Here is a 61,110-nt window from a genome sequence, read left to right on the forward strand (position 1 = left end):
AGGTAGTTCCCGTTCTCAAGGGGCTTTTCGGAGACCATGCTGATTGTTTGGAGGTCGTTGGCTGCGGGCTCTGGGAGTGGGAGAGCCGTGATGTTGGGCAGCTTGGTGACCTCGTGAAGGCCGAGGAGGGAAATGAGAACGTAGCCGTTCTCTGCAAAGACTGGAGACCACGAGTGACCTGATTGCGGTAATCAGATATTGAGCGAGCGGGCAGGGACATGCTGAGACTTACGGAAACCTGAGCATCGCACGCCCATGTTGTGGGCCTTTGCATACTTCACAATAAGCTGGACCTCCTGAGACGTCTTCGGCACACAGGTGAGTGCCGGGACGTTCTTAACAGTCAAACCCCAGTTCTGGAACTCCGTCTTGTAGTACACCTAATGACTGGTTAGTAAAGTCGTGTGTCGAAACGAATGATTCCAGCGAAGGCTTACTACGATACCAGCTCCCCGCAGCTCGTCTTTGTTACCCTCGATGAAGTTCTCCATCTTGCTCAACGTGTTATGGAGAAGCGCCCTTTCCTTAACAGCAAGCGCACGAAAAGGCTGTTTGAGCTTCTTGATACCCTGCGCACCAACCTGGATAACGCAGTCCGCCTCATGCAGTCTCGCCAACTCCTCCCGGCACCCCAGACTCGGTCCCATATGGAAGCCGTCGCTGATCTTCTTGGGATCATCTCCGACGAGGAACCTCTTGATGCGCTTTTGCTCATCGTCAGTGTGCTTGTGGAGAATATTGGAGAATGCCCCATCGGTTTTCGAGTCCTTGAAGACCTGGAGCAGCCTACGGAGGAATTGGACGTAGTCAACGTCTACGTCGTCGTTGATGTAGTCATCGAGGAGAGCTTGGAGACCTGGGACTTCCTTTTGGCTGAATTTGGGGTTGTTGTGAAGGCCTTTGGCGATGTGTCCGATTCTTTCGTCGACCGAGTGGTCCCACGCTTTCGATGTGGAAGTCATGATGAAGTTGGCAGGGTGGCGGAACGGCTATGAGGCGTGATTGTTATAGCAAGGAGTGAGCTTGATCTGTTCATACCTGTCGATAGAATAGTATTAAACGATGCACATCAAAGGTTCGAATATTCTACTGGGACTTTATACCTGCCCTTCATCTGTTAGACGTGCACTGGTCATGGGGGAATACGATACTCAAAAGACCGTCTTCATCTCTCAAAGCATTTAGTATCGCGCATTCCCCCTGATCTTCAGCCGCATCGAAAACATGCAAAAGTGGAAAGTCAACATCAGCCGTGTCTTGAATCTATATTGGGGGCGGGAGCGGAGCGGACGACGAAACCGGCGACGGTGTTGCCCGCGTGTGAAACAAGCGCCCACAAGGAGAGACCGGCAATGGGGGGTAAGGTCTAGATTATATGCAGGGTTCCATTGGGAAGCATCAAGCACAAAAATTGAGCTTCAGGTAAAAGCGGATGTCTTGTGTCTTGTCAATCCGGTCGTCATTCGCATCTCGTAATACCGTATCCTTTCTATCTAAAAGTCTTGAATTTCTCTTCAACCTGTCTGTTGAGGCTGACCAGGCTACTCAGGGAAGTCATCGCTTGGAAAGAGCGTACTAGAGCGATGGCGACTACTTAGTCACACTCGCATGACTGAGAATGCATCAACGGCATCGTAGAAAGTGGTGAAAATCTTGAGCAGCGGGATCCAGGCTCATCAGAAAGTTACAGCCCGACGCTTAGCTCGCTATCTTTTCGGCAGGTGGCATTTTGAGACAGTTTTGGGGGCAGATAGCCGGCCTCGTCTGATTAGCTGGATTTTGTGGCTTGTCCATTTCTGAGAGGTGGCCGACGGCACGTTTCCTATAGAACTCCCGAAATGGAGCTCAAAAACGGCATGATACCAGTCTAGAGGCTTTTCAGACTGCTGGCGCAGATCACTTGGAACATGAAGTATCTGCCATCTTGCCTGGCCAACCGGTCCTCCTCATCTTGAGGGAAGCTCGAATCCTCGCCGAAGCCCGGACTATTCGGATAGGACCGTGGCATAAGGATACAAAGAAGACTGTCAATAGTCGAAAAGCTATGAGGGTATTCTTTGCACGTATCCAATGCCAACTCCTAACTGTCCCCTCTCCGCTCATCGTCTTGATCTTCAATGTCTCCATCCGCTGTCGCAAAGATTCCCCGCGTCTGCTCAGGCAATCTGATCCTGTTCTCACGCCCACACATAACCCATAATAGAGCCCACAAGATCATCTGTCCAATAAGCAGAGGTAGTTGAGCTGCAAAAGTCGAGATATTGTCAGTATAGTCCATGATTATCTGACCGGCTGCCCAGCCTATCCATGACAAGGACACTGATCCCAGAGCTCCGGGCCACGTTGTCGATTTTCGAATCAAAAAGGCCCAAAGGACTTTCTGGAGTGTTAGCCGAGTATTCCTCAAAGATCAGTGAACCAGGGGCTGCTTACGAGGTAGTGCGAATTCGTTGATCCGTCCAAGCATCTGGAAAGGGATAGCTCCGAGAAAGCCGAAGCCAGAAACGGTAATGACACTGAAGAGTCCTGAAGTCGTCGCAACTGAAACCATGACAACAACTGGTTGATGAAGTCAGTAATCAGCTACGCAGACGTTGTCTTCTTCAAGCGATTATTGCCAAAGCCTGGACGTTCGATTGACGCTTGGCACTCAAAAGATCGCGGGATTGCAGGGAGAACGAAATATAGAGGACATGTCATTGGGAATTAAAGTTTGACTTACAGAGCATCGATGGTATTCTGTAGATCAAAAGGCCAGCGCAGATGGCGATGCAGACGGCACCCGCTCCGCTGATAGAGTCTTCGTGGATAACACTTTGAGAGGTAAAGGACATTGCCAGGGCGATGGAAAATACCAGAAACAACTGCAGAACGTTGGAGAGCGATTGCTGTCAAAGAAATCAGAATCTGAAAGCCATGGAAGAGGAAGACTTCTAACAAACCTGGTGGTTCCACCACACGGCCCCCGCTGCTTTGGTATGCAAAGAATCGGCTGCCGCATGTCGTGAGTAGTAGAGCTTTTGATGCGGAAGGAGCCAAGTGACATCCTTCGGTCCTCCAAGTATATTTGAGAAGCCGGCCTGTATGGTGGAATAAAGCAAAACGATGTTGGCGAAGAAGACGATACCGCCGATATCGAGAGTCAAGGAAATATTATGGAAGGTGATCTCTGGCAGTGACCCAAGCAAGCTTATCAGCCCCGCAAATGCGACGTTCCAGAAGAGGAAGCGCAGCGGCAACTCCTTGATGGGGTACCATGATATCATGTACTTGACGAGCGTCACCGCGAGGCAACCTTTGAGAACACCGTGAATAATAGAAAGCAGCACGGCGGTACCGTGAAACAGCCCCCCGCTTCGCGCAATGCTAGTCAGAACTGTTCAAGAATTAGCTTCTGACTTGGGGAGGAGAGAAATGAAGACTCCTGAGTAAGTACTGTTCGCTGCAAAAGTGCAGATGGTGACATGGCTAAGTGGCAAATACTGCAGCAGGATGAAGCCTGGCAGTTGGCCCAGGAGGAAAGACACATGAAAGATGGATGCCTTAGTGGAAGATGGGCCAAGTGTGCTCCATCCGGCCTGCGACTGATGAGAAACTGATCATTCACACATTGATCTGAGGCCAGAATCATTAACTTACAAGGCATAGTGCGAAGAATAGAAACTCCACCTTCCATGTGCGGGAACCATTGACAAGACTCGTAGTCTTAGCAGCGCTGTTCTGCACTCGTGTGGGTTCTAGATCGTCACTAGGGAAAGATGTTGACGGCATATCGTGTATGGTGCTAGGGGTCTGCTCGTTGTGTCGAGGGTGGGGTGCCAGTGATAGCCGAATCCGATCAATCCGGTGCAGCTGCTCGACCCCCCGACGATTCACTCTTAAGACAGCTTGCCTGTGGAAAGTGTTTGTCCGAGCGTCGTAAGAGCAGAGAAGAGTCCGCTGGAGACCGCCTTCGGAACCGCATTCGAAGATGGCGACCGGGGGCAGATGGCATTGAAAATGTGTGACCGTCATCAAGTATGTATCCACCAGGGTGAAAGCGAAACTGCCACTTCCAACAGAAGGTCCGGAGGACTGGCTTGACGCTGAACGAGCTCGGAGGTCAGCTTCATCAGTGTAGTGCTGCGGATTCGTAGCGGTGAGATTGCCATGATTAAACCCCCAAAGGTGCTTCTCAATGCTCGCAGAGTCGACAATGCCCTCTATGCCGATGAGCCGGGACTTGGCTGGCTGTTTGACTCTGCCTCGCGTTGAGATCAACACTATTGGGAACAATAAAGCAAAAACCACGGCAAGAGGCAGGAGCCACATATAGACCTGCCATATCGATAATCGCATAAAGTCCGAGAGCACGATATTGGCAATGCCTGTGAAGAGAGAGAACGCCATTGGGACGGAGAAACATGCGCCGTATGAGAAGCCAACGAAGACGAGATAACGCATCCCGAAGCCCCGATCGAAATAAGGCTCTGGCTCGAGGTTGTCCCAATGAATTGTCGCACCGTATACCTTGTCCAGCATGACTGTGTCAGCGCCGACCACGCCTGATATGCTGACGCTTGGGAAGATCTCGCTGAGCCGGGCACCCCAGGTATCCTCTACCTGGTGCCATGGAGCCCCATCTGGCGGAGAGAGAGATATCAACCTGCTGAGAAAGGCTCCGCTGTCATTAGCAATGGAGAGCTTGGCAAAGGCTTGGAACCCGGAGTCTTCTTTGTTCACTGGAGGTCGATGACGGTTGGGGAAGAGACCCATTGTTGCATACGCGATGTCTCCCTTGTTGAACTGATCCGTCTGACGCCTCGAGAAACAAGCGAGCGCAGCTTCGATGAGTCGGAGGTCGGTAAGAATCGCGGATCCTTCGAAATGATCCACAAGTTCCTTCACAGCCTCAGCATCGTCCCACGCCCGCTCAGCGAAGTTGCGTTTCGCCAGTTCTTTGGGTTCCGCAGGGTATCCGAGGACATAGAGTCGTATACGATATTCTGCTGGGCAAAGTAGAAGCTCCGGCAGCGTCCATAGGCGCGATCCCCACTGTCGCAGCCATGGCGTGACGTTCTCACGCCTGTACTCAGGGGGCTCAGAACCAGCAAGAATTGAGGCGACCTTATCGTTGGCGGGTGGTCCGATGGCAATGATCATGGAGTGTGCCGCGCGAACAATGTCGCAAATTCGGTAGACGTCCTGACTGCTGCTCGTTGATCGTGCGATGCCGTCGTCGTTCCTAACACACTCGAAGTCGAGCCAAAATGCCCTCTTCCCCACCCTTTTCGCAGCATCCATGCCCCACTTGGCCAATATCTCTCGATCCTGTCGTGCGACTTCTTTGTTAGCGTCCCTAATGGCCTCGTCTGGGTAGTCGTGCTTGTTGAGCTCCTCCTCAGTAGCTACCCTGAACTGGAGCCTGGTGTATGAGACGAAGACAAACTCTAAGTCTACGTCATCTCCATGCTGCTCGAGGTAGTCAGAAACCTTGACTGTCTCGTATATGCCTTGTTCAAAGTCCTTAACAAAGCATAGATATCGTGGACGAAGAGAGGTCGGCGAGTTATCGACATGCGGCCCTGATGGCGGCAAAGACCCGCTCAACCTGATATTGTCGGTGTATTGCTGCTCAAACGGCGGGGCCCTTGCTTCTTGCAGGGAACCAGAAAGGATGACATCCTGCTCTATCGCATGCCGATTTGAGAGCGGTCTCTTCTGACCACTTCCCTCCCTTGAGAGAACGCATACGTTATCGTAACGTGAGTCCTTTTTGTTGCGAGCATCGACAAGCTGCTGTGTCGTCGTACCAAGATTACCCGCCCAGCAGACCTTGTATTTGTGAGCTGTCAAACACTAGTGACAGAAGGTGCCAAGCAACATCTCTTACCAGCATGCACAGAACCGGCCAAGTCACGAGCAGCTTCAGCGCCGTTACTGCTAGTGTGAACAGGCTGACGTTGTACTCTCTTGTGCCAGGAACAAACAAAGATGAGCCGGCCCAGTACGAGACGCGTAACAATGGTGAGATTCGAGACGATGACTTCCCCAGACGCGACCATCTTGAAGTCTCGGGCAGAAGGTCCGGCTGTTGGCCGCACTGAAGCACCAGTGGAACCAAGCAGCCGTCCGATGGCTGAGCCCACCATTCGTGGCTTGGGTCCGTGAAGTCGGGCTCCATCCTTTCAGGTTCTTACGATATTGGATGAGGCGCGCATAAGGTATATCAAAGACGCAAAGATATCGAGCTTAAATGCGAAAGAGAATAGCAAAGGGACGCCTCACTTTTGTGCTCTTTCCGCGCTGAATGTCGTTGCCTGCTTACGCTGCACAGCCACGGCGGCTGAGATCTTGCATGAACCCCTGTCGTTATTTCTCTTGAGGCAGGCGCCGATAGCTCGGCCCATTGGCTAGGATCCGTCAAGGTGGGGCAGTTAAACACCCAGCAAAACGCTGGAAGGAAGGAAGCAACTATCTCAACTGCGATGGCCGTACCTTCCAGATGTTGCCGTGAGAAGCCCACATAGGTCGCCTCAGTTCTATTCCTGTCACCAACGGCAGCAGGCGCCACACAGGCTTGTGAGGTCAGGTCAAACTGCCGTTTGGCGGGATGGTTAAGGGCGAGCTTCTCGGCGGCAGGCTCGTCTTCGCCAGGTCACAGGTTCAATTCCCAGCATGAGCACCAAGAGATGTAGCCCCCAAGTCAGCACCGGGGGGGTGAACTCTTTTGTTAAATTGCTATATTCTTTCATCTTGTCTTGAGACGACTTTCGAGCTCGGTCTACTCGAGTCTCTCTCGAGTCTGAGCTCCTGCCCAATCTTAAGATTGGTCTCGCATTGAATTTGACTAGAAGAATACCAGATTGGGTCTATTTAGCTAATATGTCGGTACTTTAGATTGATCAATTGTCGTGATGACACCAGCCATTTGATACCTTGCGGCTCGTCACATGGTCCCACTTTTCCACTCATCATACTTATCCATGTTCACATCATTCAGCACGAGATATCATCTAAGTTATCTCACATAGAAATAACATCTAAAAAGGTGTGATTTTACGCTTTCAGTTGGCAGCTGCGTAGTGGTCCGTGTTTCTGCCGTCTGAACAAGATGAACATAGGCTGCAACTGCGAAGTTAGACGGGCTCGAGCCCCTCCATCTTTCGACTACATGTCAAGATCTCCACTGACACCTATAACTAGAGAGGGAGCATTAGTAGGAGTGTGTTTAATTGTATGCATATCAGTAGAGCAGCTCTCGGGCCGATGCAAAGCCCAATGATTGTGATTGGAAATTTGTGTATGGGATATGGAGAAAGGAGGAATTGCGCGTAGACTCCTCCAGATTGGCAGCAGGTAGGTACGGCCATACTAACTGCAACAATTGCCTTTCCTACTTCCTACCTGATATTCCAACAGTATCTGTGCCTCACGAATTCATACCGGAATGAGCAAGAGGGAATGTAGTTGCATCTCCGGAGATCGGAGCCGAAAGCGGACCTCAGACATCCGAAGCCCCGCTTTCGCCGAGAACCGCCGACCTCACGCCAAAACCGGATTGGGAACCCTGACCAAAAGCTCTGACCACCGGTACGGATACCGACCGACTTTGGCTTATCTTTCAGACTTTTTCATCGTCCAGGTTCATCCTTTTGCGTCTCACCTCAGATTTTATACTGACCAGCATTGATACACGTTTCCAGTCCGGTGACAATGCCGCATGGCCTGAGACGCATGTTGTGCAACAGGACCATCGCTGCGAAGGGGTGTTCACTCCAACGTTCAACCCCAGTTGCACAGCATACACCATCTACCACCAATGGTCACCTTGATGAGAAATCTCTCCTTGTATAGAGTGAACGGAATATGGAGTGTTCGTACACGCATTCGTGTGGTTCGTCGAAAGCCAAAACAAGGGATGATTGCTTTTACAGCTTCTGCGGTCAGCGCCCCGCCGAAGGCTCGGACGGTGTCTAGCGTCCAGGGATATCCGCCGGGAATAACTTTCGCGACACGGAGCAGTCGAGACAACGCCTGACAGGTCCCACTGCCATGGAAAGCCACGCGGAGCTGGCCAACCCGCAAACCTTCGCGGTGGTATTCTCGATTCCGCCAAACGTTCTGGAAAAGTCTCGACAAGGTCATGGGCAAAGCCGCGAAGATCATTGTCGGAGCTGCCAAGACGAGAAATGACTTCATCTACACTACTTGGTTGTAGGAAGGCTACAAGTCACCCTATCGGAGACGTGAGCGGCATTGTCTCGCACGCAATGGCGCTACCTATTAGACATGACTTATGTTCTCACCCGCCTCAGCAGTGCTTACCTTGGGTATTCTCATGGGACAATGGGAGTGGGGCAAACCGAAGCGGACCTCGGCTGGACTCCACACCTCCCAATCATCGACTCATCTCACCAGAAAACGATGGGGTTCCATTGATAAGAGGAAACGCGGGATTTGGCAATGTTTTCCGCTTCTACGACTGCAAGGCTCTCGAATGCGGAGGAGAAGCTGGGGATGGGCATGAAGCGGGGGAGAAGCAGTTCCAGACTCTAATCCAAGAGAAGCTGCGTGTCTCAGTCTCGATACCACAATACCTCCAAGTCTCGAGATGAGGCAACGCACACAAATCGTCGGCCTTCTTCGTCACTTCGATCCTACACGGCGGCCACTCTAGCCCGAGGCGATGCGACCCTAGCTCCGCCGTTATCCCCGTCGGCCTTTGAGGTCGATCACCCAGTTCTAGTCCTCATCAGGTTGTTCCCTTTCCCAATCCTGCTCCGATTGCGTGCCTTGAGAATACCCACACCGCGCACCCCACCAGCACCCTTTTCGCGCCGGTGGATCGGATGCGGGTTGCCGCCCACCACCCATTCCATGGACCCAGCACCAGGTCGGTCCCCTTTCCCACTCGTCGCCCCCTTGACGGCGGCGTTGCGCTGCCGGGGGCGTGGGCGTGGGCGTGGGACGTTTGAGAAATTGTTGGTTTGTAAAACTCTTCTGTCTCGCTCTTGGAATCCTATCTGCTTGTTCCGTCTCTTGTTGAAGGATTTCTTTGGGCCCGCCCCTCTTGCAAATCTCCCGTTGACTCATTTACATAGTATATCCGCTTTGTCGACTGGGGCTAGCCGTGACGGGAGTCTGTTACACCTTAGGTCAGAGATACAACTAGTACAGTTAAGAATCTCTTGTCCCGAGGCTCGGCGCGCCGTTTCCTGGTTTACTTTCCCTGTTCCATTCCCCCAGAGCCGCAAATCCCAGGAACATCTCGACCAGTCTTTGCGCGGAGGGAGGTCAAACATCGAGCCAGGCGCTGTCCACACTGGCCTTGAATCACAAATCCTCGGCAAACCATTGGGATCAATCGAACATGTCCGCCATACATGACTTCGGGACCGAGTCCCACGCGGGGACCGCCGCCACCGACACGGCGACCGCAACCTCAACCAGCTCCGGCCAAGACTCTCCGCCACTCCGCCCGCTCAAGGAAGTCGAGTCTCGGCACAGCCACCACAGCCGGAGCCGGGCCTCGTCCCACTCGTCCACCGACACCGACCCCCTCGAGCCCCTCGAGCACGCCCTGACGCCCGATCTTGAGACCGAGGCGGAGCACGTTGCCCGGGAGCCCATCACCTACACGCGCACCGGCACGAGTATCGGCAGCACCGCGTCAAGGCCTCCGGACTACGAGGTCGTCTTTGAGCCAGACGACCCGGAGAATCCAAAGAATTGGCCCCTCTGGTACCGCGGCTGGACCATCTTTGTCGTCTCATTCTCTACCTGGGTCGTCGTGCTGTACAGCACGAGTTACACGGCGTCTATCCCTGGCCTGGTTGAGGAGTATCATTCGAGCAAGGTTATTGCGACACTTGGTGTAACTACGTACCTTCTCGGCTTGGCTGCCGGCAGTCTGATCGTTGCCCCGATGAGCGAGTTGTATGGCCGGCAATATGTCTATCTCGGATGCTTCACCGTATCATCTCTGCTAATCATTCCCTGCGCACTTGCAAAATCCTTGACGACATTGATTGTCGTTCGCTTCTTTGGGTAAGCCTTCCTCTACTTTAGTCTTTATCTTCTCTCTCGAATATTGAAATTGTCTGACATCGTGGCCCAGCGCATTATTCGGGGCTGCCTTAATTGCCAACAGCCCAGGAACAGTGGTGGATATCTCAGACGAGGAGTACCGCGCCCTCGCCATGTCCTTTTACTCCATTGCCCCCTTGAACGGACCGGTCACTGGGCCGATTATCGGTGGCTTTGTATACCAGTATCTAGGCTGGCGATGGACCAACTGGATCGTCCTCATCATCGCCGGTGTAGGCATCGCACTCATGTTCACCCTTCGTGAGACTTACGCGCCCACTATTCTCCAGCGCAAGGCGGCTCGTATCCGCAAAGAGACGGATGACCCGCGCTGGTGGTGCCGCTACGACGAGAAGGTCTCCAAGATTCACCTCATCAAGCTAAACCTCAGCCGTCCCTTCGTTCTCAGTCTCACAGAGCCCATTCTGTGGTTCTTCAACCTCTGGTAAGACTTCTGACGCATCCACACACTGCCCAAGGCTAGAGAACTAATAGAACGTGCCAGGATCTCACTCATCTACGGTATCCTCTACCTCTGCTTCGTCGCCTACCCAATCGTCTTCTCCCAATACCGCGGCTGGGGCCCAGGCGTCTCAGGCCTCGCCTTCGTCGGCATCGGCATCGGCACCATCCTCGCCATCATCAGCGAGCCCATCTTCCGGCGCATCATCAACGCCCACCCAAAGGACCCCATCACAGGCCGCGTCCCGCCCGAAGCCACCGCCCGCGTAATGACCATCGGCGCCGTCCTCACGCCCATAGGCCAGCTCGTCTTCTCCTGGACCTGCCTCCCCGCCACGATTCACTGGGCCATCCCCATCGCCTTCGGCATCCCCTTTGGCGCGGGCAACACCATCTCCTTCATCTACGGTTCAAACTACCTCGCCGGCGCGTACGGCATCTACGCCGCCTCCGCACTGGCCGGTAACGCCGTCATGCGGAGCATGTTTGGCGGCACGCTGCCGCTCGCGGGCACGTCCATGTATAAAGCCATGTCGCCCCAGTGGGCCGGCACGCTCTGCGGCCTGCTGGAGCTCGCGCTCATCCCGATTCCCATCATCTTTTGGCGGTACGGCGAAAAGATTCGCGCAAAGAGCCCTGTTATTAGGCAGATGAGGGAGGACCAAGAGAAGAATGAGAGTAAGCGGGCTAAGCAGCTCGCGCGTCTGGAGAGGAAGAAGGAGAGAGAGGCTGCTACCGCTGCTGCTGTGGCTGCGGGTGGTTACGGTGAGAAGTCGACAGGCGTGTTGGCGAGTGAGGAGCAGACTGGGCCTCGAGATATCGAGAAGAGTGTCTGAGAGAGAGGTCCATCATCCTCTTGCCATGACATCGAAAAGGAGGAGCGTTTGATGTATGATGTGTTCGTCGCGACTGGAATTAGACGAGGACAGTATACCCCCCCTTAGTCCTCCGAAAAGGATCTCATGTAGCATATACGGCGTTTGGAAAGTCGCAGCAGGAGACGCATGGGGCCATTGAGCCCTTCCCTATAGAAGCTGTCGAGAAGCGGAGATCATTAAAGCTAGCTACATCCATAGCATCGTCTTAAAAGTAATACTTTATCTTTTAGAAATTGTCTCCCACGGTCGCAGATCTTTGGCGAGCTCCTTCAGCCTTTCCTCGTGCCCTTGGTGCCCTCCCCTCCCGGTCCCGTGGCGTATCGCAGGCAGCCTATATCTCGATATTCTCCTTTGCCACTACCTGGATCAGGTGCGGCCAGATGACCCGGTCTCAGGTTGCAATAGATGCGCGAGGGGGACAAGCAGGGTAAGTTGAGGATAACTTCGTCTATCAGATAGGAGCGTGCTAGTGCACGTTACTGGACAGGTGTATGTATAGAACAGTTAGGCAGTATACACTATACTCATGGCTTGCACTAGTCTGTTTCAGGCCTCCTTCCATCTATCCATACATCCACACATGTGTCTCTTCATCTTCCAATTACCGTCAGAGACCCGTTACGGTAAGCTATACAACAGTAGGTTCTGCTGACAGAAGTTGGGGACTGACAGAAGAGATCAGCAATAGAGATGCTAAAAGGGGTAACTAGGCATGCTGAACAGGCCATGTATTTAAGGACTATAGCGATCAGTCATAAATCTGATAAGGTATTTATTTATACTTCGGTGAAGGTAAGCTGAATATACATGCATATTTACAGAGTTGATTGCTAAAGAGCTATAGAAGTCTGACCTTGAGCGAAGCTCTAGTCATATTATGTACAAGTTCTAGAGACTCAATTTATCTATCAACGTTTCTAATCCTAATAGAGCCCGTCCCTTGTTCATATGAAATCTGTGTGTCAAAGACCAGGCCCATATATTCCTCGCGTAAGTACGGATCTAATCTCTTACCTTATCCTCATGTGATGTATACATAGTTCTTCCGTCCCTGTCGTCCCCGTGATCCTACAGTATAAATGTCCTATTCTTGGCCACCCAACGCCCGGCGGGTCGTTCAGCTGTCATGGTTCCGTACGGGTCATAACAACTGTATCTTGCCGCACTTCTGCGTGGTTCTATAGCCGATGATATCCCTAGCCATCTATCTCATCGGCTTATCCATGCGTGTAAGGTGGGCCTGTTGTCTCCGAGCTACGTGGGGTTGTGCTATGTTCCTACCATTCACCAGCTTTCAACCAACTCTGTGCGCATAGGTCAGGGAATTCGCACAGAACTTCCCGTCTAATCCGGCTGGGAATAAGCCGGAGTTGGCTGTTGGGGCACCTTTGGGGATGCACGTTGTCTTACAGCTGGGTCTCTGAAGGCCTGCCATCTGACCGGGCTGCGTCGCAACCAACAGGGAGACTAGCCCAAGTCACGACCCGACGTCGTATATAGGCGTTGATAACGTTGCCTTCCGGGAGCCTATTTTGGATAACATGTGGTCTGCTTGACGAAAGTAAGGCGTCCTGGGCGGAGGATTTCTCCCCGGGTTTCTCCTGGGGCTGGTGTCCCAGACACATGAATGTCGTTGACTGAGAATCGTGTACGCACGTTGGGCAAGCTGGGCTTCGTTGATACCTTGCAATAACTAAGCAAATAGAGAATGCTTTGATGACAAGGGATCGTTACTGCCGGGTTTGCCCAAAACCCACTCGACTTGTTCTTAGAATCCTACTTCCCGCATCTCCTGATATTCCGGCACAGCTGGCCGCAGATCCACTAAGATTAGCAGCAGGGCTGTGTCATGAAAGACAGCTGCATGACAGCAACCCCTCTTTGGACAAGACGGCTGGCCCCCAGTCGTTTCTTCTCGCCCTACCAAATCACTTGCGCATCTCCTCGCAGCCTGATCTCCCATTCTGATGAACTTCCTTCAAGCACATTCCTCCTCATTCTCGTGCCCTACTGGAACCTGTCCTCTTCGCTATCATTCTCCAACTGCGAATAGCAGGATGGCTGACCCTTTGAGCATCGCCTCATCAATCGTCGGCATCCTCGCCGCGGCCGGCAAGGTGATCGAGATCTTGGGGCCGTACATGTCCGCAGTGAAGGATACGCCTAAAATCGCCGTCTCGGTCCACACCGAAGTCATTAGTTCGCGCATCATTTTATCGTCGCTTCACGGCTTGCTGGAGAACTTGGGCGTTGCCTCCAGGAGTAGAACGTCGCTCGTCCCGATCGACGACCTTATCACCGTCTTCACAAATGGGGTTCTTATCTTCTCGGAGCTGGAGCGCTCTGTGTCGCCGATGAACCTGGCTGGGATAAACGGTATCAAGCTGCGAATGCAGTGGGTTCGCAAGGAAGGCGATTTTGTAGCTATGCTAGATAGGCTCAAAGGCTTCAAGAATACTACGTTGCTGTTGCTCAACATTCTACAGTGGTAAGTGTCGAAGCAGACTGGGGGACCCTCGATCCAGACTGACGCCTTCAGCGACTCCGACTGGCGGGCCGTCAAGACGCAGGATGAGCTTGCTGCCAAGATCATGAATCTCCAGCAAACAACCGACATCTCCCGACGGCTAGAAAATCTGGAAGATACATTTGATGCTTTGAGCCACATCGAGCCACGAAGGCCTAGCGAGGCTCGGAGCGCTATCTCAGCGTTGCTCGACGATCGGTCTGATGATCAGTCCTTCTACTCGGTAGGAACACAGAGGCCGCAGCCGGAATCTACGTTGCAGCCTTCAAATCTTGCCAGATCGCATCCGCCCATTCCTTCTTTCGAATTCCAGGCCGCTCTCGATGAGTCCCTCCCATATCGGAAGGCACGGGAAGGCGTCATCGACTTTTCGATCAAGGGCTCCGTGGCAGCATCAAACGCCTGGTCCGTCTTTTCCGGCGTCAGCCTATCAGATGTCTCAATACTCTCGAACATCGCTATCCCAGTATACCCCAGGGATATATCAAACCCCAGCCACTACAAGTTCATGAAGGCAACGGCCACGAAGGTATACACCGCTCGACGCCCGACTGAGGCCACCATGGGGATGTGGGCAACAACAATAAGCAGAGTCGCGCGGCCAAGAGAACTCCGATTTGAGATCCTATTCGAAGCCCCTGTCATATTCCTGTGCCCGCCTGGAAATAACCGCGGGCCCGTCAAAGGCTCGCCCATCTTTTTCATCAATGGCAGCCAGGCCAGTTTGAACCAGACCATGTCAAGTTTGTGGAACGAAACGGTACGTTACAAGGGAATCGCCGGCAAGGATCAGAAGCAATCGGCGCGTCACGCCGACAACGAGCAAGCCTCCTGGATCGCGCTTCTCTCTACCCTACAAAGGATGGAACACGACTCGAGGGCATGGCAGAGACTTCAGTACGAACAGAAGGCCAAGCCGGCGCAACCCCCGAAAGTCGCCGCCCCAACTGCGCCGCCGGAGGATATCGACTCGGTGCTGGACCAGGTTAACCAACGCTATACTCTTGCCGTGGCCGTGCAGAGGAAGCTCAGGAGCTGGGACGCGATACCCCCCAACTTCAAGAAGCCCTATGCCGTCACAACGTGGTGTCATATCGTCGAGTTACTGGCCGTGCTTAACGTCTATTGGGTCGAGTTTGACCGGACTAACGACATATACCGCGGAGAAGGCAATGGTCTAACTGTCACAAGCTTAAAGGTCAGCGATCTAGGCATCGTATTCACCTTCCAAGTCCATGGCCGCAATCGCTTTGAGAGCAACAGGGTCATCCCGATCGACGAGGTCAAGGAACTCTCCTTCGGCTTCGTCCCGACTATCTACCGGTCTGAGATAGACATGCGCCGACTTAAGTTCCCCAACGAGGAATCCAGGGACTTGTCGACGTTGAACTTTTCCAGCATGAACGAGATAGGAGAAGCGCTGGTTCTAATCGGCTGCAACACAAAGACTGTCAACTACTTCACAGCCAAGACGAGGACAGCGAGGGTCACACATGTGTTCCCCAGTAAGTCGCCTCACTCGCTTCATCTACAGAACCTTGCTAATAATCTTTTATTCGCCTTTGAGATTGTCGGAATGCTTGCGCGGACACTCCACATCGAAAAGAGCGCCTTTCGCCAGCTTCCCAACCCGACTCTCTTCCAGTGGGATAAGAAGAACTTTTCTCTCACTAAATTGCTCAACGCTTTTGCTCTTCAGATGCAACGACAGTTTGGCGAAAAAGCCAACAGCGGTGTGGTTAAGGTTATCTGGCGGCACACAGAAGTGCTGCAAGACGAGATCGACAAGCTGAGCCATACTGTCGAACAGGGTAACTGGTTAAGCCTCCTGCTCATGGATGCCTTGCACAGCGCCCTTGACGACATGGACGAGATTCTGACTGGAATGAAGAAGGAGCGCCTCCAAATCAAAAAGACTCACACAACGAACTCCACGCTCGCCCAAATAGCCCCAGAGAAGCCAGCGCCGCCAAAGACGGAGGTTGAGCAGGGAAAGCCCTCATGCGCTAACGGCGCGAGACAAGCGCATGTTAAAGACGTTCTCCGCAACCACATTCAAGCGGTGCTCTGTGGTTTTAATGAAAAGTCAGAACAGGGGGTTCAGAAGGTACCATCGCAGGAGGTGTCGCAGGACGCCGCCCAGGACAACCAAGCCACGGGAAGAAGCAGGATAGATCGCTTCGAAGCCATCGACGCGGCGAGCCCAGAGGAAAGGGAGATGAAGTTGATGGAGGTGTACTTTGACATCGTGCGGAGGAAGGTGAAGAACCAAGGGCAACAACTGGTATGGGGCGAAGAACAGGCGCCGCTGCTGGAAGAGAAGCTACTGAACATGGAAGATGACGGCGAAGTAGTCAACCTGCTGGACCCGAACCTAGACGTAGAGCACGAGGATATCTGGTGCACGTTGGTGTTCCGTATGATTTGTTGGCTCATGCTCCACGACTTCCACCACAAGGACGTACAGAATGTGTCCAAGAGCGAGTTGCTAGGCAGTCGGTTACCGGTGTACATTGCCTAGTCGGCAAGGGACACTTAGAGCGGCAAACGTCTGATATCTCTCGAGGGGTTTTTTACCTTTTCGCCGTGAAGCATTAGTCGCCTCTTGGAGAAGAGAGAACTAGGAGAACGTTGGCGCACGACAGCGTGTTCAGCGATGGAAAGTAGCATGGCGACGGCCGTCAAAACTGCACGATGGGTTTCCGTCCTATCCACGAATGTTGATTCAATACATACGACGTCGGCATAGCCATTCAATGGCTGCGTGGTGAATTTAAATATGTTTGTGCCCAGTCCGTTGGATTTATACTCTCCACTATCTGGCGATATTCGCAGCTTCTTCTCATCCAACGCATTGCAAATCTTCTTGATATCCATTAAGATATCCATACCGCTGACTTGCTCTTTGTCGAACGAGGCTTTATCGTCGCATTTCTGCTCGCCTATCTTGATCTCCATGTCCTTAACCCATTACGTGACCACAGGGTACAGTGCTTCGCTAGTGTTGTTGTCGGTGTCGTTGTGGTGGAAGTCGGTTTAGGCGTGGTCGCGGGCAGGGCCAGGCACTTGCAGACCTGGGCAGTTTCATCACAAGCCGGAGCCTCGTAACAACCGCATTGGGTGTTTGAGCCGTTACATTGGCTTTCCTCGGTGCAAGCTGCCCCGGGTTTCTGTGCAGCGGCTGTGGAGGAGGGCCACACTGTGGGTACGTCGGAAGGGTTGAATGACTTTTCGCTTTTGGTTGTCTGAGGCGGAGAAGACGTCTGAGAAACAGATGGGGTTGGTGTCAGAGAAGGGATAGCATATGAGCTAGGCGAGCTGGGAGGGGGCGGCGACTCTGCTAGAACCACATGCTTGTTGTTGTAGCTGGTTGTCCAAGCTGCCCACCTTTGGATGCCTGGCGATGGTCCAGCGTGTACTCTTAGTTGAGTACTGGCCAACAGTAGCGAGCCTAGAAAAAGAGTGAACCTAGACTTTGACGGCATGGTATGCTTCTCAGAATGGATCTATGAAGGGCGAGAATAGCAGACAATGTAGCGAGGCAGAAATGAGGATGGAAGCGCGCTTTTCAAATCGCCAGTGGACTTGATGCCACTGAAAGAAAAGACCATTGCCCGATTGAAAGTGTAACCCCCATATCTTTGGGCTTTATTCCAGGTGACACCATGCTATCCCTTCTAAATCTGGCACAAACAGATCAGGTACAGACTTGCCATAATTGTACCTCAAGTAAGGAGACACTTTGTTGACACAAGTCCCCCGCGCAGCCATCTTTAGTTTGAAGGGATGGATTAATGGCATTCACTAAAGACATGCCCGATGTAGAATGATAGCGTCATGGACGACCGAATCAACCAAATGAGAAGTACAGCAGGGAGACAAGAAGTAGTTGACATAAGAGGACAAAGAAGCCGGTGTCATCGTCGAAAGGAACTCGCAAGGAAAGACAGACTGCAGAACCTGCCTACGCCCCCCTAGTCACTTTATCGCATTGATTGACTGACTCCCTTGCTCTTCAACCGCACTCTGTCCCCTTTTTCCCTCCGACAATGACTTAATTAGATGCGAAATCTAAGAAACATCCCTATTCTCAAAGGCGAGTCAAAAGTACATCATGTATAAGGTCACCCAGTTTTACCCCGAAGTAGGCTGATTCCAAAACTTCGCGAAATGGCCACTCTGAGTAATTAAGCCAAACGTTCGTACTGATAACTCGCCACTGTCTAAGTTCTAACATGGGACACACTACAACGCAAGGTAATTCCCGACGCCGGGCACGGCTGGAATGGCATATTGCATACGTCAAACGTATCAACGAGGAACGTCGATCGAAGCAGCGTCAGGTTGACGAAGCTCCCCAATTGCTAGACGAAATTCAAGAATTCGAGGCACTGTTTGAGGAATTGCCCCCGCTTCCGCCTCGCCTTCCTCAACCAGAATACGCTATTGACGTCGACAAATTGAATCCTGATGACCCCGAAGAGCTCGAGTTCTACATTGCTTGTCGAGTCGGCCACCTGCAAGAGGTCGAAGCCTTCATTCAGAACATATCTCCGAGTCACGCTGTTCGCCAATTCGGTTTACAACAAGCTTCTTTTGGGAATCAGCCTGCTGTTGCAAAGGTTCTGCTTGCCAACGATACAGCCCTCCACGGATACGTCTTTGAAGGCACGGAAGCAGCATCTAAAACACGAGGAACCGCTATTGGTGCTTCTCTTTTCGAGACATTCCCGGAAGAAGACGACACTTTGGTTCCTCTGCTGCATACTTTCATGGACGCAGGGTGGCATCCGAATCAGGCATGGGAACCCAGAGAGGGGAACTACCCAAAGTGGGCGTTACAAGATCCCTCATGCGTCTGCAACAAACCGCTGACCGAGTTTCTCCTTTCTAACGGCGCCGACCCGAACATTGGGCCCGGCTGGTATCACATTCCGACACTAAAGGAGCAAAAACAAGATGTATGGTTTTCAGTCGAGGTTCCGTTTCATCGACATGGGATATGGACATTTGGCCTTACGATAGAGACCTGGAACCCGCGGTTTTTTGAGCTACTCAGGACCTACAGTGTTCCTACCCTTAGTGTCTCCGAACTCATGCCCTTGCTGCGCATTGCACGAGACATGATGGCATTTTCGACAGCCCACCAAGAGAGTGAGGATGCTGCGCTGTTGGCAATTCCATTCTCAATGAGACGTGATATGGCTGAGCACATGTTGAGTTTCGATGATGTTGGTGTCGATGATGTGAAGTGGGCAGGGGACAGAGGGGAGCAGACTGCTCTGACGTTGGCTTGTGCTACCGGGGACTGGGAATACGCAGAGTGGCTTCTCGAGAAGGGGGCTGATCCGAGTCTGCTTGACGGGATAGCCTTCGCCCATGATCCGCAGAGGCTAGTGGAGCTTATGAGCAAGGCAGCAGCAACCGATTCAGGGCACTTCGAGGGTGTAACTCAGCCATCTCAGACAAATTTGCAAAAGCAGCTGGCCCAATGTAAGATGAAGTATGGAATTACGCGCCGATAAGTCAGGATCAACAAGGCATCATGAATACATGTTTATGTGAGCAATCAGATAGTCACACTAGATATCACGACTTAGCTTGGAATGGTGGAGGTGTCGGTAATCTATGGCCCAAACACACGTTACACTCCCCTATCGCCCGGGAAATACAACAATTAAAGACACTCATCCTCACTTTTAGGTTACTATGTTTACATCCTCTTCCCTACTTAGCCTTGAGGTTCCTCGCAAAGCATGCCCCATTCTTGAAAGTGATCATACTTCACGATGTCTGGGCTTTATTCGGAGATGGGTGGATTGCTGGAACATTCATTGACAGGCCACGAAGAAGGTCTTGTTATCCATATCACAAGAGTCATATACTTATGTTTGATTATTGTGATCTCAAGATTGCCAACAGTTGGCCTAACGGCACCTCATCTTGCTCCCATCGAAACCTCCATTACCCGGCAAGCCGGTAGATCAGTCCAGTTCCGCTTGGTAGCCTTGCGCTTCCATGGACAGGTTAACTTCTCTTCCTTCCTCTTAGCTTCCTTGTCGACCGAAAAATTCTTTCTTTCCCTCCCAAATAATCGCGTTCGGGGGGTTTACTCGACCCTCCGTTTGTTTTCCTCGTGGAAAGTAAACGCGCCATCCCTATCTTCTGCCCTCAAACAGTCGAAGACACCACAGCCATCGCGATATCGACATCGTGGAATTTCAACTTTTCTCCGCCGGCTCCAGGTGCAAGAAAATTCAGAAATCGAACTCGACCATCGAAATAACGCAGGCGAAATACCATGAACATGTCTCTGTCGGAGACTCCGCATCTGACCGGTTCCCCCCGCGTCCCTTACGAGATTTTCCTCGACACCATTGAGTTTCTCATTTTGGAGCAAGTGGAAGTCGCCGAGCCGATGGACTACGTTCTCGAATACAACAAGCAGAGTGAGGCTAAAGTTGTTGTCAGCACGGAGGGCGAGCATCATGACCATTTCGAGCGACTCAACCGATTGCGCAACCTCTTGCATATCGACTCCAGAAGCCGCAAAATGATTAGCAAAGACTTCCTTCCCATACCAATGGTCACTAGCAAGCGTCGCCATGACCGATACCCGTTCGTGGCACGGGTGTGCCCAGCCGTCGACATCTTCACCCTGCAGGAAAGTTACGAGATCGACTTCCTCTTCGCCGCGATCATGCTTCCTACCATCACGGGTAGTGAAATCGTCCGAAACATCACGACCGTGCAAGGTGCAGACACCATGTTCTTCCAAAAGAACTCCGAAGGCTATGTCGACGCGCTCGCTTCCCTCCCCAACCTCCGGAAGATCATCATCCCCGCTGGCGCTTATCGAATGAAGGAAGAAGAGGACAGATGCAGATGTTCTCGCTCGGAATCCCACCCAGAGTTCATAAAGATTGATGAGGATCACTTTCCATGGCTAGCGGAGTGGGAAAAGAACCACGGCCACATTGCGCGGAAGCTTGGCCCTCAGTTCAAGAAACGGAAGATTTCCATTTTCGCCGGGTCCATGGCTCGTGATATGTTTGAGTTGGAGCTGGATATTACAGAGGAGGCCATTCGCGTCAAGTCCAGCTGCCGGAACTGCGACTGCTGCGACTGCTGGGTGAAGGAGGTCTGTCTAGGAATGCCTCGGGAGCAGCGCATTGCCGAGTTCCTGAGGATTTCCCGAAGAATTACCTGAGGAATTTGAACTGCAAGTTCATACAATTGCATTGCGAGCTACCGATCAAGCCTTGTGAAGAGGGGGGGAGTCCTCAGACTTTCGGACACAGGATGGGAGAATGGAGGAATATTCCATCTCGCAAAATTGGTCGAATGCCAGGACGGCATCCATTGTATGCGAGTCCCTACTTATAATAGATAACAAACAACATTGCGCAAGAAATCAAGAGAAAGATAGCACGAGCATTCGGCATCCCAATGAGGTGCTACATTGGCATACCGAGCAATTTCGACGTACCCTACCGCAACGAGAAAACATATAATACATGACATGATCTTCGTCACCATTTAATTAGCCGAAAGACACGAAGACACAACATTAATTGATAGCTTCGTGATAGAAAATTAGGCCAATAACTTGATATGATCGATTGTAAGTGATTCAGAGGACTTCTTGAAGTTCAAACATGAATGCAAAGCGTGCTCCTCAAACGCTCCTCCGTGATAGTCTGCCGTAGACTCCACAGTTCAAGCCTCATAGAATATTAATGTTGCTGCTGCATCGACTCCTAGAGTAACGCCACGAACTCTCAGATCATCGTGTAGCTCATGGTAGCAATTGCAGTGTGGGTTAAGGAATTGCATGCGAACAGCTCCGTCCTCCAAGAGCAGCCGTGCCGTTTCTGCACTGTCTATCATCAAGAAAACAGAGATGCCTCGGTTTTCTGCAACGCGTAACTGTTTCATCAAAGTTTCTTCAGGAAATACTGCTTGCAGATTCAGGGTCGGAAAAATGTGGGTGTCGATAGGCATGCTATAACCATGAGAGTAGTGGAACGAGACTCTTGGGTCAATTCCTTTAAAGTTCTGTCCGATTTTGAGCCACACTTCTTGCAAGTTGGGAAAGAATTGCATCAATTGAGGAGTAAAAGCTGGCGGCCACTTAGGGAAAGGGGGCAATGCGGGCAGATAGTCGCACACTGACCCTTGGACCCTTCTTACTAGGCTATATAGCTCTCTTTATTCGGGTTGGGGAAGATTTCGAAGGCTGAAAGATCCACGCATGATGCTCTCCGCGTCCGGCGCTATCTCGAAAATGTCAGTATCTGGAAGTACACCTCCTGGCAGCGTGCGAAACCATCCGACCTTGTGTTGAGAATCATACTTTTGTTGAGAGTACATGACGCGTATAATGTTGCTAGGAACGAAGACTTGTCTAACCATGCGTCTGCTAGTTTTGTCGACTTGTAGAAGGGTGCGAATTTCGTTCCATCGACGCTCCTGTATCTTGACGCCTTCAGGGTCCCATCTATCTTCCAGTACGATGGAAAATTGGCTTCGAAGAAATTGCCTTTGGTAATCGAGAGTGTAGGTTGCATTTTCGTATCTAAGCACTTCGCAACTCTCTGAAACCATCGCGTCAACGATATGGAGGAAGATCTCGTAGGACAAATTGACAGGACAATTCAGGGCCGGAAGACGTGCGTGTAACGATTGAGTGGACATGTTGCTTCTCTGTGGGAGTGGAATATTAGGCTTGATGGCTTGTTGGGTTTACTTATAGCAAGGTTTGAAAAGAGGCTTTTGGTGTTTTGGAACAATGTGTGTTTGTTGGGTCTGGCTCCTTGGAGTTGAGGAATGTTGTCGCTTGTGTTGGTTAGTTTCATGGAGAACTTCGGGCATGATAACATAGATTGCATCAGAGCATCTGTCAATTTTATGCATTTATGAACCCTCTTAATCTTTACCAACCTTTGGTAAGTTGTTTTGGGCTTTCTTGCATTGCCATTGCGCAGACAATTCCGTTGTGCACACACTCAGTAGCTAGTCAATTAGTGTTGTTTTGTCTTGCGTCGAGCACTACTCACTTTGAGCGACACCGTCTTTGTCCTTGAGACTACAGAAATATCTTTCTTTCATTCAGAAAGAATCTTTATGCTATTGAACTAGTTGATGACCTTTCCATTCCGTCTTTCAAAACCTCTAAGGTAAGCGTTGCTGATTTTTGTAACCCACCAGCATCTGAGGCATTCTACAAAGGCTATTCAAAGCTCTTTTGAGATAAAGCTGCGCTTTTCCCTATTGCCACTTCATTCCTTTCGAGCTTCCATCAAATCATGTCTTCATGCACATGGAAGTAAAGTAGATAGTATTCCGATGCTTCAAGACGGTCCATTATATAGTCTCAATAAGCTGGGATCCTGTGGGCTAGTTCTGTCCGGATATACTGGCAGAGATTCATGATCACGATGTCATCCGACGAAGTCGCAGGTACTGGTCTTCGAAGTAGGTCTGCTTCAATTTGACTGGGTACTTCACTTAAGAGATGGTGGGCGGCGGTATCTACTCAATACTTCAAGTCAACTTGGACGATAAGATGGCGTGACTAGAAACTTGCGTAGTTGAGTTCATGGTGCGGGGGTTTGGAACTTCCAGATTACGAGCTCATTGCAGCACTTGGATTAGAGTCTCGCTGGCACAGAGAAGACAGGGCGAGACAAAGAAGTAGTTGCTATTGTGGCTTCAATTATGTATGCTAGACATGCTTAAATATTCCAAGTTACACTAATGCTCCTAGAACCAAGCCTGGACACCGGCTTGAATGGCCTTGAGGAGGCTGAAGTCGTACGAGTCCTCACCCAAACTCCAAACAGCGACACCACCCAGGCCGCGAGCCTTAGCAATCTCGTTGAACTTGCGGGTGACGAGAGCAGGAGTGTCCCAGGTCCAGAAGAAAGGACCGGCGGGGTCCCAGTACCACTGGCCGCCGCTGACCTCATCGGTCTTGCCGTTGGCGATGGCAGTCTTGAAGGAAGAGAGGGTGGAGGTGCCGTTACAGATACCGTAGTCGGACTGGCAGCCGTTGCCGCAGTGAGCGGCGGTGGCACCGCAGAATCCGTACTGAGAGCAGCAGTTACCAGTGGGGCACTTGTAGAAAGTGCCGGCACCGCAGGAAGCATCCGGAGAAGTAGTCAGGTTGGTGGGAGCGGCCTGGAAATTGGCGGTCTCGAAGGTTACGGCTCCGGACATGCCCGTATCGGTGCCGTCGGCAGCCTCGAGGAGCTCGGTGGGGCAGCCGAGACCCTGGGTGCAGTTATAGCCCTTCGCGGTGGTGAACCACTTGGCGTAGAGAGCAAAACCAAGGTTGATTTTGGCGGGCGCGACGCCAAGAGCGATGTAGGTGTCGATAGCCTCGAGAGACCCCTTGATGTCAGTGTGATGCTTGGTGATATTGTCGCGGCGGTTCATGAGATCGTAGGTCATGACAGTGAAGTGGTCGACAGCAGCGTTGATCTTGGGGGTCTGGTGCTTGGTGAACGCAATCATATCGCGCTTCAGACCTGGGGCGGTGACGGACAGCTCCATCTTGTGGTGCTTCAGCTGCGTCTTGATAGCAGACAAGAGCAGAGGGAAAGTGTTGATCTCCGAAGTTTTTTGGCTGTTGGGCTTCTGGACGTAGTCCGCGCCATTACCACCTGGGTACTCCCAATCGACGTCTATAATCACGTTAAGCGGGTGATAATGAAAGATCCATCATCCGTCACTTACCGACACAGTCATATCCGAGCTTGACCGCGGTGTCTGCGACGTTTATAGCGTACTTGTGACGGCTCTCGTTGGTGGCAGCACCGAGACCAAATCCATCCGTGTCGCCCCAACCTCCAATGGCCATGCAGACCTTGGTTCCGTTGTTGAACAGAGCGCGGACCTCGCTTAGGGGCTTGAAGGGCTTGTATTCGCCAGCAGGATCGGAAGCAAAGAGGGAAGAGTTGGCGAATGCAGTGATTACATGGGTAACGCCCGAGGTTACGGACTTATCCGGAATTCCTGCCGTGTGGTATCTAGATTGGATCTATGAGAAAGTTGTCTGGGATCTCCTGTGGTTGGAATAACTTACTGGTCAAAGTACATGACATAACGAGGAGCTGCGCCTGTTCCTTCAGTGCAGGTAGTGTCGGCGGAAGCAGCCTGGGCGGCCACGGCGGCCACAGAGGCCAGGCCAAGAGATCGAAACAGCATTATTACTATGGTCTGGTATTATCAAAAGAATGTGGATCCTCAAAAAGGAATTGAGACGATCAGATTAAGCGAGTGACTGGAGAGGCGTAGAAGCGCTTGAGGAAAGGAAAAGAATCCTTACACGTATACGTGAGTGGAGGGAAACGCATCCTCAAATACCTCAACTCGACCCCCATCCGAGGGATACGCAACCAGTCTCGTTTTGATGAAAGTTACACACAGGTAGCGGGCCCTAGTGCGCATTACCGCTGGCCACAACCCGGTTGTTTAGGGAAGCAAACTTCGACGTTTGGTTTCCCTTGGTTGATTGCACTCATAACAAGTGCCAAGCTAAATTGGGCGGGTAGTTGTCGGGTGGATCAGGAGGGGTGATCAATTCGCGGGCGAGCGCGGTAGTGCGGCACTTCGCGGTGCCAAGTCAGGAGACAAGGCGGGATCGGTTGCGGACACTGCGAGACATGGTTGACAGCGGTGGAGAGTTCAATATATCAAGAAAGTATAAATTGTCCGTTTGGTAGAGTCGGAAATTACGGTTGGACTCCGTCTGCAATTAGTAGGCTGACTCGCCGGGATGAGCCCGTCTAGGATACTGTCGAATGAGTCGCGCGACTGAAAGAGTGCTGCAGCCAAGATGATTTTCCAGATGGAAAAAGCTTGACCAAAGCACAAGCCTTCCGGGGTTTCCGTCCGAAAGATCAACAATCTAGAAGATAAACCTCTTTTACTCAAACGTCCAAGACTTGGAGGCTTTTCTAATAATAGTCACGCCAAAAACGTTTCAAAGGTGATGGGAGGATTCTCTTGACTGATGGTATTGATAGTACTAGTTACAGCCCAATCCGCGTCCGGCACTTCCATGTGTAATTTCCATGTGGAATGACTCTCTTAATCTTTCTCCTTGACCTTGAGACTCGCACATTGGCGCATGATAGAGGAATGATCATCCTAGAGTTGCGTACTTCCTCTCCTTCTTCCTCTCCTTCTTTTTGTCTTCGTTTGTGTTTGCTACGGAGGTAGATGAAGCCGGCATGGGTCTTGGAGGACCAGCGATGAGTTCCGAGGAAGCCGTAGCAGAGTTTGGGGGGGGGGACCTCCCATGAATAACTGCCTTGCTCCTGCAGCTCCATGCTCTTCGACTCCGCGGAGGAACTCGGCGGGCATTGTAGCAGAGTCGTCCAAAATCTTGTAGCTCTTGGCTAAGTAAAAGCTCTTGAACTGGTCCCAAAGAATCCACTCTGGGGTTCCTTCCTTATAACCAGGTTTTGGGTAGTATGGGTCGTTTTCCCAGAATGCTGTTACAGCATTCTCAATGCCTCTGGGGGTGGGCGGCAGTCTTCGACATTGATTGAAATCAAGCAAGAAGATGCTCACACTGCGTCGGAGAAAGTTGATGCCGCTTGATTTCGATTCATCCAGGTTCCAGGTCGTGATGATTTCCCCTTCAAGGTCAATCGAGTCCAGGGTTTGAGCAGATATGCGACGCTCGGGAGAACTGCCAAGAACGAATTCGACATCTGCACCGTCAATCTGAGCAGACCAGTGCATGACAGCCAAAGCCTCAGCCATTGGTTGAACGTATTGTTGCGGGTTTACACCCAAAATTTCCATCTTGTCCAGCGTGAGCTCAAAGTTTCTCAAAGAGAATTCATCCTCGACTCGTTGATTCAGGCATCTGCGTCCAAGGTAAACGCGGATTACGCAATGCTTGTTTGCTGGATTGTTTGAAGCATGAGCTTTCATGTCGGAAGGACAGAAGATGGACACAAGCGCTTCACGGATGCTTCGAGGTAGCGGGAGAATGCGTTCAGACACCATGATCGCGCTGGGATCAAAGAAAAATCTTGAATGAGACTTAATCTCCTTGCGGTGAGCAATCTTCCAGGCTTGAAGGTCCTCGATTTGCACGATATATGCAGGTCTTGGCATGGCGTAAGAGTGTGTGGTTTTCGAAGCTTCCCACATTTTGATATGAGCCACATGATCAGCCCACATCTCTTGCTTCTTGTTTGGCCTACCGGCCTTGATGATGAGTCCCCTGCTAGGGAAGTCATAGATCACACCGCAGAACCCTTCTCCAATGACTTCGAGCGGAAGATCTCGCTCTGCAGCTTGTTGTTGACGGATAGCAAATGACGACGCCGTGCTCAGGACTGCGTTTACGGAAAGAAAACGCTTGAGTGTTGTAGTGTAGGATTCGTCAGGTTGATCAATGTCAATGACGTCGCCATGTTGAACATACTTGTTCGCTATCGTAAGGTTTTCGACGAGCGATGGAGTCATTGAGTATGCCGACTCGTCAGTTTTGTTTCCCTCGCGTCTGCTTCGTGGATCTGACATGGTGACGATGATTCGATAAAGCTCTCTCTGTTTGATCGTGAATGCGGGTATGTATCAAGTTTGAATCAAGATAGTGAGTTGCAGAAGGGAGAGAGCTGAGGAGGGAGAGAAGTGTAGGAAGAAAGATTGGGTAGAGATTTGAGAGAGGGATGGGGATGTGAAGATGTTTCCTTTATACTGCGAAGGTGAGACATTGTGCTCCTGCCGAGTTTTAAAAATGAGCTGGAGGTGTGAGGCAGGTCCTTCTTATTCAAAAAGGGCAAGAACATATCGGAGAAAGAGCTCCCGGCCAGGCCTGGAAGGTGGGCGGTAGGCACTATAAAGCTGCTCATGCCTGCCTTTACTATCGAGTTGGAAATGGTTTCCTTAGGTTCGCAGTGAGAAATTTAGTTGATTCGTGTATACCTAGGTATCTCCTATATCAACCATCTTCCGAAGCTTTCTCAAGCTGCTTCCTGATCCTAGCCACACCTGATTCTCCATCATGAACGTTGCCCAACGCGACAGTCTTTTCTCTGGACTTGAGTCCTTGTGTGATTACGAGGTCTGATTTGGGAACGCCCAAAACCTGAATTAATTTAGCACCCTGCGACGACGACACGGAACCGACCGGAAGCCTTGATGAGTCGATGTGCTCCTGCTGCTTGAAATAGGAATATTTAGAGCTGAAATAGTACACATACCCCACTGAGCAATTTCACGACAGCTTTATTAGCTTCGCCTTCCTTCGCCTGTGCTGAAACGCATAGTTCCACGGTCGCGTCTGTGACGGCTGTGACCCCTTCGCGAACTCGGGAAGCGCCAGGTTTCACATGACATTGTAGATACAGAGTATCTAAGGGTGACTTTTTGGTACCTGCCACAAATCGAATCGCTGATGATGCCATGTCGTGTTGCTAACTGTACTGTAAAATGTAGTGGGGGACGTCGAGTTTGAGTGTTGTGGTGTGGGTTGAGTTGCTGTGGAGAGCAAGGTTCGGACGAGGAAGCCTGATTGGTCCCTAGAATACATGCCACAAGAAGCTGTCCCATTACGCGACAGCCTATCATACCGGTATGTACGGAGTACTTTGGAGTTGTGACTAATTGTTGCTCTCCTCTTCCTTAGCCGACGTGCTCTTCATTAAGGATCATCCAAAACGTTGGCGAGCCCTTGATCCAGCACCCGAAATACTCAAGAGAGCGCATATGCAGAAACCAATCCATGCCTTCCCCCAGTCTAAGACTGATTGACTCGTCCTCCGGCTTATGAATCAAGTTCCAAACCTGGAAAGCATGCCGGCTTCCCATTGACTGCTAGATGGCGTCACTACATCCGTCTCTAATCTTTCTCTAAGCTCGACCTATTCCGAGATTATTTATAGGCGAGTATAAGGGAAATAGAGCAGAACTAGAGAAAGACTGGAGACGGATGTAGTGGCGCTATCTGGGAGTTGAGGGATAGAGGGTGTCTTTAGGGATAAGCGCTCGTTGGCTTGAGTGTGGGTCGCTGGCATTCACCACAGCCTGTCGAAACCATCGTCGGCGACTTACAAGAATTATCCACGAAGCTATCTGGGCCAGGCCCCGGACTTAGGACAGGAAACGACAAAGACTTGTGTGAATTGGCTGCTGAATGCAAGACACTGGCCGTGGACCTAAAAACGACTGCTCGACCGAATCAAACCGAAGGTCAAAGGTTCTAACTTCTAAATGGGATTCCTTTGTCTCGGCCCTCAAGAATGAGAGATTTTCCGGCGATAAAGAAGAGCTTAGAGTACGGCTCGAAGCATGTCGCGGACAGTTGCACTTCAAGCTCAATTACGTCACGAGGTAAGCAACAATAGACTTCTACCAGATTACTATGGACTGACCAAACTAGTCGGGATACCCAAGACAAGTTAAAGGACATTATAGACTTGTCAACGAGCAGCAACACTCGCCTTGAGGACCTCCAGGCGTCCGTTGAGCAGATCAGAAGTAGCATCCAAGCTCCTGGACTTGATGAAGCGATTAAGGGTAGCCTCAACAGTTTACTCGATATACCGGAGGACAAGCTTGATGCCGTGGCCCAAGAGCGCGTGCTCAATGGATTAAAATTTGTTGAAATGAACCATAGGTTCGACCAAGTCTCCGAAGCCCACGCCGAGACCTTCAAATGGATGTTCTCCGATGAAGAAGACGAAAAAGACTTTTCTATAGAAGAGGAGAGTGAGGGAGAATATTCCGAGAAGGCCGAACAGGAGAAGGAATTTCCACATAAGAAACAACGTAAAGAAGACTTGCGCGAAGAGGAAGAATCCGAGGACGAACCCTCCAGAGGCAGAGAGAGTAGGGAAGAGTTCTACGGAGAGAAAGGGCCCATATCCGAAAAGGAAGAATTTGAAGAGGGCAGCTGCGAAGAGGAAGATCGTCAAGAGAAATACGAACTCGGAAAGAAGCGGCATGAGGAAGCACTCGCTAGAGAGGAACAACACGACGAGGGGAGGCGAGAGACCAGGAGAAGATTTCTAGACTGGCTTTCCACCGGAAGTGGAGTGTTTCGCTTTTCTGCCAAGCTTGGTGCAGGAGAATCAACACTGATGGAGCTCATCATAAACAATCCGCATGTTCAAGACAAGTTACAGCAATGGGCTGGTAAGTCTTGCCTTCCATCACCAATCGTTTGCTTTCTGACACACGTAAAGGTGATTCAAGACAGCTCGTTCTCGCTACGCACTTCTTCTGGCAGCCTGGCAATTCTTACCTTCAGAAATCTTTCGACGGCATGTGCCGAGCCTTACTTTATGGTGCAATTGTTGGCCGACCCGAGTTGACACGTCTACTTTCCCTATCTCACTGGAATTCTGCATGGTCAGCTCCTTGGAAAGCAAGCAAAGAGCTTATAATTCATCATACAGAAGTTCGAGAAGCACTCAAACTCCTAGTTTATCATACTAAGGTGAATGGGAGTTTTCGCTTTTGCTTCTTCATCGACGGCCTGGATGAGATGGAGGAGTCTACGGATTTCCAGCATCGCCATTTGGCAGAGACTCTGAAGGAATGGTCAAGGCACAGCTCTGCGAACATCAAATTCTGTGTCTCGAGTCGAGAATACAACATCTTTCTCCATATTTCCCGCAAGAGCAGAGGATCTGTTTGCACGACTTGACAAAAAGAGACATGGAAAAATACGTGAAAGATGAGTTGACTGGATGCGTTCGAAATTACGGCACCCCTGAAATCATTATTGATTCAATTGTCAAGCCTCTTGTGGACTCAATCGTTGACAGGGCTCAGGGAATATTCCTCTGGGTTAAATTGGTTGTCAATGACCTGTGTAATCAGATGGAGAACGGCTATCGACCAGAATGCTTGCACCTCGAGGTCGATAAACTCCCCGAAGGCATTAACCATCTCTTCCATCATTTCATGACCTCCATCAGCCATGGCGCGAGGCGGAAAGCGTACCAAACACTAGACACGATTGTCAGGGCTAACGAATGGTATTTCAAGATTACCCTTCTGGCATGGAAACTCTTCGAGGTGAGAGAGAAAGATCAGCCGGCTCCTTCTTTCGAGTCTCGAAGTTCAAGGCCAACAGACGATTCCAGGGATGTGGAAGTTTCGAAGAAGAGGCTGAACAGCTGTCTCAGAGGGCCAGTCGAAGTTACAATCATAGGGAGAGATGAGCACCTGGTGCGTCGCTACAAGTTGGAGGTGGCTCACCGCTCCGTTGAAGATTTCATCGTTCAAGAGAGGAAAAGTGGAAAACGTTGTCTGAGCGAACTTGACGCCTTGACCGCCCTATCCTATATTACTGTCTCTTCCTGGCGTCACGAAGCAGACTACACCGAGAGTGCGGAGTGTTGGTATGGTGAAACTCTTGCTTTTCTTCTGCATATGAGGGTAAGACGCTTCTCTGACATATCAAACTTGGAATTTTTCGAGGATGTTGCGTCTTTGGTTAGAGATTATGATCTGATATCTAAACGCCTCAATACGCCCTCGACAGTGCGATTCTACTCCTTTATGGAGGTACATCTACTTTTTCGATGTGGTAGCAGATAATTGTCCACGGAATGCAGACACGAGGAGTCTAAGACAGATGATGACGAACCAATACTGTGGCTTCCCAGCCTCCGACACATTCTCCTTCAGGGAGGTTACGACACTTATGAGTTGTCAAAGCTCCAGACGACGCAAGATACTGCTCAAAGCCCAGAAAATCTCTCATTACTTGCGAGCTGCATTTTCACCCACTTCACAAACTTAGTTTGCAAGAAGATTCACTACAGTGATATCATGGAAACTCCATTCGACCCCGAGTTTGGTGTGGCTGTGATCGGCAGCTTGCTTGACCAAGGACATTTATTTCCGAATTTCGGAATGCATACCTGGTTATGGCCCATAATTCAAGAAGCGGAAACCCTCACTGACTGGCGTCCGACTCTCATGAAAGTCACATTCCTGGTTGCATCTATGCTTCAAGTTGCCGATGGCGACTTGAATACTCCGATTCAAGCCATTCTTGAGCGCCTACTTCGACACAAGGGCAATCTCTGCTTCACGATGGAAGTGGAAATTAACGAGGCTGGGACATTTTCATGATCACTAGAACGCCCTGGAGCAGGCAAGCGTCGCCTCTGGCTCGATGATTATCACCCATCTACGCACGGGTCATCCATAAGGTAGTACGAGACCGCAATGCTTGGAACTTGGGACCCGAGACAGTTCATCCAATTGTCTAGTTTCACAAACAAAGAACCTTTGCTGCAGCTCATGGATGATCAACTACGAACTGAGCGTACAGCGATCGAAGATGCAGTGTCAATCATTCAGGATGATCTGGAATCACAGCAAGATTCAGCGGATGATTTTCTGGGAGCAAAAGATTTGCAACACGACGAGAGTTACTCGGACAATGAGAATGCGTTGACCATAGAATCATGTGAGGCTAAACAACTCAATGCAGCTGGGGAAGAACAAGTATCAAAAATCACTCGACGAGGTAAATTCATTTCGCATCCGGTAGTTTGGGCTTTCATAGATTTCCTGACCCCGAAAAGACCCACCGTCGAACTGATAGAACTATGCTAATGTCTGATGCAGGTATAACTCTGCAGATATGGCTTGCAGTATAGTTGCAGGTCTTTCAAGGTTATTAAAGTATCAGGGCCATTTTTAGCCAACTGTCAAGTGCATGCTTGCCATCTCATGAGATACCTTGAATCATCATACCGACACGACGGGCTGTAACATTTGACAACATCTGGTATACAGACTCGGTCATCGGGGGGCAGGGCTCGTTTGCGTTCTGAAGATGAGCAAAGATGACATAATTCCTGTTCTTATTACAAGCGATTGCTAGCAGGGAAGGGTCTTTCAGTAAAAACCCAACAGTACTTCTATACCGAGAGAAAGAAGATAAGTTTCAAATTAGAAGGCAAGCGAGAATTCATCACTGCGATTCGATAACTTCGTGCAAGCGCTCATTCGTAATTCAAATTGGACCTGTGCCGCCTACTGTAGAAGTGGAATGAGTTTTGAGGAGCAAAGGATTCATCATTGGAAACTCTGAAGGGTACTTGCAGAACTGGTGAGGATGCACTGCAGACCGGGCGATTTGAGAGTTCTGAGCCGGGTGTTCATGCCTTGTCATATTTTTGTCATCAAAGTTTCTCTCTCATGATCAGATAAAAATTCTTCGTAAAAGGAGTGTTAATCAATTTGGTATTCCCATCGCTTTCTTTCTATGCCGTCAGGCCTGTCAATCTAATATGATTTTGTGTCGCTTGCTTGTAAAGATTTGATGGCTTATAAAGAAGCCTATTACGTCTACTACTCAGCGTTTGCAACCACTCTATTCGCGGTATTGACCTGCGAAGAATGGGATCGAAGCCCATCCTTTTCAAGAAGTGCAAGGCGATTCTCCGCATACATTCTCTTAGTAGTGATCCTCTCAGGGTAATTCCTTAGGAACATGTTGGTGAAGTGAGTGCCGTAGTGAATGCCCTCCTTGGGAGACTGGCCAACATCGTAGCCTGGCAGAGGTTTGGCAACAGCTTGGAAGCTGGGCTCATGGAAGTAGGCGAAAGCAAAACGATCGCGGGTGTTCAGGCCGACCTTGTGGGGAGTGGAGGGCAGATAAGAGTTGGTGATGTACTGCATGATGTCACCAGGGAAGACTGTGAAGACGTTGGGAACAGGGGGCACGTAGTGCCAGCGGTCGTCCTCCTCCGCCATTCCAGCTGAGCTCTTTTCCCAGTTTGCGTAGTTTTCACCTTCGTATGGGGGACGGATGAAGAGGCCTGAATAAGTATGTCAGTTTCCGTCGAGTCGAACTTGTGGAAGGCCTTGGCTTACCACCAACATCATCTTGAGCAGCAATCACCAACAGACCATAGTCTGTGTGAGAGCCGATACCACGTCCAGCCTTGCCCTTGCCGTTTGTGTTATGTGTAGGAGGGAATCTAGTCGGATAATCAGTGTTAGCAGACCGTTGTCTTTTAGTTGCTACTGTGAATGTGGCTAACCTGAGAATACGCATGTGATGCCAGCCGTCCTGAGTCAGGTTCGTGAGGGAGCCGGCGGGCACATTCAGGCCTAGCTCAGCAAGCTGGAGCAACTTCTCTCCACTTTCCCCAAGGTAGTCCATATAAGTAGTCATGGGCTGTTTCATTTCGTAGTCGGGCCAAGGGGCCGGGCCGTGACAGGGCCACTTTGCGCGAACGCGGGGTTCAGCGAGATCTAGGTCTTTAGTGACGGTGAAGATCTCAGAATAGTCGGCAATGCCATCGGTTATTTCCTCGCCTGAGGCGATATATCCCGAGTAACTTTGAGAATCAACACATGCGGCCTTCTCGTCATGGGGTTTGGCAAAGAATGCCTTGCTTGAGGCCGTGGCTTCATTGAAGATGTGCTGTTGCTTGTCGTTCATTGAGACTTGGAGGATACCATCACGGCGCCAAGCATCAACCAGAGCTTTCCCCATGGCGCGATCGCCAGGGCTGCCGGTGACACGCTCAGGAAGTGCAAATGTCTCAAGCTGAGCTACTGTGGCTTTGTGTCCCGGGGGCATTGTGGCAGCCATCCGGGCGAGGTTGTGGTCTGTGACGGTTGCCAAGTGACGAGTGTGGCCAAGAGCTGACTTCCGCGGCCCGCGGCGAGCCATTATACTCAAAGACTTCGTTATGGCTGACATGTCTGTGACGAAGTTCCAAACCCAAGATATTGTCACTAGGAAAAACAAGATGCTAGGAGAATAGCGTTGAGAGATCTGGATTGCAAGATTCCCACGGCTCATCTGCCCTCTTTATACTTGGCATTTCACTCCCTACATCTCACCGTAGCTTCTGCCAAGCGGCATTGGGTTGCAATTCACATGCCGTAGGCACGTTTCCATTGTCTCGAGAGCTGCAGAAACAGGTTTAGGTTTCCTTCGGAATTGGTGAGGTCTCGTTCATATCATATGCTTGAACTCAATTCTATCACGTTTTCGACCAAGGGGCGGTGCTTCAGAACTCAGGGGGTATTAGACATGCCTGTTCGGAATCAACTTTCCGTTTTAGCTGGTATATACCGCAGACATCAGGGAAGCCACTGACGATGCTTGGCTCTTCCATGGGCCAGGGCACAATGTCTTCGGCGGGCTAAGGTAGAGGTGGAACCTGTGTTGAGGTCTCCAGAAGGCCCACTGAGTTGCCGAGAGCGCAAGGGGTTGTCGAGTCAAGAAAATCAGACTTCGCAATGTCCCTTGCAATCTCGCAATAGAGCATCTCCACGATGGCTCACATCTTTGATAGATGCCAAGAAACCCACCGGCAGCTAGCTCTAATAACTAGGACTTCGTTTTCATTAAATACGGTCTGAGGAATGGCAGTAAACCTGTAGAAACCATACCTTCTCAGGAGGTAACCAAAGAGACTATTGCCAAGTCTGAAGTCCACTGGAATGAATTGTCAACTTAATCAAAGAATCTATGAACCAATCAAGTGTTTGCAAAGTTTTGAGACGTAGGCAAAATGTGATCAAAGCTTTGGTTGCATTGAGCTACTAATCTAGGGCAACGTACATATATCGGTTGGTCAGAGACTGGTTTGTGCACTCCTGCAACACTGAATGTTGGAGATGTCGTTCTCGCCGCTTCTGCGATAAGTTACCCAAGAATCCGGGCTTGCCGCCAAGACCAGCTTCCATGGGACCCACGGAGGTTTAGACTTTCTTTTCTGCCCACGGCTAAATGAGGTTCGCCCCAGTTGACACGAAACCTTAAATGATGGCTTGGGACAGGACTGGTTGCTTACGGATCGAGAGAGTTTCGCGGGCGTTACCAGGCGAGCGGTTTAACGATCTCGAGGCTCGGCAGAGGTTTGAACGTTCTTTGATTAATAGGAGGCGCGAGTCATAGCTGAAATCTTTTTCAGGAGGGCTAAGAGATGTCTGAGTCTCGAATCTCGCGTCCGGTCCGTACCCAGGACGCTTTTTCTGTTACCGCCATCTCCGGGCAATTACCCCGGACACGGACTTGAGTCATCCCGCGCGGACGTTCCAAAGTGAGAGCTCAACGCAAATCATGATTCGTGGACCTCACAACTTCATCCCTTTCGAAGTAAACCTTGCCTTTTCTGGAACTCCTGTGCGGCACAGCCGAGGCCGGCGGGCCGCCGAGTTGTCTCCTTCGACAGCACCTCCGTAGGATTCGTATCGTAGACTCTGTTCATACGAATGAACAGGATTTTCGTGGATCAACTTGGAAGAACATCCAATCGTGGACGCAAAACGTCAAAATGCTCTTTCAGACATAATGATGGGTTCGATTGTGGGCACGTGCATGATTTGCGAGCTTGGTGGTCTTGAGTATCAGCCAGAATCATACCTTCAGTTGTCAACTCTTCAATGGTCTCCTTAGCGTTACATTGCGACACTTTCAGATAATATGCGACATATTCACAAGCCGCCTCGTTGGGGTACGTATGCACAAGCACAAGGTCTCTCGGTGCAGGGCCTTCTTCAAAGTCCGAGTTTCCAGTCACGGATCCCTGTCGACAGGAACAATGCTGGTCCAAATCTAGGCGAGACGTTCGATTCGTCAAAACCTTGGATTCCCATGGACTCAGTATTAAGATGACAGATCTTTTCCATCATTACTTTGAATTTCACGGTCTATAATATGCTCAAATCACTCAAGATTTGTCGAAAACAGGCTGGCTAATTCAAAGCTGACAAGGTACTTTTGCCAAGTAATTGAGTGTAGAAGCCAAGTCTTCTCGTGGATGGGAAATAACGCATGCTGGTACAGGTTCTTCGTAATAACGAGTTTTCTGTTCTAGCTGGGACGAATGGCTAGCTGGATTCATGGGCAAGGTAGCAATGGGTAAAAGGTAAGTAGGTAACACTCGGCGCCTGAACAACAACCCTAGAGGTGTTGAGACTTCCCTGACTCCCTGTGTACAGTGTAATACTCCGTAGACACTTTAGCCGCCAGCGGCCAGACAGAAAAGTCGCCGTTCGGTCTGATCCTAGGAGTACGGACATCGAACAGGGTGGATCCAACGAGTTGAGTTCTTCATCAACACAAGTTCGTTCGCTGTACAGACTGCAACGCACTGAGCCCACCGCTACTTAGTACCTACTTCTGTTCTCAGGAAGACAAAGAAGAATCCGCAGGCATCCTTCAAGCCCATGTTTGTATGCAATCCCTTGGCTTCATAAAGCCACACGCCGAGCGCGAATGCACTGTCTCCACAGAGCTGTATTGATAGAAAGAGCTTCACATTAACGAGAAGCTCCTTGAAGGTTCGACAGCGGCCCAGGCCGAGGTCAATCATCTTTGGGGTTGAGACGGATCTTGAGTCTCGCTATGCATGCCTAGGGTACCCCAGTTGAGAAGTCGAAGCGTCGGAGTTGCTTCCGCGCCGCGCCTGATTCGTACATGTTGCATCCAGTCGGTCGCAGAAATGCTCTAAAACGTGAATGTGTTCGGGGCTTAGAATCTCCTCTGGAGTCATTACGCTCACCTCGAGCCATTAAAGAGCTTGGAAAGCTCGAAGAGTATCCTCTCGCTGCGTTCCGGCGATTTCGCCATCTTGGTGGACTTGGTGGCAAGGGTTCAGACTCCGGAGCCTGGATGAGAGTCCAACTATTTGCAACTCGAAAGATTACGTGATCTGACCATCTGCTCGCGATATTATTCTCACGCTGGGTCGAAGCTTTAGACGAGGGGTTGTTTCCCTCCACCTGCCCCATAGTCATCCTTAGTGGGTTCGCTCTTCCAACTCGTCTAATGACAAGATCAGGATCTGACGGAAGTCTAACGCAGACTCTTGCATGCTGACTTTGGCCACTTTTGGAAAACCGAGGTGACACTCTGCGCATGGAAACCTACTACTGACAACGAGGATGCAATGAAACCTCAAAACAAAGGAATTTGTGTGCTTGACATGGCACCATACAGTACTTCCCTGGCATTTAAAAGACGGATAGTTTCCCTGGTACCACGAACCCTTTTCCGTCAACGACGGATACACGCATCGAGCCAAGATCTCAAGAAAGGCCTAGCCTAGCTTTCGGGTGGAGAAGGTATTAAGGGGTGTAGAATGCTTTCGAAACCGACCCTGGATCGTTGGATTTGCCATTGGTACTTACTATGAACTGGCGCAGCTGCCTTTCATGATGATATAAGGAACGATGATGTGCATCAAATTCAAAGATTAGGACTAGTCAGAGGGGATGTTTTCTGTGTTTCCCATAGGCATTCCACGGTGAACCTCTTGTTGACTTCTGAGTCCGACGTACCCAGGACTTCGACCTGCTGATGAACTCAGGTGCGTCTCGGGTAGAGTCACGGCAAAATTTCATGTAGTAGACACGTTGTAGAGTTTAACTTTCGTACAAGGAAAGTTCGCACAGTCTCATAGACAGCAGTTAGGCTTTCCAGACGCTGACCATCCTATCATCTCATCTTTCGGACGGCGATTGCTCAAAATCAAGAGATGGCAACAACGTTGAAGAGCATTCAAGTATTTTTGAGTACCTCCCTGGAGAAAATAGAGATTGGATAATCAAAATGCTCATTGTGGTCTCTAGAGACATTGAGACCGACTCCTGCGCTGTTTTCGAACTTACCAAGAAGGGTTTACTGCTTAGCAGTTGAGTGTGAAGTATTCTCATAAACGCGCTTTACTTCTCAGCAGGTACCTTATCTGCTAGATTGGCCTTTTACTTTAGATATACTACTCCGCCCGCCCGCCCTCCTAATTCAGTCGATTTCTCTCTTACTACATGATGGACTCTTACTTTTGTTGCCGAGCTTTGTGGAGATTGAGGCATCGGAACCAGTTCCTCGTTTTGTCCATTAGCACTCTTCCTGACAATTGAGTCAGCAGATGGCACTTGAGGAGTAGCTATACGGATGCTTGCTGGATGTCGAATAAAAGAGACTTCAAGAATGTGATTGACAACCGTTTTAATTGATTACTAGCTTCAACTGAGGTGTTCCTCTTAAGACCTGCTGGTATCATGAACAGCCAGCAAATTCAGACTAACTGCGAAGCTTGGATAATCGGGATGGGTCTCCTCCACCACACTTTGGCCGGCGCAACTCCGTCAGGAGGCCTGAACGCATCAATGATCAATGCCTATTTGATATTTATATTATCTGCCGACTCAACGAGATCACAAGTTACATGTAGTTGTTCAAATTTCCCAGTCAATTCTTTCTCTCTTTCTAACGGAGTTCAGCAGCGCAAGCAACTCTAGCCCAACCTTTTCAGCTCCAGCCCGGCCACTGTCGTATGCGCAGCGTATTTAATAATTATAGTATCTCAACACTGCATCTCACATACATAAGCTATTGAAAGATCTATCAAAGCTACATACCTTACGCAGTGGGTGTTGTCAGTCAGATTCTCGCACCAGCTACGTATGGTTACCTTAGGTCGCTCACGCGATCCCAAGTTTCTTAATTTGCCATGCCGGCACTAATCCAATGCTCATCAGATTCTTCTATTCATAGCCTCAAATTTATACGCTTAGGTGTCTACTCCAGTTTGGTTAAACTCGGCGAACCACTGCTGCAATTGGCAGCTTACCTTAACTAAAGTACCTCAAGATTGAAGCGACAGCTTGGATGCACTTTCCCAAATTTCCTGATTTCCTTTAAAAACTGTGCTATAGTGCCGAGAGCCCAAAGTACTTAAATGCTATTACCATAGCTGAACAATTCCAATCAGCGGTGGCCATGGTTCACTCGATTGTATCACTGCTAGCCAGCTATTCTTGATACAAGACAAGTGACGGCTTTGACAAGTGCTAGGAATCACAACCCGTAATCTTTTTGTTTATTAGGTCTGAAAAGATAACTGGTGATTTTCAAGCAGACTAGAAAACAATCAAGGGAAAGCATCCCTCCCATTGATGCGTATCTCTTCGAAAGGTAAGTTGTGACGACATGCCCCTTGATGCCAAAGACGGACAAATCAGCAGTGAAGCGCTTCGAGAATTATCGTGGCACCTGGAAAAGATGAAATTTTCTCGCCGGAAAAGCTAGGCTGCGGAGTAAAAGACCTTAGGTCGTCGAGTGAATGGCTTTCCCGCTTGGTATGCCCGGCCAAGGGAGGCATGGATCGACTGGGGAGTATCAGCTAGCCGCCTGGACAGCAGATTCTGCATCCTTAGTATCTGCTTGCATATTACTTGTCACAGTCGACTGGTCGGCAGCATTGCATGAGAACACGACATGGACCACATGCGTTGTAACGTAAGTTGGCTGTGCAAAAGCTCGCCAGAACATGTATTTGAGATAAGGTATCTAAAGAGCGTACAACTTAGTCAAATATTTCGATAAAGGAATTTGCATCAGAAAAGGCGCTTCATATTGAACGGTGAAAGTTAGTTGGTTAAGGTATCATTAGATAGTAGCTACATAACCTCTTTGGCCTGGCTTTCGTCGATCCGGGCCGCTTTGAAGGAAGTGGGGTTGCAATGAGCATACATATACAGCGTGTAGGTCGCCATTATCGAATTTGATAGTCGTAACCCCTCTTCGCCAAGTGTAAGACCACATGCATATCAGCTGTGTAACAGATACGTAAGTCGAATCGAGTGGGCTCATAGAAACATGGAGCGTTACGGTTGCGACCAACGGGCTTACTTCGGTACAAGGGTATCACCAACGATCTCCATTGATCATCCCAATACCAATAGCCTGCTTTAAGATACACATCCAAGATATCCTTTATGTTGTAGGTTTTGATTTCCCCCCAGGTGTTTACTGCCGGAAGTTCTCCAGAATATCCCCGCCAACTCTTTGCCAGCCATCGAAGTCGATTGGAACAGGCACCATGGACTCGGTGCCATTTCCTAACAATGGGACTTCATCCTCCTGGGAGACTATATTGATCAGTGCGCAAACACACAGAACCAGTCTAATTCTACTCACGCCCGCCATCAGCTGCTTTCTTTGGTTCTTTGCTTCTTGGCAGACATCGCCGCTGAAGAAGTTTCCTGGACCACTACTCGCAGGTATTCTACGAGCTTCTGATCATGAGTCGTCGTCTAATAGAAGTTGTATCTAAAGCTAATGGACGGCAGGATGGACGAATGTCTGGAGGTTTTGGCAGGTGATTGCAGCGGAGTATGCCCCCCGGATGAAGAAGCTCCACGAGAAGCATGGCCCGGTCGTTCGCCTCGGTCCGAATCTTCTAGACCTTGATTATCCCGAGTTGGTCAAAGTCATCTACGGCACCGATGGCAAATGGAAGAAGGTAATGCCATTTCAACACAGCCCAAATCTTGTCGTGTGCTAAGTCAATGATTCAATATAGTCCGATCTCTACAAGAACAGCAGCACAATTATTGACGGCAAGATCACCTATCACATGTTCAGCGAGACCGATAACAAAGAGCACGCAAAGCTAAAGAGACCTGTTGTGCGACACTTCTCGGTCCCCAGCGTTCTTGCAATGGAGCCCCATATGGACAAGACGATTGATGAGTTTTGCAATCATCTCGAACGTCGATTCGTAGACACCTCCAAGGCCTGCGAATTTGGCGACTGGCTTGCTTACTGTATGTCGAGGTATGCATGCTTCAGGATGCTCGAGTTGCACGGCTAACCGCAGTCTTTCTTGCATAGGTGCTTGGGATTTCCTTGGCTACGTCACGTTCAGTAGAAAGTTTGGCTACATGGACGAAGGGCGTGATTTCGACGGCACACTTGCGATTGGCGACCAGGCGATCGACTATCTCGGTCTCTGTGGCCAAATGCCGTGGCTAGACCACTGGCTGGACAAGAACCCGGTCTATCCCCTCGGACCCCCGAACCTGTCCAACGTGACCAGGATCGCGTTCGAGAACCTGACTGCGAGGCTCAAGGGTGAAGATGATACATTTAACCCCAAGAAGCCAGATTTTTTGCAGTACTTCATCGACTCCAAGGGGACACATCCCGAAATTGTGGACGAAGGCACCATCATCGGCTACCTACTTTTGAACTGTGAGTTTGTTTGCTCAATCAATAAAAAAAAGCATCGCAGCAACTGACGCGAGGAAATAGTGATTGCAGGGGCCGATACCACGGCCATTACTATGCGTGCGCTGTTCTACTATTGCCTAAAGGACAGGCGTATCTGGAAGCGACTGGAAGCCGAAGTCATCTCGATTATCCCCGCTGATAAGCCCGCGCCTTACGCCATCGCCCGCGGGCTTCCGTACCTCGAAGCCGTTTGTCGAGAAACTCTACGCTACCATCCACCCATCGCGATGACAATGGAGCGAATCGTGCCCGAGTCGGGTCTCACCCTTCCGGATGGCTCATTCGTGAAAGGAGGAACGCTCATCGGCATGAACCCTTACATCATTGGACGCAACAAAAAGGTCTACGGTGACGATGCCGACGACTTTAGACCTGAGCGGTGGCTTCAGCAGGATGACGAAGACGATGAGGCCTATAAGCTGCGAATGCGACAGTGGAATTCGACGGATATCGTCTTTGGTGGCGGCTCACGAATCTGTCTCGGGCGGAACCTGAGTTTGATGGAGGTTTATAAGATTATTCCGTCGTTGATTTCTAGGTTCGAAATTGAGCTTGTGGATTCGAATGAGGAGTGGTGGACGAGCTCGCGGTGGTTTTACCGGACGAAGGGTGTTGTCTGTAACTTGAAGCGCAGGGCCGCAAATGCATGAGGCAATTTTGCACTGCAGGCTGTTAAGAGGGCGTAGGCGAGTGTCACATTCACCTTGCTCACATGAGAGGGTAAGAAAAGATGGACCAGTGTACTGGAAAGTTTGAATTACTATTACTATACTTCAAGACACACAAACTCGGATCATGCGGTGGGAGCAAATGTGCCGTTGGCGCACTCGAATCCGAGGTTGGGGTTCAGCGTCGGCATCGCGTTCATGCAAATGAGCTTGGAGGCGCCGCAGCTCTGGGGGTGGATCTTGATGTCTCTGGTCTGGAAGTTCTTGCAAGACGTCTGGGTGTTGCACTCAATGATGACGGCCTCGGTGTGGGTGAGGTTGGGGAGGCCAGAGTTATACCAGCAAGGCTATGCTAATGGTCAGCATACATGTATTCATCGCAAATTGTGAATGTAGAACTGTGTGAAAGACTTACGTTTGTGGTGCAGGATCCGTCACCAGGGTTGTTGGTGTTGATGCTGCCGGAGAAGTGCTCCCAGGTGAAGTCCTCCATCATGACGGACGAATTGTTGGGCCTGTCGCCGCCGGCGCTGGCCTGGTTGTAGTAGGTCTGCGTGACAAAGATGGGGAAGGTAACGTTGTCGAGACGGATGTTGCTCCAGGTGATGTTCTTCGCCAAACCCTGCCCACCAATCCAGCTCTTGAAGCGCGCAGCGTACAGACCGCCGTGGACATCAACGTCCTCGAAGCGAATATTCTTGACATCAGCCACAGAAGCAACCTTGGAGCCGAGCGAACCGACGCTCATGCCGTGGGTCTCGAAGCCGATGGTGGCGTGCTTGAAGAGGACGTTGTTGGCGCCGTCGTTGATGGCGATGGCGTCGTCGCCGTTGAAGATGTTGCTGTTGGTGATGGTCACGTCCGTGGCGCCGACGTCGAAGCCGTCCGTGTTGAAGGGGAAGCCGCTCGTCTCGGAGCGGGCGTCGATGACGGTGTCGGAGATTGTAATGTTCTTGCCCTTGATGGAGAAGTTCCAGCCGATGGGCTTGAGAGACTTCATGTTCTTCATGACGCCGTTGGTGACGCTGAATTGCATGAGATGGGGCCGGTTGGGCGTGCCGGTCTCGCCGGGCTTGTTGGCATCCCACCAGGCTTGTCCGTGAGACTTGATCCATCCGGCGTGAGGCTGTAGAGGAGCATTTTGTGAGTATCGATGAGATTTGTCAGAGTATTACAGTCAGAAACATACATCAGTTGAGGCAATCCATTGGACATTGGTGCCGCCGATTTGGAACCAGGTGAGCGTGCCGCCCTTTGCAGAGACGAGTGCCTGGACGGTAGGGATGTCCTCGGGCAGAGTGATGTTGCCATTAACGGTGATGACGACGTTGGAAAGCTTGGTGGCGACGATGGGCTCGTACGCCTTGTACTCGACGCCTTCACGGAAGATGATCTCGGCATCGCTAGCGCACTTAGTGAACGCCTCGGCGATGGCAGCTGCGTCCGACGTCGCGTTGTTGGAAGGCGAAATAACGCATTTTGTCGTCTGCGCGAGCGCGGGGGCCGCGAGAGAGAATGCCAATGGCAGCAGGTTACGGTACAGCATGACGGCGGCGAAGAGGAGAGGCGATGTAGAGACCGTGGGTTGACGTTGAGAGAGAGGGTGAGTAGCTCGGCAACGACTCAATCCGTTACGAGCGGCCAAGCCGGGTCATTATAAACATCTCAAAGCTTCGCCCCGAGTCGTGGGACCCTCGTTATGAGGGGTCCACACAGGAGAGGAAGGGTGACATCGGTCTCCCGGGTCAGAGCATATCGAACAGGCACACCTGGTTACCCACAGGTTTCCCTGGGAATTTTTTGAGTTGGGTTGGGATTTCCGGGATGGTCGTGGTTTTTTGCGGAGATGAGACTAGTATCAGGTAAGGAGAGGCCGAATCTTAACGGTTGCTGACGTTGGTCCCGGTGGGCGAAAGAGCCTCGATTGCGGAGGGGAGGGGGGGAAGTCAGGGGACCCAAAATGGGGATAGGCAAACGAACGCGAGTTCAGACGATCCACCGTCGATATTGATTGGATGGAAAATTATTCCCCGTTTCCTTAATTGCCTTGCGCTATGGAATCGAGTCCTTGCAAGCTGCAAAAAGAGATCTTCCGCACGTGTTGGAGCTTGGTCTCGTTTGGTATGAGTGATCCCCGCGCGTGAACTTGCGCTTGACTAGGACCAGGGCCGGATATGCGGCACACTACCCTGCGGCTCTTCTCTCAAAGATTGTGAGTCGAAGACTTGGCGAAAGCCGCAGGAACAAAGGCGTCGTCAGTTGAAAACAGATAAGAAGATTGTTGCTGGCAGAATTTGTACCTGGGTACGGAGTAGATGAATGACATTGCTTGACATATTTGCGTGGTGCGACAAGTCATATCGAAGACACAGCCCTACACACCTTGTCAATTTAAGACAGGGTGAACTAATCAAACCTTGTGCCATCTCGATATGCAATTTCCGGCTAAGCTTTGGACGCAGTTTATATTTTGAATCCGAGCCTGCATGGGTGCCATGCGATCTCAAGTGAGCAACCCCACGGTAGTATCTGTCAGCGATTCGGCCGGGCTTAATTCTAGGCCGCTATAACTTTGAGGGCCTGGCCGTTAGAGGCTCAATGGTCTAGACCACGAGTGGTTGTTCATAAAGTGATCTCAAGTTCGTCAATTTTCTTGTCAAACTTCACAACAACTACTCGTTGGATGAACCGATTGTGTACCCAAGCTTCCTCCAATAGCAATGTCGTCGTAGGCATCTGTGAAGCCAAGCCGGAACCCCGTCTGGATCGACAGATTGAGAAGGCCGAGCCCGGCTCGGCGGTCTCGGCGCCCCACTCTTTCCCGCGTGGTCAAGGCTGCCCCGGTTCTCCTTTGATGTCGAGGATAGCATCTTCGTTTCTTCTCAATATGACTTTTTGATATGCCTTGATTCATACGGGGAGACATAAGCCATGGTATGTGTATCATTTGAACATGGATCCAAGAAGCTCTTCAGGCTCTGCGCAGTTCAATAATTGTATTACATTCGGTTGAATGATTTGCTGCCGGGTATCATACACATGCCACGTCTCACTCCTCCTGCTGCTCCTCCGCCTGAACCTGCTCCCTCACCGGGGCCGCAGGTCTCGGCTGGAGCCCCCTTTGCTGATCCAACTTCCTTCTCTCCCACGGCTTCAGCTTCGTCTCCTCGGCCGGCCCGTCCACCTCCTTGGCCCACTTGACCCAGTCGGACCGCCTCGTCTTCCACATATCACCCTTCCACGTGCGCCAGACACTGCGGCCCATCCACGAATCGCGCAGGGCCCTCTCGTGCTCCGCCAGCGCGCCGATGATGGTCTGCTTGACGTGGAACGGGATGGACCGGTCCCCGCGGGAGGGCACCTCGATGATGGCGAGGACGACGTTGTGGCCGAACTGCGACTGGGCGAGCTCTGCTGCGTGCGTGGCGAGCGTGCCGACGAGGGCCTTGTGGAAGAACTCGTTTTGAGGGGCTGCGGGGCTTGCGAGAGCTGTCGTCAGGACGGTCATTGATGCCATTGATGTGGTTGCGAGCTTGACGAGGAGGTCCGGGGGCGTGGCGAGGAGAGACTTCTGGGCGACCTTGGTGGGGTTGCCAGAGGTCTTGAGCATGGCCGATACGAGCTGGCAGCCGTGGTTGACGACAGCAGTCTTGTTCAGCGGAGCATCCTGCTGGAACTTCTTGTCGTCGGCGGGCTCTTCCTCGACCAGGTGGCACAACTTCGGCACGACGTTCTTCGGGTCGGAGCCGAGCGCGTCGGTGAGAGCCCTGGTGAGGGCGCTCTTCTCCTCGTACGCGCCACGGGCCTCGCAGCGCTCAAAGAGGGTCTTGAGCACGTTGTACCGAGCCTTGGTCACCAAGAGGGGCACGGCGGGGATGATCTTCTTGACGGCTTCGACAAGATCGTCTTTGCTGGCACGGTTAAGAACACGTAGGGCGGGATACGAGGCAATGTCGTTGCGGACGTAGGTTGCGATGCGCTCGCCGAAGAAGTTGCGAGAGAGCGCCTTGAAGATCTTGCCGGGGCAGTTTGTGAGGAGCGTCTCGAGAAGGCGAGATCCGATTTGGTCGTACACCATGCTGTTGATGAACTCGGCCGCCTGCGATGACTCGTCGCTGAGAGATTGGGGTGCGTCAGGCAACAGCCTGTACAGCAGGGTATCCTTTGTTGATGCTGCGGATTCCTTGTCGCTCTTGTGGTTGAGGGAGATGTCGAGCTCGAGCAGGAGCTGGAGGAGCGGGTTGCCCGTGGGGTGCTTGGCGAGCACGCGCAGAGCGGTGAAGTCCATGCCGGAAACGGCGTCCTGGATGATCTTCTTGGTGGCCAGGGTGAAGGACTCGGGGACGGCCCTCAGCTGGTGGGTTAGTTCATCCGCGGTTGCTGTGGCGCCCTGAACGGAAATGTACTCCTTCTTCTTGCTCTTCAGCATCGACTTGGTAGCTGCGTCGTCCAGTGGTCTTCCGGACAAAACAACCAGAAGCACGCGCAAAGTGTGGGATCCGAATCGGTCCGTCAGGAGGAATCCCATGTGCTGTTCGAACTCGTCGAGGGTCATGAGGAAGAGATCCTCCATGGTGTTCTCCGGCGTCGGCTCGCCATCCTCCTCAGTATCCATCTCGGCATCCGCCTTCGGTTCCGGTACGATACCTCCCAGTTCTTGCGTCACAACGGGTGCCGATTCGAGGAATAGCTTCTCGCAGCAGTGACTGGCAAATCGGTGCTGGACGAGGGACAGGAAATGGCTAGCAAAAGCATTGAAGATCTGCTTCTTCTGTCTCGTGTTGGAAAGTATGATGAGGCGCTCCATAAGTCTTGAAAGCGATTGACTGCTGGCCAACTTCAGCTCTTTGCCCTTCGCCTCCTTGTACACGTTTTGCAGGAAGACGTCGCGCTCCTCGGAGGAGGGGAACTGGTTCAATTCGAGCAGCTCGTCGGCGCGGCGGAAGTATTCCTGCTCTTCATCAGCGAGCATGCCGAAGAATTCCACCTCGGGCCCATTGCCACGGAATGACTGCTCTTGCTCGTTCGCTGCATCGTCGAAGCCGGATTGCTGTTCCCCATCCTGCTCCTCGTCCTGGACTCGCCTGCGCTTCGATGATCGTTCCTCTTCGTTCGCCTGGTGGTTCTCTTCGTGCGTCTCCCTCCTCTTCTTCTTTCGCTCGTCGCGAATCGCTTGACGTTTCGTTCTCGGTTTCGGCATTGTGGAAGGGCGCTGAAGATTGCAGGGTGAAGTGTGTTTTGCTGGGGAATTGGGCGGGTTCGTCGCACTGAGCACTTGAAAGTCGAGTAAGAAAAAAAAAACTTTTGGCACTCGCTATCTTATCGCTTATCTTATCGAAAGCCACCCCACCACTCTCATCCCTGTCCCGCATCCAGATCCATCACCCCTGCTCCCCCAGATGCGTCTCCTACATAAAGCTCTTGCGTCCCTTCAGTTTTTCCCATCTCCATCCTCGTCCAATTTAATCGATGGAATGAACCTTCTAGCTCTTTTCACTGATGAGTGATTTTCTTGTTCTATCAATCCATCATCCAAGCTTGTTTCGGCCCAGACAGCGCCATCAATGCCCCGAACAGCGCAACATCGCGCACGTAGATATCGTCTTACCCGTAGACTTCTTGAGTTATTGGTTGAGCCGAGTCTATCTTCTGGTCTATCGTTCTACGACATGTCTGTATCTAATCTGCACCATGTTATCATAAACTTCCTTAGTACTTACACAACAACCTCCTTGCCAACTTCTTCAAGTGCCTTGACCAAGCCTTTGACGGTTCCCTCGAGGGTCTGACAGTTGACAACAACCCGGAAGAAGCTACCTTGTTCTCCAGGAGCATAGTCAATCATGAACCCCCGCTGTATCAGCTTGTGGACCATCTGGCTAGTCCGTCTCGTATTCTCCTCGGGCTTCTCTGCAAGCTGGCCATTTGGCGCGTAGTAGAAGCAGACCTGCAAGCAAGGCGGCGGGTTCGACGAAACCAGTACAAAGTTCTCACTCTTCTCGACCAATGTCGCGAGGTACTCCGCCAGGGAAAACGCATGGTCAAGCTGCTTCTCGAATCCGCCGGCACCGTAGTAGATCCACGCCAACGCCAGCTTCAGACTGTCGCCCCTACGACCGCACTGCAGCGTAAGGTCCGCCAGGTCCCACACGTCCTCGGTCTCGTCCACGTTGTGGAATAAGTATCCTGCAGGCAGGGTGTTTGCCTTGTGGAATACCTTCTCATCCGGCGTGAGCAGAAACGAGCACGTCACCGGCACGTTCATCATCTTATGCGGGTTAACCGTCAACGAGTCTGCCAGATGGGAGCCTTTAAGCTTCGCCTTTTGCTTCTCTGAGAAGATGGCGGAACCGCCCCAGCTGGCGTCAATGTGGAACCACAAACCAAACTCTTTACAAATGCTCGAAATCTCCTCAAACGGGTCGTAGGAGCCCATGACCGTCGTCCCGGCCGTCGAGTTAACGTAAAGAGGCGTCTTGCCCTCTGCCTTGGCGCGGACGACGAGCTCCCGGAGGGCTTCGGGGATCATGCGTCCCGCGGCGTCGATCGGCACGGCCCACACGCTTGAGGCGCCGAGGCCGCAGGCGAGGGCGCTCTTTTCGACAGAGTAATGGCCGTGGGCACTAGTGAAGACAACAAAGTCGTGCGCGCCGTTGCCGGAGGCCTTTGTCTCGGGGTAGAGGGCGCTCCGCGCCACGACGAGGGAGGTCAGGTTGGAGGAGCTGCCGCCCTGGCAGGTGACGCCGCCGGCGCGGGGACCGTTGAAGCCGAAGAGGTTTGCGAACTTGCGGGCCGTGATCTTTTCGATTATGCTCAGGGCGGGGGAGACTTGGTAGACGTGGAGCTGATTTACTTAGCAAAGGCTACCGATTGAAAGTGAGGTGGCCGGATAACTTACATTGGTGTTTAGGACGGATAGAACGAGATCGGAGACAACGCCAACCTGTGAAACTCATAGTCAGACTTTTACTCACGGCGCCGCGCATACACCAAAGGCCGCCAACATACCGGAGTATTGCTTGCATACAACTTATCCATGAAGCCCTGGTCCCAGGTGTTGACGCTGTACCTCATAATCTTTTGCACGACATCGAGCAGCCCCTCTTTACCGAGCCCGTCGCCCTCGGGAAGAGAGAGCTTCAGCTTTTCAACCAAGGCCTCGGGCTTTTGCGTGTCGACCAAGACGTTGCTCGGGACGCCTTCAATGTCGACCGATGTGTAGCCGCTGGGCTTTTGGCCGGCTGCTTCATCGGCTGCTCTGATGTACGGGACGATCAGACCTTTGACGGCATCAAGCAGCTATTGAACAGGGGGCAGGTCAGTCGGGAGAATGCACGACTGCTTGCGATGCTGAGATACTTACATCTTCTACTTCCTCGGCTCTTTTGAGTGTTTGCGGGACGGCATGGTGCCCATTTGTGCCGTTTGTGCCGTTCATCGTTGCTGTGCTGAGATACTAAAACTCCTCTTTCACGGCAAAGCCTGAGAAAGTACTGAAAAATTTCTTGCAAAAATGCGAGAAGCTCAGACGATGAAAAGTTTCGTCAAAAATACCGCTCAAATTGGACAACACGGAACAAATTACTAGTCGAAATGTGCGATATCCAAGGGGGTCGAGTTGCTTTCTCAGTCCACTTCTATGGTTCTTCAAATGTCGTCTCCAACCTAGAATGAGTAATACTATTTTGGAGAAATTCTTCAAAAAGCCGGCGTTTATTCCCCGATGACGGCACATCGGAGCAAAGTGGCGCGAGCCCACCTTCATCCAACCGGCTGGGAAACTAGCCGCCCCCGCCGCCGGGTCCAACGGTACCTTATTCAGCATGTTTCTTTCATCATCACTTTTGTTGCATTGGTAGAGCCGGCCAATCCAGTTCTTCAGGTTTATTACACGTGCTTTAGCTGACACTCTGGGCTTGGCAGAGCAGACATGTTGTCCATTGACACACATTTTTTTCAGTTCACCAAGGAGAGCGCAATTAATCAACAGATTAAACATAGATACTAGTACTTGACCCGGGCTCTCGAGGGCCGCTTGAAAGAACCGAACCCCGATCGGAAAGGATGCGGCACAGTCAGATCTTTCCCACCGACCCGGATTCGTCCCACCGAACCGCCGTGCCAAGCATGTAGTTTAGTGGTGTCTCACCCGGAATGTCTCACCGGGTACCGAGAGCCTAGAGGTGGCCGCTTTTTTCTGCCCAGTTCCGGATCCCGGCGAGGAACGGTGGCCTGTATCTGACTTTCGAATATCTCTTTTGTAGCACGCTCCACGTTGGAATGATACTATCAAGCGATTTTATCACTGACGTAGCCTCTTTTGGGTGGTCTTGACGATGCAATGAGGGAGTCGAAGTAGGGATACAATCTAACACAATGACTGGATATGGGAAGCTTTCTATTTACTACACTGGAAGCACCTGACCCGGGTACCTCGAGGCCAACTCAATCCATTTGCTGTTGTTTCCATGCGATGATTACCATCACGATCGGTTCTCACGAACCCGATGAACATTTTCGCACCATAACAAAGCCTTCAGCGATGCCAACTTGAGCATCAATCCGCATCCAACTTCTCGAAAGAGCCCGGGATGGCGGAGCATGAACACGCAGAATCAACAGACGACATTCGTTTGAGATGCCACGGGGAAAGTTTCACAGTATCGAAAAGCTGGTAAGTCCCCCCCGTCACCTCACGACCTTTTCAGGGAGAGAGGGGGCATAAGTGTGATCAATGCGGGTGAGGTGGCATCTGACAAGATGTTGAAACGGGGGTTCACCATCGTCATTGGGGGATACACCTGGTTGTGCCATGATGTTTCCTACCTTTTCTTGGGTGTGGTGCCTCCGAGCTATGGACCCTACCTCATAACGTGTAGCTGGAAAATATGCAGCTACTACCTGCTGGGCTGACCTGCATCTGATTGCAGCGCCGCCGCCGCCAGGAACGAACCTGCATGCAGCCCGTCTTCCCGCGGTACCGTATGATGCATGTCCGCCTAATTGACTCGTGAGGTTATTTATTGCCATGTGCATGACAGCATGATGCACCTTCGACGCAGGGGTGGGGGGGGAAGGCGGGAATGCATAGAACAACCATTCTTCGATTGAGGGATGCCTGCAAACAGGAGAGAAGCATCGCGTGGCACGACGAAGCGAACAAAGGATACTGATCCCAGAGACACACGTGGTATGAGATTCAGGAACGCCCCAAACCCAGAACCCCGGGTGAGAAAACGGTCTCAGAGGGGGCGGGGAATGGGAGAGGTGTTTGCTTCTAGTGTACCGAGTACCGTAGAAACTCGAGCAACTCGAACTTGCGCTAGCCCGTGCCAGCCCTGCTAGCGGCCCACACTAAGCCCTTTCGAGGGATCAGTTTTATCCGATTATATAATCGACTAAACCGTATACGGAAGGCGGTAAGTGATTATTTTCCATTTTTTACTCCTACCCAACTGCCCACTTCCACCGATTACATCACCGATTTGACCACCAATTATACTGTCAATTATACCTCCAATTACACCTCCACCACGGGCCTCGTCGACGTGCCCACGATGCCCTCACGACGGGCCCTTGCCGAGAAGGATTCGAATACGGCAAAAGTGCCAATTACACCTCCAGCAGCTAAGCGCCGCGGGCCTGCTCCTACCCCCATCAAAGACCGGAAATATACACCGCGAAGTGGCCCAATCAAGCGCCGCCAGCACCACTATACCCACGATACCAAAGTCAACGTCCTGATGTTTTTAGAGCATCACCGCGTGAGGAAGCTCGACGAAGAGTCGATTTGCCCCCCGAGGCTGCGCCAGGGCGAGACCGAGCTCCCAGGGATATACAGACGTCCCACATACCAGGAAGCCGCAGATTGGTTCAAAGTCCCTCGAAGCACGGTTATCTCCTGGTATCAGAACCGCGAGTCAATCGTCAATCGGTCCTCCAACTACGCCTACCACCCTCAGTGGCCAGAGCTCGAGACAGCGCTATACGGCGCCTTCCGCCAGCGACGAAGTGAGGGAAAGCTCGTTAGTACCAGTTGGTTCAAAAGGACCGCTAAGCGGATTTTCGCCCAGCAGAACCCGAACAGCAAACATCTTTTTATTTTTTCCCCCGGTTGGTTTCGTGGCTTCCAGAATCGTATGAGAATTACCCGACGTCGACTTACCAAACAGGCAACGAAGTTACCCACTGAGTACTTCAAAGTTGTCAACAGCTTTCTTTCCTTTATCCGACGAGTTAATCAAATGGCCCTGGCTAAGGTGAAGCGGTCTAACGTCGGAGATTTACTCGGAAGTCCAGCCCGTCGATTTCCTAACTCGCGAATTCTCAACCTCGACGAGACCCCAGTTCCTTTCGAATACCTAGACGGTTACACATACGACGACGTCGGGGCCAAAACCGTGGCTGGCAAGAGCGACCGCAGCGGTTGGGGCAAGCGGCAGGCCACATTAATACTCTACATCTTCGCCGACGGCATACAACGAATTAAACCGAAAATAATATTCCACGGCAAGCCCGCAGAGGAAGGGGGTCAATTATGGAAAAAAGAGGGCCTATTATACGCAGAAGGAGTGACAGTTGAGTTCAACAAGACTGCCTACAACAATGAGTACTTGTTCAAAAGATGGATTGAAGAGGAATTGGTAGCGCTGACTAAGGGAGACGAGTACCTATTGGTAATGGATGTCGCTTCCTTCCATAAGACAGATTCCATCCTTGCGCTATTACGTCAGCACCACATCACACCCTGCCTCATACCGCCAGGGACCACTTCCCTCCTCCAACCTCTCGATACCGCAGTCAATAAGCCCTTCAAGCAGTGGCTTTCAGAAGCAACCGACGCTTACGTACTCGACGAGGAAGAAAAAGCGCTGAATAAGCAGGAGGAGCTCAAGTGGGAGACGGGTATGAAGAGAATAATGGTCACCAAAACAGTCGAGACGGCAGCCGCTAAATTGGCCCACGAGAAGGGCTCAATGGTCAGCCAGGCCTTCCTGCAGTGCGGAATATCTATTCGGCCCGATGGCAGCCAGGTCGACGAGATCCGGATCAAAGACGTGCCCGCCGAGGCCATCGATTACACTGGGTGGGAGCTCTTCGACGTAGAAGCCCACATTGAGCAGGAGACGCTGCAAGAGGAGATTCCAGACTTCGCTGTTCTGAACGACGGGTTAGAGTACATTTTCACAGCAGAGGAAGTCCGTGATGGCATCAATGGGCAGTTCGTCGACCCGACAGTCCAACCGCCGTATGAATAGGGGCCCGTTGGAGGCAGTGGGCCAGGGGACAGTCAGGGGCTCGGTTGCTTACGTACGACTGCTTCCAATTGACACTTTTGCCCTTTTTGCCAATTCGACGAGAAAAGCTCAAAACCGACGAGAAAGCCAAAATAATTATTGAATTATATCAATTGTGGGTCCGGCCTCGACGGCGAGCTCTCATTGGTCAGATCGATCGAAATGTTAACCTACGCCAAAAATAGGTGGCGGCCGCATTTAACCACTTTAGGCAGTATTACGATTCTGCCAGAGCGCTAGCAGGGCTGGCACGGGCTAGCGCAAGTTCGAGTTGCTCGAGTTTCTACGGTATGGTATACCGGACCATGGAACCGGGATTCAGGGCCGAATGGGCGATGCGACGGGGCGAGCTTCATCGTTTGGTGGTGAACTTGAGCCCGCCAGACCGGAAGCACTTGGTTCCATTTGGCTTTGCTTGCGTAGTGCGTAGCGCCGCTGGGAGTTTCCATGTCTTTTTGACTCTCACCCTAGAGACCATAGGGTAAAATTGTGTGTGAGAGAGACTGTGAGTCTCACTCGCTGTACTTTGTACCCGTATTTGTAAGATGCTCACAGTGAGACACCATGCAACAGTCAAAACGTTGTCGTAGGGCATCAACTCGCTATCCCAAGAAGGGTTGCGAGTTTCAGCGGAACTAGACGGAATAGGAAGAAGGCGAGGAAAATCTGTTGCGGGCGTTCGTGTTCCTGGTTTTTTTCTTTTTAATTGTCTTCCCCGTTGGAGTTTCATGGTCCCTGGGGTTGGCGTTTGGTCGCTTAGGGACGATCAACTGCCGCCATCCAGGGGGAGCCAACCACCGTTGAGCAGCATCGCTTCTCGAAGGCAAACAAACACCATCTATTACTTTCTCGGATCGATTGATTGCGGCCCAGCCTACTGGTATCCTGGGAGGGTGGTGGGAGGCGGGAGTTGGGCCGAAAAGAAATATGTGGCGGCAACTATAAGTTGTCGTTTTTTTCCCAGTCTCTCACACACAGGTAATACAACGCAACACGATACGACAAACGCCTCCGCTCAGCCACACAACCACGGCAAGGCGAAAAAAGGAGGTCGGTTTGTGGAATGGCATTGAGCTTTGAAGACATTGAAGCAGACCTCAGGAGTAAAAAACTCCATAGTTGTCAGTCGACATCTCGGACAGCCCGATATGCAAGGGTAAAAAATCTTCACAAGCAGATTGCACAAGTCTCCACGTTCATTTATCACAGTGAGAAAGAAGAGGAGATTCGGAGAATAAGAAGGAAAGAAGGAGTGGAAGGGGATCCGTATTAACTTGGATGTGAGATTCGAATGTGGACCATCGACCGCGGCTCTTAGATCCATTCTCTCTTGAAAACAAGCGCCATCTGCAATTATTCTGTATCGGTACGGATCCGTATGGCATGTCCAATAAATAAACAAACAATAATTATCTCGCTGATTTAGTGTTAGTTATCCGCAATCTCATTTCAGCCCACCTATTACTGTTAGTGTTGGGCCCCCCGGCCTCCCCCGGCCTCTGCACTGACAAAGATCCCGGACCGCGGACGGAGCACCCAGCGGGCCAGCATCTTTGACATTTGCAGCAAGCAGGGCAGCAGCAGTGGCACCCTGCAGATATTGTGGTTTCTTCTTCTTCTGCGCGGCACGGGCATCTCCAGAAACAGACGGCATTTCCATTCTTGTTTATTGAGAAGGGTCAAAGAGCGGAAAAGGGAGGGAGAATTTTATTTATTTCTTGATATTGACGAAACGATCAGAGACGCATCAGGAAGGGGGCGGAAAAGGGGGAAAGGGAAGCACGGAAGGAAGGAAGGAAGGAAGGAAGGAAGGAGACAGGTTTGTCTGCACCTTCTTCCCCGAAACCGAGATCAAGTACGTATATCCGTACTCCGTACTCAATAAGATACCTTGATACCTGGGTGGTAATGGGAGGCAGGTGCGGATACATCATACTGCTCGTTTGCTCCTTTCCAATTGTTCCATCGTCACATCGTCACATCGTCACATCTTGCATCAGGCTGATCAGGGTCCCTACCCCCTTTCCTCTCCTCCAAACGTTTTCTTCGTCACCAAGACCAAACACAAATCACAAATCAAAGCCCGTCAATCACCCCTTCCCTCCTCATCCCTCACCTCAGTGACGACATCCCATCCTCGTCCGACGCCCCGACCTCCAAAACCAACGCTACCCGTGACCCGTCAGCTTTAGGTACGGATAGCTTGAGGAACACACACACCAGTGACCAGCGGCACCACTCATCGGAACTGCACGAGAGAAACACGAGTGCTACAGGGAGCTCCCCTCTTGCGATCCCACAATCACCGAGACAGAGCCGCGCAGTCGCATCCCGTCTTGCAGCCAAACAGCGCCCGGGACAGACTCTCACTCTCTCTATTCGAATACCTCACCAGGTCAGAGCTGGAGGTTCCCCATCAGAGCTCCCCACCGAGCAGGCCTCATCCCTCTATTTCTTCCACTTCACCCTCGGACGGGGCGACGCTCGAGCACTACGGTGACCAGTCTTTTCTCTCCCACGGCCACCACAGACATCCCCCATACGAGCACGACCAAGAAAAACAAATACATAATAAGAGGGCGGAGCGAGGAAGAGGAGAGTCAGCAGCCCGGTCCTTGGTCTGCTGGTTGCTTTTGCCTTTAATCCGCATCCATCTCGAGCTTTGGGTTCCGATTCTGCTTTATTCGTATTCGACCGACATCCTTGTGTATCTACCTTGATTGGTATCTTCCCTGTCTCGTAGGTTCTTGCCATTCAAGTTTCGGCCCCCAAAGACCGAGTGCATCCGTCAATCCTTCCCTTCCATCGATTCATTGCAACGCAACGCAACGCTACACAATACAACGCAACACAACTCAAGGAAAAGCGCACCGCAGCACCGCCGCCAAGGGTCGGTATCAAAAGCAAGCGCATCCCCTCGCTCATTCTGTCATCCGTCCCGCCATTCATCCATAGCGAATACAATCCGCCCACCACCATCCCGCATTATCGCTGCGATATTCGGGCCATCCCAGAGAGACACACCACCCAACCACCTTCAGGCCAACCAACAGCGCCGTCACACTTTCGGATTTCACACCAATATCAAGCAGCTTACCATCAACTTTCACCTGTTGACTGCATCTGCGGCTGCACCCAATTGACCAACGACGTTCTCTCCTCCCCTCGTCGCCCAAGCTTCAACTCGCGACAAAAGAAACATCTTGTCTCACCTTCTGACGGCGAAGAATACGAACGGATTCTATTTACGTCCAGCAATCCAAACCCACCAATTCACATCTCGCGCATTGCAACCTTAACGGTCTACACTGTCTGTCTCGCGCGCGCGCGCCACACGATACGGACTATCCCCAACGACACCTCCATCATCCCATTCAGCCCTCTCCCAGCGGGCACCTAGAAAAGACGACGAACGACACCTGCCACGCGCACCAAAGCAACAACCAACTAAAATAACAACCACGAGGCAAAGAGAGGCGACGCAAACCACACAGACGCACACCTTACTTCAATTTCCGTGCCTTCCACTCTCCTTCTCGTCTTCGTTTTCTCCACCTCGCCCAGAAAAAGCCCACGGTCCCAAACGAACGAACCCTGTTTGGGGGCCGCTCCCGTGAACGATTACGCCACAGCCTTTTGCCTCTTACTCGATCCTAACTAAAAGAAGAAAAACGGTCGAACCGCGCGCGGTCTGAGAGCCGAAACGAAGCTAAGAAGGACAAGAGCTGCTGCACTGCCGTCCGACGACCTTGCTCCCACGAGCCTACGAGTACCTTACCTGCCCTACCAACGCTACTAATAGAGAGTCGGACCTCTTCTTATCTCACCTCACCCACCACTTGCTGTACTACTTTCCCCCCAAATTTCTCGACCGAATCCCTCGAACGAGGCTTTTCCTTCTGAAAGATTATCACGAAGTTGCATTCGACCTGTCTTTTGGACTGTGCAGTTCAACCCTCAGTGCAGCAACCAACATACTTGCGACGCCAAGTCTACCGTCATCGAGCGTCCTCCACTCGCGACTTCTAACGGCGCACGCGACGTGTGACGACACAACCTCGGAGCTGTCCCCGCAATCCAAGGCGGCCGACATTGGACCACCACAACCACTACACTTCAAGCTCGTGTCCGGCTTTTCGGAACAAAAGACGACCTACGCAATGTCAATCTCACAACAAGCTCCGACGCCCATTTCAATTACCATTTGTGGCGATGGCGGCTGCGGAAAATCCTCCATAACCCTCCGTCTCGTGCGTTCGCAATGGACCTCCGAATACGACCCCACTATCGAGGACTCCTACTCCATCACCCGTAAGATCGATGGACAAAACTACCACCTTTCTCTTACAGACACGGCCGGTCAGGAGGAGTACCGCGGCATGTGGGCCTCTTCGAACCTTGGCGCAGACGCTTTCTTGCTCGTGTACGACATCACCTCCCGCGACTCCATCGACGCCCTCCAGTACTTCAACGACCTCATCGACATGGAGGCGGAAACGCGCCTCGACAACGCCGAGCGCGCAAAACGTGCCGGCCTCTCACCCTCCTCCTACCGCGATACTGTATCCGCCACGCCGGGCGCTAAGACCGTTCCCCCCGTCAAGATCGTCGCCGGCAACAAGTGTGACCTGCAAGAGTCCCGGGCCGTTCCTGCGGCCATGGGTCTAGACTGGGCGCGCCGCCGAGGGTGCGGCTTCATGGAGACGAGCGCAAGGCTTGAGGTCAATATTGAGGAAACATTTGCGCTCATCGTCCGTCGCGTTGTTGAGGCCAGGCGCATGGCGGAACTTGGTGTCAACGAAAACATGGAAATGGACCGGAGGGGCATGACCAAGCCGCTGAGTCCCCTACCGGCGGGCAGCGAGCAGAACGAAAAGCGCGGCCCCGGTGTACGGGGTCCGAATATTGATGGCAAGGTCGGCAAGGCATCGATATGGCGGAAGCTCCGATGCTGGTGAGGTTTTTGTTCTTGTGGCTCCAGGAGGTTGCACAGCGCCGAGTATTGCTGTCGTTGCGTTTGGAGCAATCGCAGCGGTAATTCGAAAGCGAGGCCGTCGAACGAGGGCATGAACGGCTTCGTCTGCCGCCCTACGACTGAGAAAGGGGCCGACTAGAAGCTCCAAGTCCCTTTCTCTTTGTGCCTGGGGACGAGTGTGATAACCGGAGCAAGCTCGGACTGCCGCTGGAGAATAGGGATTGGTCTGTACGAAACGTCACGGCGATGAAGCGCTTCATTTTGCATGGGAGTTGAGGCGGCTGCTCAAGCCGGCACGATGTTCTTTTTTGCGCCTTGGAGATTCAGAGAGATTGGGACTTACACTCAAGTGTAGCATCATCAAACGCGGCGTTTGGGAGTCTGCAGCGCAAGTCCTTCGCCGCCTGTTGTACGGGTTGCGACGGACAAGGGACCTGGATCCGGGGTCTGCTTTTTTGGCAAATGACCGATATGGCCCAGCCAGGCCTTATCTCAAATTCTGTGTTTTCTTGTGTTTTGTTTTTCGTTTAGATACCAATGATGCGTGTGAATTATCAAGCATATTCAAGGTGAAGAATGGCTGATCAATTATTTCGCTGTGAGATTGATTGAGATGATTGCAAATCGAATGAAAAAAAACTAGTCATATCTCTCTCTCTTCATTTCAAGTTTAGAGCACAATGTGCCACCGCCGTGGCAAAACTCGACCCTCATCCTCGGACTCGAAACCCCGCCCTGATATCTCTCTCTGTGTCCCAGTATACCAACAACGCCGTAATATCATCTTTTCAAGAAACCTCGTCTGAAACCTGTCCAAACACCTCATCTAGTCTTTCTCTCTTCCATCTAAGCTTTTCTAATCCCATCTAACATAATAAGCCTAGGTGGTGATCTTGGCGACCTTTTGCCACAGGCCGTTGTGGGACCAGGTCCAGTTCTTGAGGAAGGGCGGGTCCATGCCCGTCTCAAAGGCCTCGATGCGGGCGGCGATCTGCTGGTTGCGCAGCGTCTCGCGGGCGGCGGCGCCGCGGTTGTGGAGCTGGGGCATGCGGTCGATGGCGTCCATGGCGAGGCTGAAGCGGTCCGTCTGGTTGCGGATGGCGAGCTCGAGGGGCGTGTCGATGTTGCCCTTTTCCTTGTAGCCGCGGACGTGGAGGTTCATGTTGCCGGGCCGCTTGTAGGCGAGGCGGTGGACGAGCCAGGGGTACGAGTGGAAGTTGAAGATGACGGGTTTGTCGTCTGTGAAGAGGGAGACCCACTCTGCGTTTGTGAGGCCGTGGGGGTGGTCTTCGTGGGAGATGAGCTTGAAGAGGTCGACACAGTTGACGCAGCGGATCTTGAGCTCGGGGAAGTGTTGGAGGAGGAGGTCGATGGCGGCGAGGGACTCGTGGGTGGAGATGTCGCCGCACGAGGCCATGACGAGGTCGGGTTCTTCGCCTTGGTCGGTGCTGAACTGCGGCCAGATGCCGATGCCCTTTGTGCAGTGCTCGACGGCCTTTTCCATGGTGAGGTATTGGAGGTGCTCCTGCTTGTCGGCGACGATGACGTTGACGTAGTTTGACGAGGCGAGGCAGTGGTCCATTGTGGACAGGAGGCAGTTGCCGTCGGGGGGGAGGTAGATGCGGACGACCTCGGGACTCTTGTTGGCGACGACATCGAGGAAGCCTGGGTCTTGGTGCGTGAAGCCGTTGTGGTCCTGGCGCCAGACGACGGCGGTGAGGAGGATGTTGAGGGAGGCGATCTTGTTGCGCCACTCGACCTCGAGAGCCTTCTCGATCCACTTGCAGTGCTGGTTGACCATGGAGTCGATGACGTGGACTACACTTTGGTTAGCATGATGTTTAGTAAGTAAGAGGCAGTGGTGAACTTACTAAATGGCTCGTAGCTGTTGAGAAGACCGTGACGTCCCGTCAGGATGTATCCCTCGAGCCAACCCTCACAGGTGTGCTCGGAAAGCATCTCCATGACACGTCCCTCAGGGGCCAGGTTGCCACCGTTGGCATCCTCTTCAAAGTACTCGCCCATCCAGACCTTCTTACCGGCCTCGTAGACAGCGCCAAGCTTGTTGGACTCAGTCTCGTCGGGGCCGAAGAGACGGAAGCTCTGCATATTCCCGGCCATCACGTCCCGAAGGTAGGTGGCCATGTTGTTCATGCTGGCAGCCATGGTGCCGCCAGACTTGTCGACTTTGAT

The 61,110-nt window shown here is 51.5% G+C and overlaps 20 protein-coding genes across 20 annotated transcripts; 8 read left to right on the plus strand and 12 right to left on the minus strand.

The window, feature by feature from the left end:
- Positions 1–35: 35 nt before the first annotated feature.
- Positions 36–962, minus strand: BDP55DRAFT_639206 (uncharacterized protein; the record flags this gene model as incomplete). The annotated part of the gene is made up of 3 exons (XM_060573213.1): positions 36–178; positions 233–380; positions 438–962. Coding segments are annotated over 3 exons (816 nt in total), but the record flags the coding sequence as incomplete, so codon positions are not given.
- Positions 963–3,213: 2,251 nt separating this feature from the next.
- BDP55DRAFT_55030 (uncharacterized protein) lies at positions 3,214–6,274 on the minus strand. The gene is made up of 3 exons (XM_060569010.1): positions 5,873–6,274; positions 3,640–5,814; positions 3,214–3,578 (listed from the first exon to the last, which is right to left on the minus strand). Exons 1-3 carry the CDS (start codon positions 6,161–6,163, stop codon positions 3,381–3,383), a joined length of 2,664 nt encoding a protein of 887 aa, XP_060421670.1. The 5' UTR covers positions 6,164–6,274; the 3' UTR covers positions 3,214–3,380.
- A 3,078-nt stretch (positions 6,275–9,352) lies between these two features.
- Positions 9,353–11,366, plus strand: BDP55DRAFT_735328 (major facilitator superfamily transporter; the record flags this gene model as incomplete). Its single annotated transcript, XM_060580305.1, has 3 exons — positions 9,353–10,029; positions 10,100–10,513; positions 10,574–11,366. 3 exons carry the CDS (start codon positions 9,353–9,355, stop codon positions 11,364–11,366), a joined length of 1,884 nt encoding a protein of 627 aa, XP_060421671.1.
- A 1,977-nt stretch (positions 11,367–13,343) lies between these two features.
- Positions 13,344–16,724, plus strand: BDP55DRAFT_687493 (uncharacterized protein). The gene is made up of 3 exons (XM_060576577.1): positions 13,344–13,896; positions 13,948–15,440; positions 15,492–16,724. Exons 1-3 carry the CDS (start codon positions 13,376–13,378, stop codon positions 16,454–16,456), a joined length of 2,979 nt encoding a protein of 992 aa, XP_060421672.1. The 5' UTR covers positions 13,344–13,375; the 3' UTR covers positions 16,457–16,724.
- Positions 16,725–16,877: 153 nt separating this feature from the next.
- Positions 16,878–17,420, minus strand: BDP55DRAFT_639210 (uncharacterized protein; the record flags this gene model as incomplete). Its single annotated transcript, XM_060573214.1, has 1 exon — positions 16,878–17,420. One exon carries the CDS (start codon positions 17,418–17,420, stop codon positions 16,878–16,880), a length of 543 nt encoding a protein of 180 aa, XP_060421673.1.
- Positions 17,421–18,170: 750 nt separating this feature from the next.
- On the plus strand, positions 18,171–19,460 carry BDP55DRAFT_639211 (uncharacterized protein; the record flags this gene model as incomplete). Its single annotated transcript, XM_060573215.1, has 1 exon — positions 18,171–19,460. The coding sequence occupies one exon, from the start codon at positions 18,171–18,173 to the stop codon at positions 19,458–19,460; it is 1,290 nt and encodes a 429-aa protein (XP_060421674.1).
- A 782-nt stretch (positions 19,461–20,242) lies between these two features.
- On the plus strand, positions 20,243–21,145 carry BDP55DRAFT_735331 (uncharacterized protein; the record flags this gene model as incomplete). Its single annotated transcript, XM_060580306.1, has 1 exon — positions 20,243–21,145. The coding sequence occupies one exon, from the start codon at positions 20,243–20,245 to the stop codon at positions 21,143–21,145; it is 903 nt and encodes a 300-aa protein (XP_060421675.1).
- Positions 21,146–22,146: 1,001 nt separating this feature from the next.
- On the minus strand, positions 22,147–22,632 carry BDP55DRAFT_639213 (uncharacterized protein; the record flags this gene model as incomplete). The annotated part of the gene is made up of 1 exon (XM_060573216.1): positions 22,147–22,632. One exon carries the CDS (start codon positions 22,630–22,632, stop codon positions 22,147–22,149), a length of 486 nt encoding a protein of 161 aa, XP_060421676.1.
- Positions 22,633–23,638: 1,006 nt separating this feature from the next.
- BDP55DRAFT_596844 (family 18 glycosyl hydrolase) lies at positions 23,639–25,274 on the minus strand. The gene is made up of 3 exons (XM_060570997.1): positions 25,025–25,274; positions 24,676–24,968; positions 23,639–24,623 (listed from the first exon to the last, which is right to left on the minus strand). Exons 1-3 carry the CDS (start codon positions 25,144–25,146, stop codon positions 23,701–23,703), a joined length of 1,338 nt encoding a protein of 445 aa, XP_060421677.1. The 5' UTR covers positions 25,147–25,274; the 3' UTR covers positions 23,639–23,700.
- Positions 25,275–26,151: 877 nt separating this feature from the next.
- BDP55DRAFT_568398 (zinc finger protein-domain-containing protein) lies at positions 26,152–27,426 on the minus strand (the record flags this gene model as incomplete). Its single annotated transcript, XM_060570682.1, has 1 exon — positions 26,152–27,426. One exon carries the CDS (start codon positions 27,424–27,426, stop codon positions 26,152–26,154), a length of 1,275 nt encoding a protein of 424 aa, XP_060421678.1.
- Positions 27,427–27,854: 428 nt separating this feature from the next.
- BDP55DRAFT_596847 (uncharacterized protein) lies at positions 27,855–28,429 on the minus strand. Its single transcript, XM_060570998.1, has 2 exons — positions 28,167–28,429; positions 27,855–28,051 (listed from the first exon to the last, which is right to left on the minus strand). The coding sequence occupies exons 1-2, from the start codon at positions 28,368–28,370 to the stop codon at positions 27,905–27,907; spliced, it is 351 nt and encodes a 116-aa protein (XP_060421679.1). The 5' UTR covers positions 28,371–28,429; the 3' UTR covers positions 27,855–27,904.
- Positions 28,430–28,630: 201 nt separating this feature from the next.
- On the plus strand, positions 28,631–30,798 carry BDP55DRAFT_738603 (uncharacterized protein). The gene is made up of 4 exons (XM_060580390.1): positions 28,631–29,295; positions 29,345–29,673; positions 29,929–30,099; positions 30,150–30,798. Exons 1-4 carry the CDS (start codon positions 29,099–29,101, stop codon positions 30,611–30,613), a joined length of 1,161 nt encoding a protein of 386 aa, XP_060421680.1. The 5' UTR covers positions 28,631–29,098; the 3' UTR covers positions 30,614–30,798.
- On the plus strand, positions 30,662–31,179 carry BDP55DRAFT_687500 (uncharacterized protein). Its single transcript, XM_060576578.1, has 2 exons — positions 30,662–30,987; positions 31,056–31,179. Exons 1-2 carry the CDS (start codon positions 30,790–30,792, stop codon positions 31,131–31,133), a joined length of 276 nt encoding a protein of 91 aa, XP_060421681.1. The 5' UTR covers positions 30,662–30,789; the 3' UTR covers positions 31,134–31,179.
- Positions 31,180–33,282: 2,103 nt separating this feature from the next.
- BDP55DRAFT_568391 (2OG-Fe(II) oxygenase) lies at positions 33,283–34,645 on the minus strand (the record flags this gene model as incomplete). Its single annotated transcript, XM_060570679.1, has 3 exons — positions 33,283–33,752; positions 33,808–33,914; positions 33,978–34,645. The coding sequence occupies 3 exons, from the start codon at positions 34,643–34,645 to the stop codon at positions 33,283–33,285; spliced, it is 1,245 nt and encodes a 414-aa protein (XP_060421682.1).
- Positions 34,646–40,784: 6,139 nt separating this feature from the next.
- BDP55DRAFT_738635 (cytochrome P450) lies at positions 40,785–42,722 on the plus strand (the record flags this gene model as incomplete). The annotated part of the gene is made up of 5 exons (XM_060580391.1): positions 40,785–40,965; positions 41,035–41,207; positions 41,268–41,511; positions 41,579–41,938; positions 41,999–42,722. The coding sequence occupies 5 exons, from the start codon at positions 40,785–40,787 to the stop codon at positions 42,625–42,627; spliced, it is 1,587 nt and encodes a 528-aa protein (XP_060421683.1). The 3' UTR covers positions 42,628–42,722.
- Positions 42,723–42,770: 48 nt separating this feature from the next.
- On the minus strand, positions 42,771–44,191 carry BDP55DRAFT_568394 (family 28 glycosyl hydrolase; the record flags this gene model as incomplete). The annotated part of the gene is made up of 3 exons (XM_060570681.1): positions 42,771–42,992; positions 43,061–43,771; positions 43,835–44,191. The coding sequence occupies 3 exons, from the start codon at positions 44,189–44,191 to the stop codon at positions 42,771–42,773; spliced, it is 1,290 nt and encodes a 429-aa protein (XP_060421684.1).
- A 1,503-nt stretch (positions 44,192–45,694) lies between these two features.
- BDP55DRAFT_699319 (pumilio-family RNA binding repeat domain-containing protein) lies at positions 45,695–47,845 on the minus strand (the record flags this gene model as incomplete). The annotated part of the gene is made up of 6 exons (XM_060577879.1): positions 45,695–45,860; positions 45,888–46,006; positions 46,028–46,267; positions 46,289–46,492; positions 46,514–46,551; positions 46,576–47,845. The coding sequence occupies 6 exons, from the start codon at positions 47,843–47,845 to the stop codon at positions 45,695–45,697; spliced, it is 2,037 nt and encodes a 678-aa protein (XP_060421685.1).
- A 516-nt stretch (positions 47,846–48,361) lies between these two features.
- Positions 48,362–50,083, minus strand: BDP55DRAFT_735338 (pyridoxal phosphate-dependent transferase; the record flags this gene model as incomplete). Its single annotated transcript, XM_060580307.1, has 4 exons — positions 48,362–49,489; positions 49,544–49,588; positions 49,654–49,944; positions 50,009–50,083. 4 exons carry the CDS (start codon positions 50,081–50,083, stop codon positions 48,362–48,364), a joined length of 1,539 nt encoding a protein of 512 aa, XP_060421686.1.
- Positions 50,084–58,102: 8,019 nt separating this feature from the next.
- Positions 58,103–58,900, plus strand: BDP55DRAFT_568393 (ras small GTPase, ras subfamily; the record flags this gene model as incomplete). Its single annotated transcript, XM_060570680.1, has 1 exon — positions 58,103–58,900. One exon carries the CDS (start codon positions 58,103–58,105, stop codon positions 58,898–58,900), a length of 798 nt encoding a protein of 265 aa, XP_060421687.1.
- Positions 58,901–59,348: 448 nt separating this feature from the next.
- On the minus strand, positions 59,349–61,110 carry BDP55DRAFT_55188 (xylulose-5-phosphate phosphoketolase). The gene is made up of 2 exons (XM_060569150.1): positions 60,789–61,110; positions 59,349–60,735 (listed from the first exon to the last, which is right to left on the minus strand). The coding sequence occupies exons 1-2, from the start codon at positions 61,081–61,083 to the stop codon at positions 59,798–59,800; spliced, it is 1,233 nt and encodes a 410-aa protein (XP_060421688.1). The 5' UTR covers positions 61,084–61,110; the 3' UTR covers positions 59,349–59,797.

This window comes from Colletotrichum godetiae (genome assembly GCF_030913485.1).
Source record: "Colletotrichum godetiae strain CBS 193.32 chromosome Unknown BDP55scaffold_113, whole genome shotgun sequence".
Lineage (NCBI taxonomy): Eukaryota > Fungi > Ascomycota > Sordariomycetes > Glomerellales > Glomerellaceae > Colletotrichum > Colletotrichum godetiae.

What these genes read in the sequence shown, in the direction of transcription:
- BDP55DRAFT_738603 (XM_060580390.1), top strand. Translation starts at nt 29,099, where the DNA reads ATGCAAGACACTGGCCGTGGACCTAAAAACGACTGCTCGACCGAATCA. An exon ending in AAGCTCAATTACGTCACGAG is followed by an intron (nt 29,296 to 29,344) that starts GTAAGCAACAAT and finishes TGACCAAACTAG; the next exon opens with TCGGGATACCCAAGACAAGT. An exon ending in CAAGTTACAGCAATGGGCTG is followed by an intron (nt 30,100 to 30,149) that starts GTAAGTCTTGCC and finishes ACACACGTAAAG; the next exon opens with GTGATTCAAGACAGCTCGTT.
- BDP55DRAFT_596847 (XM_060570998.1), bottom strand. Translation starts at nt 28,370, where the DNA reads ATGGCATCATCAGCGATTCGATTTGTGGCAGGTACCAAAAAGTCACCC. An exon ending in TCGTGAAATTGCTCAGTGGG is followed by an intron (nt 28,052 to 28,166) that starts GTATGTGTACTA and finishes AAATTAATTCAG; the next exon opens with GTTTTGGGCGTTCCCAAATC.
- BDP55DRAFT_55188 (XM_060569150.1), bottom strand. Translation starts at nt 61,083, where the DNA reads ATGGCTGCCAGCATGAACAACATGGCCACCTACCTTCGGGACGTGATG. An exon ending in CAACAGCTACGAGCCATTTA is followed by an intron (nt 60,736 to 60,788) that starts GTAAGTTCACCA and finishes ACCAAAGTGTAG; the next exon opens with TCCACGTCATCGACTCCATG.
- BDP55DRAFT_55030 (XM_060569010.1), bottom strand. Translation starts at nt 6,163, where the DNA reads ATGGAGCCCGACTTCACGGACCCAAGCCACGAATGGTGGGCTCAGCCA. An exon ending in GGCCGGTTCTGTGCATGCTG is followed by an intron (nt 5,815 to 5,872) that starts GTAAGAGATGTT and finishes CACAAATACAAG; the next exon opens with GTCTGCTGGGCGGGTAATCT. An exon ending in TATTCTTCGCACTATGCCTT is followed by an intron (nt 3,579 to 3,639) that starts GTAAGTTAATGA and finishes CATCAGTCGCAG; the next exon opens with GCCGGATGGAGCACACTTGG.
- BDP55DRAFT_596844 (XM_060570997.1), bottom strand. Translation starts at nt 25,146, where the DNA reads ATGCTGTTTCGATCTCTTGGCCTGGCCTCTGTGGCCGCCGTGGCCGCC. An exon ending in TATGTCATGTACTTTGACCA is followed by an intron (nt 24,969 to 25,024) that starts GTAAGTTATTCC and finishes GATCCAATCTAG; the next exon opens with ATACCACACGGCAGGAATTC. An exon ending in GCTCGGATATGACTGTGTCG is followed by an intron (nt 24,624 to 24,675) that starts GTAAGTGACGGA and finishes ACGTGATTATAG; the next exon opens with ACGTCGATTGGGAGTACCCA.
- BDP55DRAFT_687500 (XM_060576578.1), top strand. Translation starts at nt 30,790, where the DNA reads ATGGAGAACGGCTATCGACCAGAATGCTTGCACCTCGAGGTCGATAAA. An exon ending in TGGCATGGAAACTCTTCGAG is followed by an intron (nt 30,988 to 31,055) that starts GTGAGAGAGAAA and finishes AGACGATTCCAG; the next exon opens with GGATGTGGAAGTTTCGAAGA.
- BDP55DRAFT_687493 (XM_060576577.1), top strand. Translation starts at nt 13,376, where the DNA reads ATGAACTTCCTTCAAGCACATTCCTCCTCATTCTCGTGCCCTACTGGA. An exon ending in TTGCTCAACATTCTACAGTG is followed by an intron (nt 13,897 to 13,947) that starts GTAAGTGTCGAA and finishes TGACGCCTTCAG; the next exon opens with CGACTCCGACTGGCGGGCCG. An exon ending in GGTCACACATGTGTTCCCCA is followed by an intron (nt 15,441 to 15,491) that starts GTAAGTCGCCTC and finishes ATAATCTTTTAT; the next exon opens with TCGCCTTTGAGATTGTCGGA.